This window comes from Felis catus, chromosome A3 (genome assembly GCF_018350175.1).
Source record: "Felis catus isolate Fca126 chromosome A3, F.catus_Fca126_mat1.0, whole genome shotgun sequence".
NCBI classification, from domain to species: Eukaryota; Metazoa; Chordata; class Mammalia; order Carnivora; family Felidae; genus Felis; species Felis catus.
Window position 1 is genome coordinate 28071474 of NC_058370.1, and position 59075 is coordinate 28130548.

The following is a 59075-nucleotide window of genomic DNA, read 5'->3' on the forward strand; positions in this document are numbered from 1 at the left end:
GGGGGGGGGGGTGGCGCGATGTGCAGCCCTGTCACGCCATTGTAACCGACTTGAGTACAGACTGGAAAGCTCCAGGGACAAGGTCTTGGGTCTTTATCACCAGCACCCAGCACAGTCCCAGGCACACAGCAGCGCCTTGGTGCATATTTACCGAACCGATGGCGAGGTGAGACTGGTAAATTTTGAGCGACTTTAACTCGAGCCTCAGTTTCCTCTTCTGTAAGTTAGCTTGCAGCGCTGCTGTGAAGCGACAGGAGATGACGCGGAAAGGCACGCACACAGGAGGAAGTCGGAAAGGTGATCTACATCGAAGAGAGAAAAGCAAAGGAAAGAAGATACTGCCCCCAAAGCCCTGGGTCGTGTTAATTACGTTTAAGACATTCCGATCATTAATCGTCAGTATCACTACTGCTGCTTTTGTTCTCAGAAGCATGCACGTTTCCTGAGTCTGATGGGCCGCACAGGATGGTCTGAAATCCTCCCATACATGAACATGGGAGAAATAGAACTCCCCGAGTCACTGGGGGCTGGAGGCCGGGAGGTCAGGAACTGCTACAGTCTCCATTACCGCTGTCGGATGAATCCCTGTCCCCTCTGTGCCGAGGGAGGGTCTAAGCCCTGGGCCTTCACTGCTGTGAATGGTTTCACCATTGCAACTGTTGTCTGTTGTCGTCCAGCCTGAGGCGGGAGGCGGCCTCCCCCTGTCATCCACCCCCCCACCCCCCCCCCCACCCCCCCCCCCCGCCCACTGGCCCCATAGAAGAGAAAAGCCTTGCGTCCCCCTGTTTCTAAAAAGTGCCTGGCTGCAAGTGCGCCTGCAGCGCTGTTCCTGGTTGGGCGGCGCCCTCTAGGGACAGGAGGTGGGAATGACAGGCAGGGCCGTGGTGCGGGTCCGGGGGAACGGGGACACCGTGAGCTCCCGAGTGGGGAGTCCGCCTGCGGAGCAAGCTCTGGGGGTGGCCGGTGCAGCGTGGCGGAGCTGGGCGGGAGGGCTGAACAGCAACTCCTCCGCTCGGGCCAAGCCTTGTTTTCTCTGTGGAATAGCCTCTGGCATCCTAGAATTCAAATCTCACCAGAAAACTGTATAGAGGAGAGATACACACGTGAGACTCGGAAGAACCACGTTGCTGAGCCCCGCTTTCAGAATCAAAATGGCAGCTGGGATTCTAAGTCACCCGAGAGCCACCCTTTCGGCTGAGCTTGTCCTGGAATGGGTGGTTGGCTCCCACTGTCTGCCGCCGAACTTGTTGGAGACTGGTAGGCCTGGGGTAGGGCCCTGGAATCTGAATTTTTACAAAAAGGGCTCCAGAAGATGCTGTTGGGCCACTCCTATTCGGGCAACGGCTTCTATCTGGTCAGGCCCCCTCTGCATCCATCAGATTGGGTGGGGGGGGGGGGGGTTGAGGCCCAGAAAGAAAAAATGACTTGGCCTAAAGCCCACAGACGGCTGGTGGCAGGCTGGGACTTGAACCTGGGCCCCCAGTGCTAAAGCCACTCTCACCAGCAGCCCAGGGGATTGAGATGGCTCCTTAGGATGGTCATGCCTCCTGGGCCTCCCCGGCCCCTCCTGTGATTCATGGGGCCGAGAGGTGCTGGAGGTGGGGGCCAACAGTGCTACTATCTTCTGTCTATGGCTAAGCCTCCTTCTTGAGAGGAGCCTGGGGGACTGTGGGCCCCTTCTCTTCTTTCAGCCCCCCCTTCGTCCCCCACACACCCAGGCCCTCTGCGCATTCCAGGGAAGACCGCCCCACATGGTTTAGATTCGGCTACTCCAAACTCATCAGCATCATGGTTTTGTAACACCCGCCTGATGCCCAAGAAGCACTTGCAAATTTCTTTTTTCTTTTCTCTTTATTAAAAAAAAAAAAAAAAAAAAAAGTCGGGATCTTGAAACGACGACAATAGAGCATTTCAGAGGCGCAAACTTTGCAGAAGAGAAGGTGGTAGTCTGGCCAGGCAAGGAAGGGCTGTGGCTGTCCTCAGGGAGGAGGAGGGGAGCTAGGAGTGAGGGCGGGCCTTGGGGGGGGGGGGGTTCAGAGGGTGTGCCAGGCAGAGGGAAGCCTGCGGGTGGACACTCTTGTGGGGTGGGGGGGGGTGCTACTTTGTCCCTTTCAGCCTCTCTCTCTTCCAGCCTGCACACACCCCGTCCCCCGGCCACCCCAGACCCTCAAAGCTCCCAGCTGCTGGACCTTCTCAGTTCAGGCCAGCAGGTAATGCCAGGGCAAGCTGGGAGCCCCCCTTCTGGAGAATCCGGGAGGCCAAGGAGGAGGAGGTTGGTACCATGATGGTGGAATGACAGGCAGTGAGAACAAACCCACTTCTCAGCTAGGTCTAACTGGAGACGCGCCCCCCCCCCCCCCCCCCCGCCAATGTTCTTCCTGCCGGGTGTGTGAGGTTGTCACAGTGAAATACGAGTGCGCAGGGTTCAGTGGTGGCGTGGGGGAGTGGGAGAATCTTCCCTCGCTCCTGCCCCTTCCCTTGCTCCTTCCTTCATCTCCTCTCCAAAGGCCCCCAGAGTTGTGCCCTGCAGGGTAGCCAATAAGTAAAAAGTCTAGCACCTGGGTTCCCTTGGGCAAGTCCCTTCTTGGGCCTCAGTTTCCCCATGAGTACAACAGGGGGCTCCAGGGTGGGAAACAGAGCAGCCTGGATAATCTTAAAATTCCTTTCAGCTTTGATGGCCTCTTCTGGGGCTTCCTATGCGAGCTGGTGACCAAGGGCCGTGGAAATGGCCTCCAGGGGTTGGCCTGAGCAGGGGGCACTCACAGCCCTGGGTTCTGGGGTCTCCTCTGGAGCAGAAGCGGGGCTGTCCGGACGCAAGCAGCCTGCCTGTACTGCGACCTGGGCCCTGCCCTTGGAAACCCCTTCTCTGCGAAGCTGGGGTCAGGACAAGGTCAGGGTAAGGCCTAGAAAAAGTGGTTTGCTTTCTTTAAGAAGTAGATAGAGCATCTGGGGAGCAAGGCACAGACGGTCGGTCTCTCAAAGTGTGTGTGCGTGTGCGTGTGTGTGTGAGAGAGAGAGAGAGGGAGAGAGAGAAGAGACACAGAGGGCACGGTGAAGAACAGGAAGGGACGCAGCGGAAAAGGAAAAGAAAGGCACGTAGATAAAAGGGAAATGAGTAAGAAGGGAGAGGATTAGAGGGAGGGAGGAGAGGAAGAGAGATGAAGGAGTATCAGAAAGAGAAACAGGAAAGGTGGAAGGACACAGGGACAGAGGGTGGGGAGGGGCAAGGACAAAGCAGCAGCAGCAACCGCGGTGGAAAGGGCTGGAACGGGAGGTGCGGGGCGCTGGGGGCTGCAGCTCTGGGGCGCCTCAGGCGGCCGGCTGGCGGGGCCTCACGTCCAGCGTGCGGTCCAGCCTCCTGTCCTTGCGCGGGCGCCCGTCTCTCCGGCCCTTCTTCTGGCTGGGGCTCTTCTCTGCACCGAGAGCACAGGGTGTTGTTTCTGAGGCCATTCGGGGCCCCGGGAGGCCCCTCCATCCTGCCAGATGAGGGTGGGCCCCCCACTCCCCCTGAGCGGGGCTCAGAACCACCTCTGGGTGCTGACCTTACAATCACTCCACTTTGGAGCGTGGACTGCGGGGGAACCTACCCGACATGGACCACTGCTCCCACTTCCCTAGCGGGTGAGGAGGGGCACTGACTGGCTGAGGGCACCCCCGCCCCCACCATGCTGGGCATCTGGCCTGGCCAGGCCCAGAGGTTTGCATGGGGTGAGGGGGCCAGTCAGGACTTAGGGCGGCCTCGCCGGGGGGCGGGGTGCCTGTGACCCTCCTGGGAGCACTCACTTCGCAGTTTACAAGGCTCCAAGCTGGAGACCCCATACCTTTTGCCCGGGTCCCGGCACCAGCTCCCCCATTCACCTTCGGGGCCCCAGCTCTGGCCTCAGACGACGAGGACAGTAGCATTCAGCCAGCACCCTTGCATGCAGCCACGTCCCGCAGGTGTGGGAGCAGGCGCGCCCCCACCCCCCCCATATGACAGTCTGTGCTGTGGGGAGGGGTGGCCTGGCCTGCAAACCCCAGACCTACCTGGGAACCTTGACCCCACTGTACCCCCAGTCCCCCAACCCTGCGGCGGGGATGAGTTTCTAGCACAAACATCTGATTCGTCCCATTTCTCAGATAAAGTGACTGAGGCCCAAGAGGGACCTTGCTTGGCTGGTGCCATAGTCTGGGTTGGACTTCCTGGTGTCACTTTCAAGTGGCTCCCGGCTCACATGGAGGAAAAAACCACACCTTCTCCCCCCAGCCTTCCTGCCTCCACTCACCCCTCAGGGCAGATCCTGGGTCATCCTCTTAGATGAGGCTGTCCACCTCTGGGCCTCCCTTCACCCACTCCTGAACCCTTAGGGGTTGCTTAGGCCAGGCTCCCACTCTAAACTCCGGGGCTGGCTGTGTCAGCTGAAATGACATAAGCATCTGGGGGATGAAGGGTGGCCACTGCCTGCGTGGCTGTGCCAGCTTTGAAGGTAGGAGGGTGGGGTGAGTGGTGTGGGGTCCCCAGCCCTTCCCTCTGCCTGCCCGATATGGGCCCACCTTCCTCCCATCCACCCACCCATCCACTCCTCAACAAATGTTAACTGAGCACCTACTGTGTGCCAGGCCCTGTTCTAGGCCCCGGAGAGGCAGCCGTGAACAAGGCGGACAAAGACTCGGCTTTCACCGGGGATCGCATTCTAGTAAGGAAGACAGACCCTAAACAAGGCAGCACAAGAGTGTGCGCCATCATTTTGGGAGGAAGTAAGCGCTGTGGCACGGCGGGATGGCGGTCCCAGACACGGGTGGTGTCTCTCGGCAGGGGCAGTCGTGGAGGGCCTCTCTGCGGAGGGGACTTTGAGCTGAGCCCCGGAGGATGCAAATAGCTCACAGTAGGGTTGTCGTGAGGACGAAAGGCATTGGTTTACAGAGCACTGACCACAGGGCCCAGCACATGAATGTTTGCTGCTGTCATTCATTCTTCATTCATCATCATCATCATCATCACCTATGGGAAGACACTTCCTCTCTCTCTGTCCCTCCATTGCCAATCACCACCAGCAATCATGTGCCGTGACAGGTGCTGTAGAGAACCTTCCGTCTGTCCGTCTGTCCGCATGGGTGTTTTTGCGGGCCTGGGGTCTTAGTTTCCCCAGTCCCCTCTCAACCTCACCCTCCGTCCCCGGCCGCCCAGCTCTGCTGTCTGCACTCCCAACCCAGACTACAAGTGCTCCTGAAACCAGGCGTGTCCCTGGGCTCGAGTCCTGGCCCCACCACATGCCAGCTGTGTGGCTCCCCCGTGACCTGGCTCCGGGTTCCTTACACTGAAGCGTGACTCTAGATTCCTCTTTGCACACAGACCTACGTTTGGATCCCAGGTCCACACTTTCCTAGCTGCATGACCCTGAGGCAAGTGACAACCTCTCTGGGCCCCGATCTCCTCATCTGTTGAAGGGGGATGGTAACGATTCCACACCATCGAGTCATGGTGCAGATTAAATGACCCGAAGGTGGAGAATTAGCACACTGCCCACGGCAATAGCAGATGCACAGTTAATGCTGGCCCCCTGCGCATTATTGCTACTCACTGTTCACGTTGTACCTACCACCCTCCGCGGCCTCTCTTCTCTTTAAGTCAGTGGCTTTAATAGCTGGGACTGACCCCAGCCAGGAAGGACACCGGGGCGGGCGATGCTTAGCCCATGGGAAGGAATGGCTACTCTTGGACTTTCGGGCAGCCTTACAGGCACTATTTGGGCAGGCGATGTCCCCAGCTGCTCAAAGTCCCCCGTGGGCCCTGCCCACTGCAGCCCCGAATGCCGGCCTGGTGCTCACCTGCTGGGCAGGGCCTCTGGATGGGACATTTCCGTGACTCGGACAGCACCTGGCAGGTGTCTGCCTCGTCCCTCCCGGCCCGGCGGGCCTCCCGCACCCGGGTCTCCAGGCCCCAGGCCGAGCCACAGGTCTTCCCGTTGTGCATGCAGGGGCTCCAGCTGCCCCAGGGGCCCAGCTCACATTCTTCTGTTGGGTGGAGACAGACAGACAGACAGATAGACAGTACTGGTCAGCTGGCAGTGAGTGTCCTTCAGATCCAAGGGCAGGGTCTGAGGGGTCCCGTTCCCCGAACGCCGTCTCCACATGCAAGGGGTTTGCAAGCTCTCACAAGGAGCAGAGGGGAGACACTTAAATATCTATTTATGAGCGCCCGGGATGGGCGCTAGACTAAAGCATGCCCAGGCCAGATGCGGCGGGGGGAAGGGGGTGGGGGGTGACCACTGGCTTTAGAGGGGAAGACTTCCCCAGGAGATGACAGAGGGGCTAAAGGGAGAGGAGGTGATCCAGTGGAACCAGAAGGAAGCACCATGAGGGTAGGCGTGCACAGCCCTGGGGGCCTGGCAGACCATGTCTGAGGGATGGCAGCTAGAGCAGGGGCAGGGTGAAGGCTGGGAGGAGGAGGGCCAGGCGAAGAGGCCAGAAGGTCTGCTGGGAGGCCCTCAGGGCAGAGACACTGCTTCGACCTTGATCATGTGCCTTTGATGGGCTGTGGAAGGTGGAAGCCGTGCAGTGCTGTTGTGAGGAAAAATGAGGTCATGGGACATGAACGTTCTCAGTAGGAAACAACTTTAAAAAAACCCATATATATATATATATGTACATATATATCAAATCATATCATATCATATATATATGAATCAAATGTGAACATATATATTTTTTATATTTATATATTTATAATATATATTTCTATAATAAATATAAATATATAAATATAAAAACATGTAATAGAAATATATTATAAATATATAAATAATATTTATATAAATATAAATAAATATATTTATATTTATTGTATATAAATATATTTATTAATATAAATATATATTTATAAGTATATATTTATATATTTATATTTACTTATAAATATAAATATATACATTATAAATGTGTATAAATATATATACATCATAAATATATATAAATATATATATTATATATTTGTTCACATTTGATTCTTTTAAGAGCCCCTGAGAAGTAGGCAAAGAACAGGGCAGCTATGGGATACCCCCATTTTGCAGATGAGGCCACTGAGGCCTTGAGGAGGTAAGGGGCCCGCTAAGGGAACGGAGAAGGGGGTTCAACATCAGAACACTGTAAGCGTTTCAGACCCGATCGGGCCCAGAAGCCAGGTCTCCAGCCCTGAGAACAACGGTCCTTTGGCTAGATGTGTTGATTTGACCAGCAGGGACTGAGCACCTACTGTGTGCCTCATGCTGTGCTAGGGGCTGAGTGGCAGCGGTGACCAGACCGACTGGCTCTGCCTCCCAGAGTTCACCGCCTAGAAAAGTCAGGCGGGAAGGGCAGGGTGCTCCTGCGGTAACGGGAGGAAGCACAGGCAGGTGCCGGAGCCCAGAGGAGGCATGGGCCCCAGGGGCCTGGGGGGAGCTGGAAGACTTCCTGGAGGAGGTGACTCCTGACCTGAGGCTTGAAGTAGGGGTGGGGAGGTTAGCCAGGCTCAGGGAGGGGCGAAGGGGAGAAGTGAAAAGGATGTGAACCCGGGTCTGTCTTATTCCTCGGCAGTACTCTTCTCGTGACCTCTGCTGCCTCCCCCTGGCAAGGACAGCGAAGCCGCTGTCGGTAATAATGGCAAATCACAGTGAGGGTACTGGAGGCTCCCTCTGTGTGCCTGACGTCACCTGTTGGGCCTCCAATCACCAGGCGACATTCTCTTAAGGTTCTTCCGGCTCTCCTGACGCCCCGCACCGGGCCCTGCAGGGAAGCAGACCGGGCGAGGAGGCCCCCACTCACCCTGGCACTCCCGCGTGCTGGGCTGGGCCGCGGTGCCCAGCGGGCAGGTGGGCAGACACTTCCCCTTGTACAGGTAAAACCGCCGTTTGCACCGGATGCAGAAGTCCTGGCTGAAGCAGCTCTCACACGTGGCCCCACATTCTGCAACAGAGCCAAGGTCACCCGCGGTGAGGGCGGCTGGCCTCGGAGAGGGCAAGCGGCTCGTCTGATGTCGTCACATAGCAAATCTAGGCTGGGAGTGCGGACTTTCCGCCCCATTCCCATCAAAGCTCGAAGATGGCCATGGTGTGTCCCGGGTCGCCATGCAAAGCAGAGTCAGGACTTAGGACTCCTTTTCTCGCTTGAGCTAGGTCCAGAGGGCGCGAGTTAACACGCCCAAGGCCACACAGCGCATAGGGTGGAGGCGAAGGTTCCCTGCCCCCTTAGCGCTGAGACCAGACAGGACACCGACTTGCTTGCGGCTTCGGAGTCAGCCCGAAACCCCGCCTGAAATCCCAGAGTCTGGGCTCAGGCACAAACCACTTGCCCTGTGGCCGTGTCGGGGTGGGGGTGGGAGCGTTAGGGTGGGGGGGGGGGTGGGGCCGTGTCGGGATGGGGGGGGGCGGATATGGGCCGGAGGCCTCAGGGGCCCAGCACGAGCACAGGACAAGGGAGGAACCACGTACTTTTGCACCTGTTGAACTCCTGGCCGCGGACGCCGAAGTAGCCAGAGGGACAGTCATGCACACACTTGCCGTACTGGCGGATACCTTCCCGGCGGATGAACAGGAACAACCTCTGCTGGCACGTGGAACAGCCGTTCTCCTCGGAGCAGATGACGCAGCCCGTGCAGTTGCCCCCCGGACCAGTGCCCGCTGCCAGCCAGGCCGGGGTGGGAGGGGAGGGGGAGGGAGAGAGAGAGAGAGAGAGAGAGTCAAACCACGTAGGTGAGCAGCTCAGACTGCCTCGCGGAGCGTATTAACTGAACACACGGCCACCCAGACGAACGACATTGCCCCCACGGCCAGGTATGATCACGTGACCCCAATCTGGCCACTGGGGTATAAGGGAGAGCAACGTGCGCAACCTCTCAAAAGCTGCCTTAACAAGCACGGGCGGGCCCCGTGTCACCCCCTCGTCCTTCCTGTTGTTGGAACGTGAACATGATGGCCGGAACTCAAGCAGCTATTCTGGACCATGAAGTAGGAACCACGTGTTGGGGATGGCAGAGCAAGAAAAGCAAAAGAGCCTGGGTCCCCGAGGAAGGTAGAACTTCTGTGCCAGCCCTGGACTGCCTGTGCCAACTTACAAGAGAGAGAAATCAATGTCTCTTTCGTTTAAACCATTGTTATCTGGAGTTGTCTATAACTCACAGACAAACTTAACCTTCAGGGAAATGGTGTGTATTTTTGAGCGTGTGGGGGGTGGGGTGCACGTGCATGTGGGGGTGGGGGAGACCCTCGGCCCCCTGCGGCGGGTCCGAACAATACTCCGTTCCTGCCTGTCACCACCATCAAGGGCTCCCAACATCATCAAGCGTAGCAAGTTGAGGAAAGAAAATTTTTGTTGCCCCAGAATCAGCAACCAGACCCAAAGCTGGGAAGAAGGAGATGGAGAATACTCTAGAAAGAGATCCTCTCCCAGGCTCTCTGGGGGAGGGGGGCGGAGGGGAGGGTCCTTGCTATCCTGGCCATCACCTGATTAAGCTGACCACTTAGAGAGAGGGGCTCATGGGAGACTGGAATTGTCAGCCCCCAAAACCAAATGAGGAGAGATGCAGGGTGCTCCTCACAGAGACGGGGGTGTCTGCAAAAAGAGGTGACCAGCTTCTCATGCCCCGGGGGGACACTCGCTTGTGTTGGAGCCCCGCAGATCTGCCCCTTTCCAGGCTTCTCTGAGCAGAGAAAAGAGGCCAAGGGAGAGAAGGGCAGGGCTGAGTGGGTGGGCAGCAGTGAAAGAGCCTGCACATCCCTCATGGCAAGCACGAGGGGCTTCTCGGCGGCAAGGGCCCCTTAGAAGTACCCAGGCTTCGGTGCTCTTGCCGTTATATATATATTTTAATGTTTATTCATTTTGGAGAGAGAGACAGAGCGCGAGCTGGGGGAGGGGCAGCGAGAGAGGGAGACACAGAATCGGAAGCAGGCTCCAGGCTCCGAGCTGACCGCACAGAGCCCGACGCGGGGCTCGAACTCACAAACTGCGAGATCGTGACCTGAGCCGAAAGTGGATGCTTTTCTGCCTGAGCCACCCAGGTGCCCTGGGAACACATTAAACTGTTCCATGTTTATACCCCGTTTAAGGTCTTAATAAACCAGTTATACACCTCGGCTCACTGAGCCCATGGCCACTCAGCACAGGATGTTCTTGACTTTCCAGCTCTGCCCCCCCTTTCTGTTGGGGCCCGACCTGCCTTTTAGAGGAATTCCCCATTGTGTGAGAGAACCTGGAGAGGGGCCAATCCCGGTGTCCCCCTGGAACAAAAACCAAGGAGGCCAAGCCCTTCTTCAAGTTGGCAGTGACTGGGCATTGACCAATCAGATACTCATTCCCATGACCCCGAGTCCTGGGAGTCGAACAAAGAGAGTAAGGAGGATATGTGGGGATAAGGGTCCAGGGAGAAGCGAGCTGACTGCCCAGACCAGCCTGGGGCCTTTCTGCCTCCCCTCCTTCCCGCTGTGGTGTGGATCCTGCATTTCTCCCAGCCTGATCTCCAGCTGCCTGGATTCTGGGAGCCCCCCACATCCTGCTGCTAAGTCCCCTTGCTGTTGCTTACAACTGAGAACCCTCACTAATGTCCCTGGGAAGAGCAGAGTCAAGGTTTGCGTGCTTCCAAAGCTGTAGACCCGCAGGAACCTGGGGGCGGAGAGAAGGTGTGATGTCGTAAGAGGGAACCCCCGGGGCCAGAGAGAGAACTTCAGCTGAATAAACGAACAGAGCCCACACCTCCCGCCCAACGGGAGACAAGTTAAATTCTGATAATACAAAGGGCTGGCAAGGTTGAAAGGAAACTTTCCGTTCTGATAGGAGTGTAAACGCTGGAGAAAAATCCAGCAGCATCTAGAACATTTGAGGATGTGCCTTTGCCGAACACAGCCGCTTGACTTGTGGTCTAAACCCTAGAGCAGAGCTTCTCAAATTCTTGTACCAGCCTCTTGGAGGGGGCTTGTTACAACACACGGCGCTGGGTTCCACCCTGAGTGTCTGATTCAGTAGATCTGGGGGGGGGGGGGCGAGGGGATGCTGAGAATTTGTATTTCTAACTGGTTCCAGGTGATGCTACTCTGTTGCTGCTGGTCTCTGACTATGCTCTCAGAACCACTGACACAGAGAGACTCTGGTGTCTGTGCCCAGAGAGACATGAACAGAGATGTTCACTGCAGCATCACTGAATAGCAAACAGTTGCAAAAACCCGTGCATCAAAAGAAGAGAGAAACACAGGTGGCACGCAGCCATATACGCTCGCCACGTTCCACATCCAGGACCCATGATAAATGCCTGAGGCTGAGTTGTAGCTGTCATTATGGATACATTTCAAAGACGATGCTGAGAGCAAAGAAAGCAAACGGCATAATGAACATAATGAATCGCGCGGGAAGAGACCATTCGTAACAAGTTCCAAACTCTGCCAAGCAATACTCCGGGTCATTTACGATACTTAAATTTGTATTAAGAGTAAAAGACACAGGGGACCGATGAAACACTGAATTCAGAATGTGGCTCCTCCTCCGAGGTGAGGTGAGAAGTGGGAAAGGGGGTTCAGGAAGGAGGCTGGAGACTTCTCTTGAATCTGTAGTATTTAATTTCTGAAAATCTGCAACAAATACGAAAATGGCAATATTTGCTACAAGTGGCTGGCAGGCGTACAAATGTCCATTATGGTTTTTTTATTCTGGCCGGTAGGGTTGAGCTACTTTACAATAAAAATATACTTTAAAAAATGTTTAGCCTCTGTTGTGTGTGTGGGTTGGGGGAGGGAAAAGAGGGGAGAGGACATCGAATCCTACCCCTCCCAGCTTCCTTGCCCAAGCCCTGGCCCATCCTCAAGCTGAGGCCTTGGGCAGGGGACGGTGACAGAAGTTCTGAGAGCCATGGAGACTTGCAGCCATGAGAGCCATGCGAGTTGGCCTCCCTCCCTCCATGTTCATTCTCCCTCCTCCTCAGTAACGGAACCCTCCTGTTTAGCGAATTAATGTCTTCCAAGAATAAAGACTACATTTCCCAGGCTCCTTTGCAGTGGTATGGGCTGATACATCTAAGTTCTGACCAATGGGCTTCCAGTGGGAGTGTCCTGTGCCACCCGCCAAAGGACCTGCAAAGAAGAGCTGCTCTATTTTCCTCCCCTTCTTTGTGGGCCTGCGGGGACTGCAGACTTGGAGGCAGGAGCCAGGGCAGGTGCAGGCGGCAGAGGGACCTGGCAGAGAGACCACGGCGAGGCCTTACTAGCCCAGGGCAGTCTACCTCACATTCTCATTTGGGAGAGGGAGGAAAGTGTCAATCCTCTTGGTTAAGCCATGAGGACCGCATGATAACGACTGATGATGTGGGCTTTTCATCAACCATGCAGGTGGTCACAGAGTGACGTCAGTGGAGACCAGGGTACCTCTCCCCAGTGCTTTGATGCTATGAAATGCCGCTGGACCTGAGATGCAGCCCCACCAACAAAGGGCAAAGGGACCCTCAATCGGCTTGAGGCGATCTCTGCCGCTTGGCAGAACAGGAGTTCAAATTAGAAGTTATGTTCAGTTACAGAAAAACAAAATCGTATTTCCTGCACACTGAGCGTGTGGACATACTCACACCCCAACTTGGGGGTCCTTGTCCACAATGCAGGGGAGGAAACAGGCTCAAAGAGGCGAAAGACACTCTCAGGGTCCTGCAGAATCAGTGGAGGCAGGAACCCACGGCAGTCAGCCCCCGCTGCCCTCTTGGAGCATTTTGTTCAGGGATCCACTCTGTCAGGCAGAGCCCGGGGCCACGGGGATGAGCCACACATGCCCCCTGCCGTTATGGGACCTCACAGCCTGGTGGGAGGGCTGAAGCCCACAGAAGTGGCAGACGGGCAAAGTAAAACTTCTTCCAGTCTCTGGGAAGAGCTTCGGGATCATTCGCCTGACGCCTGCAGTTTCACTGGGGATCCTGAGGCCAGAAGGGGTGGAGCCTTCCCCAAGGTCAGGCAGCCAAGCAGCAAATAAACCCCAACTAGAGCTACAGCACTATTTGTAGAGTGATATCTTGACATGCCGAAGACAAAAGAACCTGATAAGGAACCTCAGAGGGTATGTGTGTGTGTGTGTGTGTGTGTGTGCACGCGTGCACATGGGTGCACACATAGGGGACATAAGTCACTAGCATCTTTCAACCCCAGGCGGTTCTGCCTCCTCCTGCATCCTTGGTCCTGGTGGTTGGCTAGGATGCCCTCTAGTGCCTCTATGTTGTAATGACTTTAAATGCTCATGGTCTGTGGCTTTTCATCACATCTCTAGAACGTGTTGGAAAGAGCAATGCTATTTCTCCCCTCCCCAAGGTCATGGCTGTAGAGACAAGATAATGCTATGAATCATAAGTGATGACAACTAGAATTTGTACCATGCTGCTTTAGAAAGACCCAAACTTGATAGTTCTTAAACTTGACTGTGTGTAAGAATCCCCAGGGAGGCTTGGTCTGAGCCCAGGAATGTGCATTACAGTAAGTCCAAAATAAATGTGATAGGCGTTCTGGATGTGTCTTTCCTGCTCACAGTTGCCTTTCCCTGAGAAGCAGACCTGGCAACCAAGCTTGGATTGCATGACCCTGTCCCCTGGCCAGTGGTGGACGGACTGAACTAGGGACTGACAGCTCTTCCTAGCTGGGCCCATTAGACCACCTCTCTTTTTTTTTTTTTTCAACGTTTATTTATTTTTGGGACAGAGAGAGACAGAGCATGAATGGGGGAGGGGCAGAGAGAGAGGGAGACACAGAATCGGAAACAGGCTCCAGGCTCCGAGCCATCAGCCCAGAGCCCGACGCGGGGCTCGAACTCACGGACCGCGAGATCGTGACCTGGCTGAAGTCGGACGCTTAACCGACTGCGCCACCCAGGCGCCCCTAGACCACCTCTCTTGAGAATTTTGACGTTGGGCCACCAGAAAATGGTCTGGGCTGGCCTCTTGACCTGAGGACATTTGCAGGAGGGCAAGGCAGTGCCCAAGTGTGAGAAGCTTTGGCGGGCACTAGCATCTGTGGCCCCTCTCTTTGCTAATAGAGACCCCATCCCTCCACACTCTCTGACTTTGAGGTTCACATAGAGTCTCTCCACCCAGACGCACTTAATCCAGACTTGGGCAATCACCACACTGGGTGCCCTTGACTACAGTGGTTGGTTCGGACATAGGCACGTGTCTCAACAAGAGCTAGGCTTGAGATTTTTTTTGGGGGGGGGTGGTGGTGGTGGTTAACAGGTGTGTGTATGTGTGCATGTGCATGGGTTTTCTTTTCTGCTCTGTTGGGATTTGGGAAGATGGTGACCCCTCAAGGCTCCCTCAAGGCTGGGCTCAGCCCATAGCTCCAAGCTCCAACCTCCATAGCTTTTCACCTGAGCTAGCTCTCCTCCTGTCAACTCACAATCAGAACGATGCAGCTCACCAGGTATGTGGGGCTCAACAGACCACGGCGAAGCTGCTCTGCTTCAGCAAGGCCAAGGGGCCTGGACCGCCGGCCACCCAGCCTGACTGCCATGGCTCCCCACAGGCCCTTGGGTTCTAGGGAGCACACTTTGAAAGCCCCTGGATTCTTCCACACCTCAGCTGGATCCTGGACTTCATCACTGGCTTCTCCCAGCTCAGACGCACATTTCTAAATGAAAGCATTTGAGCTCAACTTGCAACACCCCCTGGGTTTTCTTGGGGGGGCCTCAGAGAGGATGACACCCCAGTGAGTTCCTGTATCAACTGTCTCCCATGATCACAGCCATCCTCCCCCAGTCAAAACATCAGGCCCAAAATGCATGGCCCTGTTTTCCTCCAGCAGTTGGAGGGGTTTCGAATGACATGTCTTTCCCCGAGAAAATGACAACAGAATGGATGACATCGGGCTTGGCAGTTTACCGAGAGACGCAGGCTAGTAACAACTCTGAGCGCATGCGTGAGCCCAGGCTTGGGTGATCCATTCATTCATTCGTCCGTGCATCCAACCAATGAGACTCTGTCAGGTCCAGTGCTGGGGGCTCAATGGTTTTGAGCTTTGGGGGACAGCTGTGTGACTGGGGGCAAAGCGCTTTAACTCTGAGCTCAGTTATTCTCATGTAAATGGGGGTGATGATGCTTATCTTGCAGGGTTCTTGTGATTGAGGGAGGTGGTCCATGAAAACCACTTGGCTTTGAGCTCAGCACATAGCAGCCCCCGCCCCCATAAACGGTAGCCATTGTTGTTATATTGAAGCCGTGACCAGTTTTGTGCCCTCAAAAAGCTAAGGACGTGTGTTACAGTGCAGGTGCCCAGGTTCCAATCCTGGCTTCACCACTCATGGAGTGACCTTGGGCACAGACGCCCCATCATCTGTGGGCCTCAGTTTCTCCATCTGAAAATCTGTGGTGGCAATTCCTACCCTCATGGGCCTTGCTAGGAGGTGTGTGCGAACAAACCAGCAAGCGCCTGGCACGGAGTAGGTGCTTCTTTATAAGTGTAAGTTCCTTTCCTGTTCCCTCACTGTCACGGGCCCAGGGTGGGATGTCAGTCCACATTTGGACCCGCCTCCCTCTCACAGGTGGGCAGACGGAGACCAGAGGGGTTGGTGAACAGCAGGGTCCAGGGAGATGGTCTGGAAGGTGAGGAGCTCAGGGCAGACGTGAGGAGGCAGCTTTGGTCTTGGGCGAAGGGCAATTTTATCCTTTCTGTGGGTATCAGGCAGTGACCTGTGTCTTCCAACAAGGGTTCCCAATCTCGGGGTGACCGCATCCTGAGAACACCCCCAGGCGCCCTGTTGCAAGAGGAGTCAATGGCTCAACATTTGCAAGTGATCTCCATATTTTTTTTCCATTTGGGAATTTCAAGTGGAGTCAAGGTCACCTCTGCGATATCATGCCTCCCACCCACCTTCAGCCTGCAGAGCTTTCCTGGAAGGGGCCAAAAGGCACAGGGTGACATGTACGACCCTGAAAGTTACATGCCCTCCCAGGCAGGCTTATGTCCTCAGCAGCCCACAGCGAGTCTGAAACACCCTCAATACCCAAGTCAAGAACTCCAGCCCCACACTTAAAAAACAAAACAAAACCCCCAAAAAACCCCACCCTAATTTGAATAGATTGCTAACATTTAAAAAATCAGATTTCGGGGCGCCTGGGTGGCGCAGTCGGTTAAGTGTCCGACTTCAACTCAGGTCACGATCTCCCGGTCCGTGAGTTCGAGCCCCGCGTCAGGCTCTGGGCTGATGGCTCAGAGCCTGGAGCCTGTTTCCGATTCTGTGTCTCCCTCTCTCTCTGCCCCTCCCCCGTTCGTGCTCTGTCTCTCTCTGTCCCCAAAATAAATAAACGTTGAAAAAAAAATTAAAAAGAAAAAAATAAAAAATCAGATTTCACATAAAAAGCGGGCATTTGGACTTGTCTGGAAAAAGCCAGCCTATCTGCCAACACTGTGCCTGCATTCCCTCAAGGCAATACTCGGTTGAAGTTACCTAGATGGGACACAGGCTCGCCACTCTGCCCCACCATTTCCTTTACTTACCCCTGCCGCTGAGGGCAAAGGTCAGCTGCTCTGGGTTATCATCCTTGAGCTTCTGTTTATGTTACACCCACTTCACTCACTGATTCTAGAAGGCAGTGTAGAGCAGGGGTTCCCAAACCTGGGCATGCATCAGATTCACCCTGGACTTATGAAAGGACAAGTGGCTGGGGTGCCTGGGTGGCTCAGTCAGTTAAGCGTCTAACTTCAGCTCGGGTCATGATCTCGCGGTTCGTGGGTTCGAGCCCTGCGTTGGGCTCTGTGCTGACAGCTCAGAGCCTGGAGCCTGCTTCGGATTCTGTCTCTCTCTCTCTCTCTCTCTCTCTCTCTCTCAAAAATAAATAAAACATTTTAAAAGATTTTAAAAATTAAAGCACAGATGGCTGAGCCTCCCCCAGAGTTGTGGATGCAGCAGGTCTGGGCAGGGCTTGAGAAGGTGCATCGCTAACAGGTTCCCAGGGGATGCGGGCGCTGCTTGAAGACTGGAGTAGGGTGAAGAGCCAGACTCTGTGGGTTCAAATCCCAGTTCTGCCCCTTATCCTTGCCCAGGTGTCCTTGAGCCTCTCTGTGCTTCAGTTTCCCCACCTGCAAAACAGGCATCAGACTGGCTGAGCTTACAGTGAATGTCGTGAGGACCTGAGAAACCCTGACACCGATGAGCGACTCAGGAATATTACTATCACCGCCTACCATGCGTTCGTGGCTGTTTGTGACTCGGGACTTGCTTGGGCAATCAGTGCAGAACGTTTTATTTTGATGTCAACATTTTTGGGGGTAGAGTTTCTTCCTAACTGGGATGTGCCCGGGGAACTGTGTCTTGCGTGAGAACATCATGTGTCATGGTCGACAGAGGATTTAACACAGCTGTCCTGAAGCTCTCCCTGGGGGTGAGAAGGATGGGGGTGGAAAGAGAATGCCACCCCCTGCCCCGAGGCAGTGCAACCTGAGGAGGGCCAGTCCCCACCCTGGGTCAGTCCTGCTCTGTCCCAGGGGAGGATCCAGGCCATTGTAGGGGGGCCCCATGCAGACAGCGCTGGGCAGTGCGTCCTCTGATCCCTGCCTGGCAAGTGGGGGACACATGTCACCGATGACCAAAGGAAATAAACAACATGTGGGCTCCCGCCTGTCCACTCCGGCCACCACATATGGGAGGCAGTCGCCGCTGCTGGAAGCTGGCTCAGAGGAGCCCCGCGGCACATCCCTGCCTGGAGGGCAGATTGCACCATCCCGGCAAGGGATGGACCCTGGAGATGACTCCCAGCTTGTAGTCTCCCACGGGGTGCAGGGCTAAAGGTCTCCAGCCCACTGGCCTCTTCTCAGTACCCAGGGGGGACCTAGAGGGCCACACACTCAGCAGAATGTTGAGGTGCGCTTGGCTTTGGAGCCTGACAACCACCGCTTCCTGGCTGGGTGATCTTGGGCAAGTGGCTTCACTACTCGGAACCTCAGTCTCCTGCAAAATGGGGACAACGGCGGCAACCAGCTCCCAGGCACTTGTCGGCGTGACGTGAGCTCATCCACGCAAAGTGCTCAGCACAACTCAGGGCAGACGGATGAGCGCTATTTTGTTACTTGATTTATGCGAGATGCCTGGGAGGCACCCAAGGTGCTCCCTTGAGGGCTGGCGCCTAGTTTGGAGTGTTCTTCAAGTCGCCCTTGCCTTGCACCTGTTCTCAGGGAGCCTGCAGTCTGGGTGGGAAGACCCACCCAGCTTCGTAAAGGAAGCTGATGGTGTCTCTTTTCCTCCACTGAAGGGTGAGCCCCAGGAGGGCGGGGATAAACCCCAGCGCCGCCCACAGACGAGTCAGCACCTTGCTTCTGCTCATCCGAGCTATCCTGGCCAATGTTGCACCTCTCTGCCTTATTCTTTTTCGTCGCTGCTCACCGTTCCATGTGGGGATGCTGCAAAAGGCATTTAAGTGCGATCATCATACCCACTTCAGAGACGAGAAAACTGAGGTTCAGGGCACCGCTGCTGCTTGTCCGAGGTCACTTAGTAAGAGGTGGAGCGGACAGCCAGACCCAAGCAGGGCGACTGCAGAACCCGAAGGCTTCATCTGAAAGCCACACCTCCTCCCGGGTGCCAGGCTATCCCACCCCCCCTTTAATCCTCCACAATGAATAACACGTCCCCCTACTACGGTCTTTGCTAAGTTTCCAGTGCTGTGCTAAGGCCACTGCCGCCTTCCACGTCCATTTGACCTTGACTGAGGCAGGAAGTTGGCCCTGGCCACACAAGTGCAGGATATCCAGGGACTGAGCCCACCCCTTCTGCACGTCTCATTCATTCCCCCCCTTTGCCATGCTCACCCCCGTGACACAGAACAGCACACACACCGCACGTGTGCGGTCAACCAGGGAGCAAATGCCTGTCTCCCCGTCCCTTCCAAATTCTCTCTGGAGGTTTCTCTTGCTGTCCCCACCAGGGCTTTGGGAGGTAGGGAAGTGCTCTGCTCCCCTCCCCCCAGGTCAGAATCCAGAAGGAATCTTTTACCCGTGATGTTGGCTTACATGGGCGGGGGAAGACAGGACGGAGGATGGTAAGGGAGCCAGGATTCACACCCACATCTGTTCTTTCCCAGCCCCTGGTGATCCTCAGATTTAAATCCACATAGATTCATCCGGGCTGCTTATCAAAAGCAGAGGGCATCACCACCTCTCAATATAAGGGGGTTGGTTTAAAGACTGTGATGGTCTTCAAAATCCACACTGCGAGGTCAGCCAGGGCTTCCCAAACACTGATGCTGCACACAAAAGTGCCCAGGGATCTTGGGTTCAAGTGTAGATTTTGAAGCCAAAGGTCTGGGTGGGGTCTGAGATTCTGCTTTCCTGCAAAGCTCCCCAGGGGCGTGGACAGTGCTGGTCCTTGACCTCATCTTAAGAACCAAAGGGGTTGGTGCTGTTCTCACCCCTCGTTATACAGGTGAGGACACTGAGGCTCTTAGGCCAACCAGTGTAAGCAGCAGAGCTCAACAGAGTCCCCAGACAGTGCTACCTTGCCCCAGCGGCCTTGATGGTGGCTGAGGGGTGGGGGTAATATTTGGAAGGGGCAACCCAGCTCCTCTTAGCACTCATTGGAGGGCTTTCCCAAGTGGCGTGAGATGGGGACAGTCCCTACCAAGCTCAGCCAGGCAGGAAGGGGAGGGACTGGGGTTGTATGTGCGGAGCGCCTGTGTGTGTGTGTGTGTGTGTGTGTGTGTGTGCGCGCGCGCGCGCGCGCTGCTGGGACAATGAGGGGTGTGTGCCGGCAGGTGAAACGCACATCAAAAGGATTCCAGTGCTCAGGGGTGAAGCATGGAATCCTCACCCTGTGCCAGCCCTGCCTGGCCCTCCTGCCAGGTAGGGGGGAGGGGGATGGACGCAGTCCAGAGCGGTCTGCTCGTGCCCGGCCTCCCAACTCTCATCGAACCAAATCTCCGCTTCCCTGTCCCTCAACGACCCTCCCTGGACCCAGCAGATGTATTCTGCCCTCCATTACCCACTCGCTAAGGGCGGCCACACTCGTGTTCCTGGGGGAGCCCTGTGGGAGCCGAACAGCCCAAAGCAGCGCTAGTGACCTTCAGAAAAATAGTCATTTTACAATCACTTGCAAAAAAAAAAAAAAAAAGAAAGAAAAAAGGATTGTTACTGGATCCTGCATCACTGAGCAAGCAGCACTGGGGGTGGGAGCAGCCGGCTGAGACCGGGACCAGGCAGAGACAGTCCTATGTTCCAGGTGGCTCCTCTGGGACCCACATCTCCCCAGAGGTCAGCACCCCACCATCCATGCATAGAATCATCATGGAGTTGCTCTGACTGTAAAACTGTCAGCAAATCAATCTGCCTACGGAACTGTCACAAAACCGTCTTGGGTGTGAAGGTGTCGTAATGTTGTCAAGTAGGTGAAGCTGTGTAAGAACTTGTCTCGCGATTGTCCTACGTGTGAGACTGTCACAAAATTGTCAGGTAGATGCGGTTGCCATTCTTTTTTTTTTTTTTTTCAACGTTTATTTTTGGGACAGAGAGAGACAGAGCATGAACAGGGGAGGGGCAGAGAGAGAGGGAGACACAGAATCGGAAACAGGCTCCAGGCTCTGAGCCATCAGCCCAGAGCCCGACGCGGGGCTCGAACTCACGGACCGTGAGATCGTGACCTGGCTGAAGTCGGACGCTTAACCGACTGTGCCACCCATTCTTTTGGGGAAAAGTGTCGAGAAAACGGTTCCTTTTCTTTTCCAGCTACAGGGACTGGCGGTTTGTTGTGGTGGGTGGCCTGGAACAAGCTGCTGGAATACTCCGCGCCTCGGTTTCTTCTTCTGTAGTTAGCTCATTGGGATATTTTGAGGGTCAAATGCATCCTGCTCAAAAGGGCGCAGAGTAGGTCCTCAAGAAATCTCATGACCCTTCCCATGAACGGAGTCTCCCTGAAGTGGGTGCGTTTCTGGCTTGCTCACGGCCATAGCCCTAGTACCTGGCAGAGTAGATGCCTGGTACACAGTAGGTGCTCAGTACTTGTAGGGTGGGGAGTGGACTCAGACAGCTCCTGGCTCCCTCCAGTTCTGGTTCTGTATGGTTTGCTGTGTGACCTTGGGCAGGTCTCTTGCCTCTCTGATCCTCTCTAAACCTACTTGGCTGCTCTGAAGTACCCTGAGACCTGCGTATAAAGTAGCTGGCAGAACTGGGGTTCAATCAACACTAGCTGTTAATTCCCTTTCCCTCCCCTGGGGAGCTTATGATTCCCTGTTGCTCTTTATTTGCGGAGGCCCCTCCTGGCTCTTTGAGAGGCTATAAAACTTCAGCTCTGGCTGAGCAGGAGGACGTCTGCAACAGTTAGGACTCTGGTGGCACATGTCCAGCCAATATTGGCACCCCGATGCCATATGCCGTGGGTAGGGGGCAATGCCCACTGGGCTAAACCAGGAGCCTCCTGCAAGCCCCGGGGAGGATGTGAGTGCCAGGATTCCAGGGAAGGTAGGGGAAACTTTCTAAGAGGAACTAGAAAGCCTGGATTCCTAAGATTCACTGGAGAAAGGTACCAGGTTTGACATAAGCAACCTCCTTTACTTTGTCCTGTTGAAGTCCTGGGAGGCACAGAGCACAGGGCTAGGAACCAGGACCGTGGTACCCGTCTCGGCGTGGACTCAGACTCCGTGTATGATCTTGGCAGAGTTCCTCCTCGCCCCACGCCTCAGTTTCCCCAGCAGGAAACGAAAGGATTGGTCTTGATAAGGGGCTTTCAAAATATTTTCCGCTACGAAAGCCTTCTTTTCCCCAGAAGGAGATGAGATATGGGCATTCAGTGAACAGGGCAGGAAAGAATAGAGCTGCTTGGGTTGAAATCTGGATGGGTGTGAGAGTGAGGATCTTGAACCCGGTCCTTTTGGGTCCCTTCACCCCCTCCTGGAGGCAGCCCCTGAGGGCTTGGACCATCTCTAAGGACCTTCGAGCCCCAAAGTCCCACAGTTCCAGTGGCGGCAGGAGAGGTGGCACAGCAGCCAGCAGACAGCCTGGGTTCAAACCTCAAACCAACCTCTCTGGGCCTCAGTTTCCCCATCTGTAAACCCGTGTCGGGCAGACGGTAGACGTGTGGCAGCGGGACGTCTGTGAGCAGCGTGGAGCCCCTATATGGCCAGACTCTGTCGCCATAACCCGGTGAGGTGTTAGTATCTTCCCTTACAGACAAAGAAGGTAAGGCACAGAGAAGGTAAGTGAGGTGCCCAGAATCACACAGCTGATGAGCGGCAAGCTGTGATTTAAGGCCAGGCAGTCTTAGTAACTGGTGGCTGTTATTGAGTATTAGGAAGAATCTAGCCCTCAGAACAGGCCCAACATAGACACCCTCCTCACCTCATAAAATTAAGCCCAAGGAAGCCTTGGGTAGATGATCGGTGCCCAGCACAGAGAAATCCTGGGGCCCCACTGCCAGTAAGCACCAGGGAAGGGGACCAGCCCTAAAAGTCAGGGCTGTCAGGGTTCCAGTGACAGCCCCAGCCGCTCTCAACGAGCACCCTCGGGATCAGGAGGTTCCGAGGGGTGACAGAGTCGAGAATCCAGTCTGGGCCTCCAGGCAAGCGCTAAGCATCTTCGCGGACCCAATTCTGGGTCTGGTCTCTTCCCACAGGCTCCCTTCCCCTCTCGAATCCTAGCAGGAGGGAGAGAGCCCCAGATGTAGCCTCCTGCCTCAGATCTTTGGGTCCTAGGGCAAGTCCCTCCCTGTTTCTGAGCCTCGGTTTCTCCATCTGTCAAAACCCATTGTGTGGAAGGGTCCAGTATGCATTTACACATCCATCCATCTGACAGGCATTTCTTAAATACCGATGAGGTACCACACCCTCTCCTAGACTCCAGGAACATAAGGGTAAAACAGGAAACAAAAAACCCCATCTCATTTGCTTTTGTTCGACTTATTAAAGTTAGAAGACAAATCACAGAAGGGCGCCTGGGTGGCTCAGTCCGTTAAGCCTCTGACTTCGGCTCAGCCCATGATCTCACGGTTCTTGAGTTCGAGCCCCGTGTCAGCTCGGTGCTGACTGCTCAGAGCCTGGAGCCTGCTTCGGATTCTGTGGCTCCCTCTCTCTCTGCTCCTCCCCCGCTCATGCTCTGTCTCTCTCTCTCTCTCTCTCTCTCTCTCTCTCCTTCAAAAATAAATAAAAACATTGCATTAAAAAAAAAAAAAAAAGGAGAGGCACCTGGGTGGCTCAGTCAGTTAAGCGTCTGACTTCGGCTCAGTTCAAGATCTCACAGTTTGTGGGCTCAAGCCCCACGTCGGGCTCTGTGCTGACAGCTTAGAGCCTGGAGCCTGTTTCAGATTCTGTGTCTCCCTCTCTCTCTGCCCCTCCCCTGTTCATGCTCTGTCTCTGTCTCAAAAATAAATAAACATTAAAAAAAAAAAAAAAAGGAGACAAATCACAGACCTGTGGAAACATTTTAGAACGATGCACAGAACGATTCTAGATTGGAAGGTAGATTTCCCAGGCTCTCTGTCTCACTCATCCCCACTCCCAGTGTTACGCACAGTGCTGGGTACGCCGGGTGCTCTGTAAACGTTTGTTGAATGAATGAAGGAACGGGACTTGCTGCTCCCAAGCTTGTGACAAAGGGTGGAAACCGTCTGAGTCCTCCCCTCCCCTGCCGCTGTGTTCTAAAGAGAGCTGCCTCGTGGGGATGCAACTGGGACCTGACACCCCCTCCAGGGCTTGGTGAGAGGGGGGACAGGTATCTTGGCATCCCCTCCCCGCCCCCCACCCTCTCTGCCGCCACCGCCTCCCCAGCCTGTATAAACGGATTTCTGAAGAGAATCCAGGAAGGGTTGTCCCGCACTTCCCCACCTCCCTCGACCCAGCTGGGGTGGCAGGGGAACCACTCACAGTTTGGAGGGCGCCTGAGGATCGTGGAAATGGCGTTTCATCCCCTGATGGAACACACACTTACGGACCAGCCTCATTTCTACCGGGAAGGAGGGGAGTGCCGAAGGGGCCAGCGCAGGCCCGGGGAAGACCGCACTGCCACCGTTGGGCCAGTTGTCTGCCTAAGCGACTGATGGAGGCAGGTGAGCTTGATCCAAGCTCTGGATTCCCGACCCAAAGAGCCACGGGGGCGCCACGGGGTGGCGCCACGGGGTGGTGAGGGAGGTAGGAAGATCAGGAGAAGAAGAGCCCATGCTCCTCCCCCCTGATAAATCACACCCCGCCACAGTTATGACATCTGTCCCATGGCGGGGGCATGAAGCGGGGCATAGGAACATTCAGACCTGCCCCCCTGCCCCTCTGCTCGCTGGTGATGAGGCCCCAAGTTCACTCAGTGCTGAGTGTCATGAGGCTACATCAGCACCAGAGACCGAAGAGACCGTAGAGACCACTGTCCCTGTCCCTACTCCCTGTATTCTGCCCCCCAACGTGCAGAGGGGGGAGGGAGGGAGAGGGCGCGGCACATCTCCCCACAGGGCAGGTCAATGGACTCAGGAGCCAAGTCAGGGAGGGGGAAGAAGAAAATTAGACCTATGTTTTTATTTTTGGGACAGAGAGAGACAGAGCATGAACGGGGGAGGGGCAGAGAGAGAGGGAGACACAGAATCGGAAACAGGCTCCAGGCTCCGAGCCATCAGCCCAGAGCCTGACGCGGGGCTCGAACTCACGGACCGCGAGATCGTGACCTGGCTGAAGTCGGACGCTTAACCGACTGCACTACCCAGGCGCCCCTAGACCTATGTTTTTAAAATGTAGCACCGGGCTGGGTTTTTTAAGACCAGAAAGCTTTGAGATCTGCCCAGATAATTCAGGACTTGGTTTTAGAGATACAACAGAGAACTAGAGAGAGAGAAAGCACATGCCATGTTTGCAACCCTCTGTCACATGTTCAGTCTGATCATTAAGCCACTTACACACAGAGGAGGCCAAGGATCATCATTCTTAATATACAGAGAACTTCTAGAAATCGATAAGAAAAACAGGAACAACTAAAGTGGGAAAACGGGCAAAGATTTTGCCAGTAACTCAAAAGAGAAAGACAAATGAGCCAGAAACCACATGGAGAGCTACCTTACCTCACTAATACTTTAAAAAAAATTTTTTTTTAATTTTTTTTTCCCAACATTTATTTATTTTTGGGACAGAGAGAGACAGAGCATGAACGGGGGAGGGGCAGAGAGAGAGGGAGACACAGAATCGGAAGCAGGCTCCAGGCTCCGAGCCATCAGCCCAGAGCCCGACGCGGGGCTCGAACTCCCGGACCGCGAGATCGTGACCTGGCTGAAGTCGGATGCTTAACCGACTGCGCCACCCAGGCGCCCGTAAAAAAATTTTTTTTAATGTTTTAATTTATTTTTGAAGGAGAGGGAGAAACAGAGCATGAGTGGGGGAGGAGCAGAGAGAGAGAGGGAGACGCAGAATCCGAAGCAGGCTCCAGGCTCTGAGCTGTCGGCACAGAGCCCGACGCGGGGCTCGAACCCACAAACCGTGAGATCGTGACCTGAGCCGAAGCCGGACGCTCAACCGACGGAGCCACCCGGCGGCCCCAACTACTTTTCAAAATGAAGATTAAAACAAGAAGGAAATATTATTTGTGACCTACAGGATACGGAAACTGTATAAGATTGAAGTCACCCACACCTCTCTTTCGAGGAGGGAGTTTGGGCAGGGTCTATTAAAGTTTCAAGGGTATAGCATGAGGGCAGTAACCTCATTGTACAGATGGCACTCTGAGGCCCGGAGAGAGGCAGGCACCTTCAGAGTCACCCGCTCGGTCACCAGAAGGCAGGGCTGGAATCCTGATTACGGGACAGGTGCCTTTGGCTAGTCGGCCACAGAGCCTCTGGCCACCTGGTCCACTCCGTCTGGCCTTGTGTATGGTCTGGTCCTCGGCACCTGACCTGGGAGGCTAGGCCCAGGCTACTCACCGCTGCCCCGGGGGCTGAGGATGGCTGGGGCCTTGCTGGTGTAGGTGACACTCCTTCCCCAGGGTATACGAGGCTCCCGGCTGAATCCTAGCTTTGCCACCTTGGCCGGGGAAGGGGTCCTTTGACCCTCGGGGCCTCAGTGTCTCATCTGCAATACAGAATGATGCTCTCCAAGGGTTGCCTGGAGGGTAAAGGCAGGTGATAGCCTGCAGAGCACCTGGCTGTGTGCCCGCCTACATGCCAAGCACTCATTAAATGGGAGCCAAACATATCCTTATGCTCTGTCCTGGGTTTAGCTGACAATCCGGGGCACAGTGAAAAAGAGGTCTTTGGAGCCCCAGCCTGGGTTCCAATCCAGGCTCTATGAGGGCTGTGCGAATCTGGGTAACTGACTTCCCCCATCTGGGTCTTATTTTCCTCTTCTGTAAGATGGGTACCCATCTCCTAAGGATGTGAGTGGTGCACACAAAGCACCCGGCACGCAGTAGGTGCTCAATAAACTGTACGATGCCAGTGGGGAGGAACTGAACGGAAGAGGGCAAACCGGCCCAGCGCGTGGTGGGGGGGTGGCAGAATGTCCCCAGAAATGGGGCCATCGACGGCCTCGGCTCTGACTCTCTCGTGGCCCCGAGGCACTGTCGCCACTAAACTGCAACCCAGGCGGTCTGAGGAACCTGGGCTTGCACAGGCCTGAATATCTGACATCCCCAGTCAGTGGGCCTCAGTCTGCTCATCTGCAAAATGGGAACCATACTCCTTGCCCAGTTAAAACCAGAACAAGGTCTGGAACCAGGAAGGGCAGCGGAGCCAGGGGACGCCGGTCACCGTGAGCTCTGGCAGGCCCTCGAAGGGACCGGGACTACCAAGCGGGCAGAGGCCGGCTCACGGTGGCTGAGTCTCTGCAGCAGGCAGGGACCTGTGCCACCCTGGTCCTTGTGGTAGATCACTTCAAGGCCACTATGGCTCTACAAGCTGGGGCTACACGTTCCCCATTTTCTTGGAGGAGAACACTGAGGCTCAGAGAGATGAAGTGTTGCCCCACGAACTCACGGCAAGGATGCAACCCAGAGTCTCAGCCCCTAACTGCTGGGGGCATGTTTCCCTGGTGACTCCTGCCCCGTGGCTCCCCAAAAGCAGAGGACAGCCCTTGAAAGCCATACGTCTGTCAGGGCCCAAGGTCAGCCCAAGAGGGGCCCTGAGCTGTTTGTGAGGACAGACAGGAGGAGATTCATTCCAGGCAGAAGAGAGGACCGGCCTTAAAGTCAGCTTTGCATACAAATGTCCTGAGTGCTTGTATTCTTTTTCCTCCTGTTGGTGGTGGTAGTTTTGGGTGTTGATGCTGGACAATAAGATGATCCATAAACCGTAGCCCTTTAGCCAAAACATGCCTGCCTTGGGCTGGGGCTGCTCAGCCCCGTGGGGAGGATTCTGACACCCCTCGGGATGCCCTTCAAGCCAACTTCACTGTCACCTCTCCTACTCGCACACTAAGACCCGCTCTGGTGGGCCTGACACCTCCATCAGTCTGGGGCCCCCAAGGACAGGGTCCGGCTACCAGCAAGCGCCAGCTGGAATGCAGTGACCGAGGGGACATTCAGGGACGAGGGTGAACCGAGAAGCATCCCCTGCATTTGAGAATTCCAATAGTGTGCTGGGGAGGGGCCGAGGCCCGCATGTTGTCACGGAAGGCATGGGTCACGGAAGGGTGGCCCGCTTGAGAGATGGAGAGCCGAGGGCTCACACCCTTCTAATGAGACTTTCTTATAAGGACATTTTCTTTTTTTCTTTTCTTTTCTTTTCTTTTCTTTTCTCTCTCTCTCTCTCTCTCTCTTTCTCTTTTTTAGATTTTCTTTTTAAATAACCTATGCCCAACGTGGGGCTCGAACTCACAACCCCGAGATCAAGAATCGCACATTGAGCCAGCCACGTGCTCCTTATAAGGACATTTTCTAAGATTAAAAAGTCCAGACCAGAAGGCAGAAGACAACCCCCTTCCCCAAAAAGCTCGTGGGCTTTGACCACATGAACAGTATCATGGGTAATGATTTCTAAACTCCAAAGGACATACAAAGTTAGCAGATGGGTGTCGGACCGATGAGAGATATTTTCAATGTCAAAACCAACATGGGGTCAATATACAGGTAACACCGTGAGTCCTACAAACTGATGAAAAATATTCAGGAAATGCAATAAAAAAGTGGACCAAATAAAAATAAAATAAAAATTGGGGCGCCTGGGTGGCTCAGTCGGTTAAGCGTCCGACTTCAACCAGGTCACGATCTCGCGGTCTGTGAGTTCGAGCCCCGCGTCGGGCTCTGGGCTGATGGCTCAGAGCCTGGAGCCTGCTTCCCATTCTGTGTCTCCCTCTCTCTCTGCCTCTCTCCTGGTCATGCTCTGTCTCTCTCTGTCTCAAAAATAAATAAAAATGTTAAAATAAATAAATAAATAAATAAATAAAAATAAAAATAAAATAAAAATTGAAAAACAAAACAAAACAAAATAAAAAGCCAACGAGGAATGAAATAAGAGGAAATAAGAGGAATGAAAATCAAATACAAATACCTAAAATTGACAGAAATATAAAATAAGTCGCATTTTTAAACTAAAACAATAAGATGAAAATAACTAAGAAAAACAAAATGTAAAAGCAAAATTTAAAATGCACTTTTAACGTAAGCGTAAATACATCAAAATTCTGTTAATTAAAAGGAAACACTGCAGGGGCGCCTGGGTGGCGCAGGCGGTTAAGCATCCGACTTCAGCCAGGTCACGATCTCACGGTCCGTGAGTTCGAGCCCCGCGTCGGGCTCTGGGCTGATGGCTCAGAGCCTGGAGCCTGTTTCCGATTCTGTGTCTCCCTCTCTCTCTGCCCCTCCCCCGTTCATGCTCTGTCTCTCTCTGTCCCAAAAATAAAATAAAACGTTGAAAAAAAAATTAAAAAAAAAAAAGGAAACACTGCAATTCATAATGGTGAAAACTTTATTTTTTCTCTTCCCTGGAGTAATTAGTGAAAAATTTAAAAATAAAATTAAACCGTCTACGTGGGATAAAAGAGAACAAAGCTTAAAGAAGTGAAACAAATGTAAGAGTGAAATAAAAAACCAGCAATTTGTAACAATTTAAAAAAGAAAGCAAGAAAAATAAAATGGAAAACAAGGGCAGGATTTTGCACGGCTGGTGCGGATAATGTGCTATGAATTAGGGAGCTGCCAGAAGGGAGGGACGGGGGCAGGAGGAAGGAAAAGCATGTCCAAAAGACAGCATCTGACTGGGTTTTTCCAGCCTGCGTTGGGTACAGGGTAGGACGTCGGGCCCCGCGACGGCCTCATCCACAAATAGCCATCACATCATTTATACATTCATAACGTGCCAGCACCACGCACACACACGCACACATCCTCCCAGCCTCCCTGCCGTCCTCTGGAGTCGGATTTCACAGAGGAGTAAACAGAGGCTCAGAGACGGTAGTCACTGTGCGACAGTCACACAGCACTTAGGACCACCATCTCCTTTGAATCTGGGCTCCTCCAAGTGACCTTCTTTTGACAAGTCAGGTCTCCTGAAGACTTTCAAACGCAGGCCGGGGCGTGTCTGACACCAGTCTGGACAGCTCTGGACTCTGGAAAGTCCAGAGTTACTTGATCTGGAAAGAGCCAACCCCTCACGGTGCAGGACGGGTGTCACCATTTATTGAGCACCTACTATCTCCCAGGTGGGTTGCATGCATAATGTTAATCCTTAAGACAACCATATGATGTAGATGCTATCAGTGTCCCTGTTGTACTGATACACGACACTGAGACCCGGGAGTGGAATATTTTCACCCAAGCAAGGCAGTAGCAGAGGTGGGAGCTGAGCCCATGAACGTCCAGCCCCAATCCCATCCTCCCTGCCTGGTGCTGGAACTCTTAAGAGCACCCCCTCTTTGCTAGGAATGCCCTACTTTGCAAGTTAGCCAACAGACGCGCAGAAGGGAGAGGTGAACTGCCCAAGGTCACTTAGCCAGTGAGTGGCAGAGCCCATGGCCTTCGTGACAGCCTGTTGGCCACCCGCTGCTCATCTGGGACTTGCTAGGGACAGCTGTGCCTGCCTGCCAACACCAGAGCACGCTCCTGAAGGGCAGTCGTGACCTCCCTTCTCTGCGTGTCTCAGCCCCGGCGGATGTGGGCACCGCTGTTGGGCTTCAGGGAAAGTGGAGGCTTCTGGCGAAAGGGAGTGGTTTTCCCCATGCGGTCTGGGTCCCCCCGGCTTGGGAATGCCTTTCTTTTGAGCTGGTGAGACAGAACCCCCACCACGGTGGCGCACTGGAGCCTCCACCATGGATGGCAGAGCGGGGGCTCTATGAATCACACGGCATGACTCCAAGAAATCATCCCGGGGCAGGAGGGGGTGGCCCGGCCCGAAGCCGCTGTGCCCAAGACGAGTTTGTCAGCGGTGGGAACCGGACTGTTCCCTGTGGGACCCGAGGTGGGGGGGATCCCCAAGGTTGGGGCCGAGGGCGTGTGTCTGAATAGCACCGCCTGCTGCACGGGGCCAAAATAGGAGGTTCCGGCCCCTGGGGACCTGGAGACACATCCCAGCTTCTCCCCGTCCTGGCTCTGCGCCCTTGGCAAGTCAACTGCCCTCTCTGAGCTTGGAAGGCCTCCTCTATAGAATAATAGGATCAAACCGCCTCACGGGCTATTGTGTGGCTGAACTGGGAGAAGGCCTGGCGGGCTGGTTATGCACCCAAGCTTTGGAATTAATTGTCTGGGTTTCAATCCTGGTTTTGCCAAACTTACTTTGCCAAGTTACTGGACTGAAGCATATGAAATTGCTAACGTGGGGCCGGTTTTGACCTATAAAAATGGAAATTGCATACACTCTATGTAATGCCCCTCTCTTCAGTTTCCTCCTCTGCCAAATATGGACAAGAGTCCTCACAGCAAACCTGGGAGGCCGAGAAATGACTGAGCTCGGGCTCTGGGACCGGGCAGGATTTGAGCCTCGGCTGTGCGGCCTTGGGTAAGTTACTTGACCTCTCTGTGCCTCAGTTTTCTCATCTGTAGAACAGGGATCATAACGGGGCCCACCTCATGTAGGTTTATTAAGAAAACTTAATGAGTTCATATACATAAAGTACTTAGAACAGTGCCTGGTCTTGTTAAATCAAATAAAATAATACAGGTAACGGCACCTGGCATTGAGTTAACGCTTGACCGTAAAACCAGATCAAAAACAGACTTTTTGAAACCTTTGATGTCAGCAGAAGTTAAGTATTTTTCTTTTTAGTTTATTTATTTATTTATTTATTCTTAAATTTTATATTTATTTATTTATTTTAATTTTTTTTTTTAACGTTTATTCGGTTTTGAGAGACAGAGAGAAACAGAGCATGAGCAGGCAAGGGGCAGAAGGAGGGGGACACAGAATCCGAAGCAGGTTCCAGGCTCTGAGCTGTCAGCACAGAGCCGGACGCGGGGCTTGAACTCACGAACTGCGAGATCGTGACCTGAGCCGAAGTCAGACGCTCAACCGACTGAGCCACCCAGGCGCCCCTTATTTATTTATTTTGAGAGGTTGGGGGTGGGGCAGAGACAGAGAAAGAGAGAGAGAGAGAGAGAGAGAGAGAGAGAGAGAGAGAATCCCAAGCAGGCTCCGTGCGGTCCATCAACACAGAGCCCGACGCGGGGCTCGAACTCATGCACCTGAGCAGAAACCAACTGTCAGACACTACACCGACTTAGCTACCCAGGCGCCCTGAGAGTTAAGTATTTTTAAAGAAAAAAATACATATATATGTTTTTAGGAACCTGTATGTGTGTGGAAATATAGGTGAGAAGCGTGATCCTGGGTGTTTACGGAGCCTGGGGCCGCTCTGTGTACTGACGGCGTCCGTGGCCTGAGGTTCTAAGGGAAGGTCCGGCCTTGAAGCAGGGATGGCTCTCAGTTCTGCCCAGGTCTCAGCCGGCTCCCTCGGGAGGAACGACACAGCCAAGCCACGGACCTATGTGGCACACAGGTAACTCCAGGGGCCCATATGAGGCTCCCGGTCCTGGGCTGGCCCCTCGTTATTAAGACGCCTCCGCCAACAGCCTTGGCGCGCTTGACTCCACTCCTCATCTGACGTTTACCCGAGACCTGGGAGAAAGGCACAGAAGACCCAGCCCAGCCAAGCCACCCAGGGAAACTGACGCTCTCAGAGGCCCTACGCCAGGACCGTCAGGCTCCGGAACAGGCTGCCTTCCTCTGCCTCTCCACAGCCGCCCTCCCCTCCTCCCCAGTCTCGACTGTACCCTCACTTCCACCCCCAGCTGGGTGACCGTGGGTGACGTGCTGCCCTGATTGAGCCTCCGTATTTGCCCAGGTGTCGGTCTCAGAGGTCTCAGTCGGCCTTTTCGGCCCCAGCATGCCATCATTCTATCACCCTTCTCCAGAACTCCAGAGAGAGAAGGCAAGCGGGATTCTCTGCAAACTGTAACGGGCCGTGTGAACAAGAGGATGGTTACTGGCATTGGATGGGTTTTGCAGAGAAGTCTGTCGTAGCCCGGATTTGCTCCGGTGGGTCTGGAGTCTGGAAGACCCAGGCCACACATCCATATCCTCTGTGACCTTGGACAAAGCAGGCTCCCTCCCTGAAGCAGCCTTCCTCTTCTGTAAGGGCAGAGGATGCAACCACATCCACCCGGCAGGGTCAGCGAGAAAGGCCCACGCAGTAACTGGCACCCACTGGCTGCTCAGGGGTGTCTGACGCAAGAGGAAATTCAGGGCCCTGACCGATCATTCCACCTTCTGAGACTAAAAGCCACAGGCCTTGGGAAGGACGCAGCCACCGAATTCAGGGCCACATGACCTGCAAAATGTGTCAGGGGCGGTTGCTGCTCATTGAGGCGATTTGGTGTCGCGTTTGTAGCTCCGCGGCCAGACTCCCTGGGTGCACCTGCTATGTGACCCCCCCCCCGGGCCTTAGTGTCCCCATCTGTGCCGTAGGGATCCTCCTAGAACTCATCTCGGAGAGACTGATGGGGACCACACTGGGCTCAGCTGACCCAGCAGCCTCCACACTTCCTCGACAATGGTAAACATGACAGCTGTATATCCGTTCATGCACAGCACGCAGAATACACACGCTAGTACAAACACACACACTCTCGCATGTAACCCACATCTATGGGCACATGAGCAAGTGCACTCACCTACTCAGACACACGTTCGCATGTGCATGTAGCCTGAAACGCACTTCCCAAAATAATATTTAATTTTAACCCTCACAACACATTCTGGTATTTTCTAAGGTTAGCGAACTATAGCCTGTGGGCCAAAGCTGGCCCTCAGCCTGTATTTGCACGGCCTGTGAGCTAAGAATGGTTTACTACAACAACAACAACAAAGGACAGTAGGTGACAGGTCAAATGTGTCCAGCAAAGCCTAAAATATTTACTCTCCGGCCCTCTACATTCTATACCGTTCTGTTCTGGTCCCTCGCTGTACCGTTCAAAAATGCTGGCTGTACTTAATAAATGGATCTCCCTGATCCGCTGCTGGCTTGTAAATCTCAGTTTGAAAACTTTGAATTAAAGCAAGCGTCCGTTTTCCCACTAGATGGAAAAGTGGATGGATAAACGGTTAAGTCCCACCCGTGACAAGGCTCCTCTCGGAGACCTCCACCTTGCAGGCCATCAACAGATCCCATTTGTACTTCTGGGCACAAGCTTTGGAGCCCCCAAACCCTGGGTCCGCATCCCACATGTTGGGAGTCCCTGGGCAGGTCACTGCCCCTTTGTGAGCCTCAGTTCCTTTGTCTGGGAAATGGGTAGAACACCAGGCAGTGCCACGGTGAGGGTTCCCCGTGTGTGGAGCTCCTGGCGCATGGCCAGCCCTCGCTAAGTGGCCTCAGGGCTCTCCTTTGGTGACTGGGTGGTAGCTAGGCGGTTTCCATCCCTGGAGAGGGAGGTGGATCCCCCCCCAAGAGTGGGGGAGCCCGCGAGGTGACAGCAGCATCTCCTATGAGCCCAGTGTGGGCTCCAGAACTAGCTGCGGAAGGAGACGGCATGTGAGCGGAGCCAAACTTATTGAGTACTTACTATGTGCCAAGCATCCTGATTTCCTGGCCTCAACCAACCAGCCATATTTTTATGAAGACACCCAGACCCAAAGGGGCCAAAATGACTTGTCTTAAGCAGGACTCTGCCAATACGCAGCGCCTTCCCGGCCCCTCCAGGTGCGGTTAGCAGCCCTCTCCCCGTCCTTCAGCAACTCGTTCCCCTTCCAGTGTCGCCCCTGACATGCATCTTTACCTGGCATCACCCGGATGCCAGCATTTAGGGGGGGGGGATGCACCTTGTTCTGGGTACAGCCCTGGCCCAGCCCTGGAGACAAGAAACCTGGGTCCTTCCCCGTCTCTGCCACTGCCCCGGGCACCTGCTTGCCGGGTCTCAGCATCTCTGCTATGCACAGGGGATAGTGCTGTCTGCCTGGCTGTCCACGCAGGGCTCTGCAATTTACAGAGAACGAGTACGATCACCGCCCCCCCCCCCATGTCAGCGCTGTCACAGTCTTTTGACAGATGAAGAAAAAGGCTCACAGCAGGGACAAGGGCAGACGTGAGGTTCAACCCACGTGAGATGCCCTTACCCCAAGTCCAGAGAGCATCCCACCCTGCTGTAGAATGGGAGGGGGGAAGGAGGAGAATCTTTATGAGGCGCCTACTGTATGCTTCCGGACACCTTCCCTCTGGGACTGCGGTGAATCTTTCCAACTGCCAAAGAGGTAGGTATAACTGTTCCCATTTCACAGATGTGGAATCATAGATTGGAGAAGGCATGGTAGGGTAGGAGAGGGCTCAGGATTTGAACCCAGGGCTATCTGAATTCCAGAGCTGAATTCCCTCTGCCCCTGGCTGCCTCGGGTCTAGAAGGATCTTAAAATCACCCTGCAAACGTGGGGGAAACTCTCACCTCCACCAGGCCCCCTCCCCAGCATCAAGCCTTGGACATCAGGGAAGTCAGTCACAGCCTGTCTTCTCATTGCCTAAATGAAGCTCCGTATCGCGGTTGGGGGGTGCAGACCAGAGCCCCCTCGCACTCCCTGACTGTCCCATTGCCAGGACACCCCAGCATGTTTCCAGAGAAATGTTTCCATCTGGTTCTGATTCATTTACACTTAATTAATCAACATGTTGTTTTGTAAGAGACACTCGAGATCCAAGAACCTTTCTCAAGCCTTGCCTTTCATTCTTGCTTGTCTTAGAAACAGAAAAATTGGGTTTCATCAAAAAAAAAAAAACAGTGACGCCAGAGCTGGAGGAAGCAGGGGTGTGCGGGTGTCAGGCCCCGAGGGGGGGCTGCTGCTGGGCCTTGCAGAGCAGGCCGGAGGCAGAGGCTAAGGACTCTGGCACGGAGGGGAGGCTGGGGAAGTCAGGGGAGGGACATCCCTCCACCCCGGCAGCTGCTCAAGGGCAGCCCAGGGTCTCTACATCTTGGCACCTCCAAGTTTCTCAACACAGAGCTTGTGGAACTTGTTGAATGAACAAGTGAAGGAACCGATGAATGAAGCACAACCAACACCCAGGTGCCTTCGGGATGCACTCTCCTGCTGAAGTTAGAGGAAAATGTCAAAGCGGGTAAGACTCTCAGGGGTGTCCCGTGGAATCTTCCAAGCAGCTACCTGACGAAAAATAGCCTCTGCTGCATAATTAGTTTGGGATCCTGAGGCCTCGTCCCACTGCTTCACCATGAATGCTCTGGTAAGTCCTGCAGTCAAGAAATCTGCAAAACTAAGCGTTTCCCAAACCTATTTGGCCAGGATTCCTATGACCCCCTTGCGTAATATGCTACGGGCGGGAAAGGTTTTCCTACCCCCCAACCCCCACCCCAGTGCCAGTGGGGAAACTGAGGCTGTAGGCAGGAGTGGGGGAGTCCACGCGCCCAAGGTCACACAGTACAAAGGGGTCCAGAGTGGGACTGAAATCCGGGGCACCCGACTGACAAGTGGAGCCACAAGCCTCTCTCTGGAGATGCTGGATGGGGCATGTTTGTCGCCCCTATGCAAGACATCAACCGCTTCCGGGAGGGGCGCCGAGAGCCCCCTTGACAAACTGGGGCAGCGTCAGGGGCTGCCATGCCCAAAGCCCTCACCAAGCGACTGGTGACGGGGAAAGGGATTGGAAGTTTTCTTTTTCTTTATTCTGTGTGTGTGTGTGTGTGTGTGTGTGTGTGTGTGTCTGTCTGTCTGTCTCTGTCTTTTTCGGACTGTGAAACATCTCAAAGATCTAAACCAGCTCTTCTTCAGATGGGGAAACTGAGGCTCTGAGAGGGAAGACCAACACAGCTCAGGCGACACCCTGTCAGATGGATGGGGATTCGAGCCTGCTTTGCTGCTTACCTGCTGTGCAACCTTGGACGAGTCAGTTTCCCTCTCTGAATCCCCATCCAGATAAAAAGCACCTCCCATAGCCAGGGACATCATGGGCAGGAAATGAAGATGTGTTGCAAATGCCCACTAGGAGCCTGTGTACTTGGCTACTCCCTTCACATACTCCCCAATTCACTCAGTCTTACCCATAGCTGCCTGGTGAGTTAGATACTTTAGATTACTATGCCTATTTTCTTTTTTTTTTTTTAATTTTTTTTTCAACATTTATTTATTTTTGGGACAGAGAGAGACAGAGCATGAACGGGGGAGGGGCAGAGAGAGAGGGAGACACAGAATCGGAAACAGGCTCCAGGCTCTGAGCCATCAGCCCAGAGCCCGACGCGGGGCTCGAACTCATGGACCGCGAGATCGTGACCTGGCTGAAGTCGGATGCTTAACCGACTGCGCCACCCTGGTGCCCCATTATGCCTATTTTCAAGAGGAGTCAATGAGGAGAAAGTTTTTCTTTTTCATGTCTTTGGTCTGCTTTAGCACTGAGAAAAATCTTAGAGATTTTCTAAAAGAACCTCAGGTGGGTAAACCCAGGCTCAGAGAGGCAAAGTGACTTCCCCGAGGTCACTCAGCTGGTCACTGGGGAAGCTGGGATTTGGACCCGGGCAGGCTGACTCCAGAACCCATGGGATCAACCACTATACAAGGGCCATCCACACGGGACCACGAGGTCCCAAACTTCCCCCGGCTCACCCTGAAGCCCACCCACTTCTCCTCCCCCTGGGTCCCTCCATTCAGTCACACCCGAGATTGGAGCCCTTTGGGCCAGTCTCCCTGCTCCCCCCAATCCCAGCTCCCAGTTCTCCCGTAGCCCGTCTGCTTCCTGCTCCGCTCCAGCAGTCACTGGGTCCAGGCAGGGCTTTTCCCCCAAGTGGATGAGAAGCCCCTAGAGGGCAGACTCTCTTTCTTACTCCCATGTAGCCTTCCTGAGACCTAACACCACAGCTGGGAAGAAAGACACTGGATCTTCCACTCACCTGCTGGACAACTTAGCAAGGTTACCTAACCTGTCTGAGCCTTGGCCTCGGCTTTATAAAATGGCATGGGTGTTCTCATGAGGAGGCAGTGGGGATTCCCTTAATGAAGGACAGCCTTGGCGCCATGGCGGGCATTCCAAGGTTGGTTCGGACCGGCACCAGCTCAGGAGGAGGCTCGCCTGCTTGCCTTCCTCAGCCCCACCGGCTCTGCCGACCCCCACTCGGCAGGGACGGCCTCAAACCCACCTCCTGAGGACGTTCTGACTCTCGCAGTGAGGATGCAAGGGTCCCCTCTGTGCCCCAGGTACACTTAGAGTCTGAACCTTGGGTTATCTTCCTAGTGTTCCTAGGAGGTCAAGATGGAAAAACCTGGGGGGGGGGTGAGGGGGGGGAGGCTCTGGGACTTCTTCCAGATCATCCCAGAACCAATGGACTTGAACTCAGGTCTCAGATCTCGAATTCACAAAGCTCATGTCCTTACCAGAGGGGGAGCCCACTGAGAATCACTGCCTTCCCGGAGGTGATGCGAGAGTCAGGGTCAACGCTGGGGCTGAGTCCGGGGCATCTGGACTCCTGGCCCAGGGCTGTATGTCTTCTCCTGGCTCAGCACGGATACCAGGCATGGCTTCTAAGCCCGAAATTCTGTCCCGTAGTCCCGGTATCCTGGGCTTCCTATCTCTGCACAGAGCCACCCTCCTTCTTTTCAGCAGTGTTGCAACTATGGGGAGCGGGTCAGTGAGAGAGCCCTACCAGCCCCTTCCTTCCTTGGAGAGCCTCCTTGGGCCAGCTGGCTCAACAGGTACCCTGGAGCCTCAGTCTCCCCATCTGTAAAGCGGACCTGACGGCTACGCGGAGGAGTTAGTGGCCCAGGGCGCCGGGGAACCATGCAGCTGTCCCAAGGGCCGTCTCCCTGTCGGCCCCGCTGTGGGCGACCTGCCACCCTGCCCGCTGCCCCTGGTACCTTGCTTCTTCCTTCGGTTCGGGGGGATCATGTTCGCGGCGTGGGCGACGAGCAGCAACAGGCAGAGTGGCGCCCGCATCTGGGCAGCCTGGTCGGGGCGGGCGCGCGGGGGGCTCCCCGGGAGGCCCGACGGCTGCTCCGGGCGCGCGGGCGCATCCACGGGGCGCGGGTTCGGTGCCGCCGCCAGGGACGCGCCGTCCGCCCAGGGGCCGGCCGCCAGGTCGAGTGAGGGCGTCGGCGGAGCGCGGACACTGCCCCGGCGGGGAGGAGCCGGCGCGCGGGGCGGCGCGTTAACCCGCTCGGGAGGCGCGCGCGGCGGGGGGCGGGGGTCGCCCGGCGGGGGTCCGGAGGTCGGCGGGTCCCGCAGCCCGCGGTCTGGCGTCGTTCCGCCCCCTGCACTGCCCCTCTCCCCAGCCCCGCCGCCGCCGCCGGCCGGGCAGACACAGGTACAGACGCGCGGCCGCCAAGTGACCCCCATCCTTGTGCTCTCGGCACGTCGCGATCCCCCCACTCCCCGCCTGCCGCCGATTTTCTCTCTTCTCCTTCTCGGTGGCTCGTGTCTCCTGCGCCTGGCCCTTCAGGGCCACTCCTGCACTTCCTCTCTTCTTCTGTCTTTGCCTCACGTTCCCCCCCCCCCCCGCCCCCCAAACTCTGTGGCCTCGTCCCTCGGCCATCTGGTCTGCGCCCTTTCTGCTCTTTCAAGAGAGTCCTGCGTCCCTTCTGGCCACTGACCCTGAATGTTTCCTGCGCGGCCTGCGGGGAGCCCCTAATCTTTGCCTGGAAGTGACCAGCACCTCATAAATTCACTTGTGAAGGGTCTGGGGGACCTGGACTGTGTTTCCTCCAACCTTATCTGCGGGACTGGGAGCAGCGGGTTCTGTTTTAACCCTTGCAGAGCCAGACCCCTCCGCCTACCCAACAGACAGCGCACTCACTCCTGCCTCCCGTGGCCCCGCCCACTGAAAACAACCCCCGTGCTATTAATGGTAGCTATCAGTTTCGGGGCCTGTGTGCTTGGGGTTGTGCTTAGCCCTTGACACGTAATATAATCTTCAGAGCAACTCAGTGAGGTTCTGTTCTGATTAGCCCCACTTTACAGGGGAGGAAAGAAGTCAGAGAGGCTGACCGATTTGCCTAAGGCCACACGAGGCAGGTCAGGGCCCTGTCTGGGTCCCTCTGCCTGCCCTCTTAGCCACTGCTCAGGACACAGAGGAACTCACCCTTGGACAGCCTCTCGCTGAACAGCTGTCCTTCCTTTTTCCCATGTGTGTGGCTTGTCGCTTCCAGCCCCTTCTCTCCATCCTAGTGAGTCCCCAGTGCAATGAGGACATTTGAAGACATGTCAAGGGGAAGGAAATCTACAGAGGGAGGCAGCACTGGCCATGGTTCTGTGGGACTCCACAGACACGGGCAGACGGCATCCTGGGATCTTGGCCGAATGTTGGAGTGGTTCCACCAAAATGGCTCTATTTCGCAGATGGGGTCACTGAGGCCTCGGGATTGGGGGTGCTCAGCTCCAGTAGCCCGGCAAGTCTAGGACAGAGGTGGGATGGGCGTCCAGGCGTTCCAGCATGGATCCCCTCGGCCTCACCCTACAAATCCCTCTTGTTCTGATCTCTCTGATCTCAGTGTCCCCCATCCCCCCACCCCTCGCGTCTTTGATCCCAGAGATCTCAACTCCTTGCAGTATTTGACCGACACCTCTAGGCCTCCCACACCTCTGAGCCTTTCATAGGTGGCCTCTCCATGGAATGTTGGCCAGCTTCCCATCCCCCTTCCTCACTGACTCATTCAGGACCCTGCCCTGGATATGCCTCTCATCCCTGCCTCTCAGGCCAGGTTCAGTGCCTCCTCCAGGCTCCCACCGTCTCTTTATCACAGCCTGGATCACACCAGGTGGTGACTATTGATGTCTCTGTCTCTCTCTCTAAATCATCAAGTCTTTGAGGCCAGAGATGAGGTCATACCCAGAGCCCTGGAATGCTAGCACACAGTAGACACAGAGCAGGAGTCAGCATTTTCGTGAAGAACGAACGAATGAATGAATGAACGAGTTCTCCCAATGCAGGAGTCTCCCGGTTTATACGTGGAATTAGGTATTTGGAGAAATGAGGTGACCCTAGAAGATCAAACGTCAGGAAGTTGGAAAGTCAGCCCCTACCCAACCACCCCTGGTCCTGAAGTCTCCAAAGTCCAGAGCAGGACAGCCCCTACGTGAGCTGCGCTGGGGAAGAGCAGTGCGCATTGGTCATGCGGAGGCCCCAGCTACAAGACAGCCGCACGGCTCTGCAGGCTGTAGCCTCCCCCCCTTCTCCTCCCATCCCCTCTGCTCCAGCTACTCAGCCTCCCCCTGTTTCTCAGACTCTGCCATGTGTCCTCAGCAGAACTTTTTGCTGTTCCTTCAGTCTGGAAAATCCTTCCTGAGATATCTCCCAGGCCTGTCTCCGCTCAAGGCTACCTCCTCAGAGAGGCCCTCTCCGACCACTCCAGATAAAGCAGAACACCCATTTCCTTTATCCCCTTATCTCGCCTTATCTTCCACGGTACCGAGTACATAGTCCTGTTCATGTTTGCCGTTGGCTTGTTTGTAAGTTCCATGAGGGCAGGAATCTTCTATTTTACCTGTGTGCCTAACGCATAAAGTGCTTACTAAGTATTTGTGCAGTGGATAAAAGAATGGACGAACGAGTGCTCACTCGTGCCCTGATTCATTCATTCCTGCTCTCATGGGCTCAGTTTCCCCATGTGTTCAGTGGTATGGACAGGATTTTGTGTTCCCTGAGAGTTTTACAATCCTTTGACGATCCCATATTTCTCGGATTCTGTGAGCCAGAATTCAGGTCTCTACCCTGCTCTGAGATGCTCAGAGGGTCTTGGGGTCTCTGTAGCTGTAGGGGGCTGTCTGGGAATCCTGGCCTGCCATCTGGTCGCTCTCCCCCAACACAAGCACCCAGGGAGGACATCGAGGCCGGTGGTGCTGATGACATTCCAGGAGGTGTATATCAGTTAAGGAACAGCAGGGGTATCGGTTAAGGAACGACAGGACACCGTCACAAATAAATGAAGACGAGTATAATGGCTGCAACACATTACAGGCATAATCGGGTGTTCCAGATGAGCAAATCCTTCTCCTCCTTGGACAGCCAGGGCTCAGGTTAATTCCAGCTTCTGCTCTACGCTTTTGGTGTGCAGCTTAAAGTTCCCTGTAGAAGGGGCAAGGCATGGAAGGTCGCCTAGAAGAAGTACAGAGTATGTCCCCCCACCTCCCACTGGCCAGAATTCGGTCATGTAGCCACACCTGCTTGCAAGGGTGGCTGGGAAATGCAGTCTAGCTGTGTGCTCAGGAGGAAAGCCATGAGAGTTTGGTGAGCGTCTGGCTCTTCTGCCGCACTGGACCACTTCCTCCCCTCCACCTTAACCCCTAACCACCACCAATCTGTTCCTCATTCCTATAATTACATTGTAACACGGATATTACATAATGGAGTCATGTAGTACGTGTCCTTTTGAGATTGGCTTTCTTTATTCAGCATAATTTCTTGAGATCTGCCCAACTTGTTGCATGATCAACAGTTGCTTTTTACTGCCGAGTAATACTCCATGGGATGAATGTACTATAGTTTCTTTAGCCGTTCACTCTTTGAAAAACATTTGGATGACTTCCAGATTTTGGTTATTTTTTTTAAAATTTTTTTTTAATGTTTATTTATTTTTGAGACAGAGAGAGACAGAGCATGAACGGGGGAGGGGCAGAGAGAGAGGGAGACACAGAATCGGAAACAGGCTCCAGGCTCCGAGCCATCAGCCCAGAGCCTGACGTGGGGCTCGAACTCACGGACCGCGAGATCGTGACCTGGCTGAAGTCGGACGCTTAACCGACTGCGCCACCCAGGGGCCCCCAGATTTTGGTTATTAAGTCCAAAGCTGTTATGGATGTTTGTGTACAAGTTTCTGTATATCCTCTTTGGCAAAATGTCTGTGCATGTCTTTTGCACATTTTTGATTGGGATTTTTTGTTTGTTTGTTTTACTGTTGCATTTTAAGGGTTTTTTAATTCCATGCGGAAGTCCTTTGGTGGATATGTGGTTTGCTAGTATTTTCTCCCAGCTTATGATTTGTCCCTTCATCTTCTTTCCAGAGTCTTTCCAAGTCTAAGGACATTTGCCTAGTCTTGTGCCCTCTTGTTCTGCCTAGTCCCAAGTCTCAAAGATATTTTCCTATTTTTTTCTAGAAGTTATATCATTTTACATTTAAGTTCATGATCCATTTTAAATTAATTTTTGCATAAAGAATAAGATTTATGTCAAGGTTCATTTTTTTGCCTATGGATGTTCAAATGCTCCAGTGTGATTTGTTGAAAAGGCTGTCCTACCTGTATTGAATTGCTTTTGCTTGTTTGTCAAAAATTAATTGGGCATATTTGTGTGAATCTATTTCTGACTTATCTGTTCTGCAGACTATGTGTTTTTCTGTCTGCCAATACCTTACTGTTCTGATTACTGAAATTTTGAGGTTGGGAAGACGGATCTCATCCATCTTATTCTTTCTCAAAATTATTTTAGCTATTCTAGTTCCTTTGCCTTTCAATATGAATTTTATAATAATTTTGTCTATATCTACCAAAAAATCTTGCTGGGAATTTGATCAGAATTGTATTAAACATGTATATCAACTTGGGGAGAACTAGCATCTTGACCTTGTTGAGTTTTCCAATCCATGAACATGGTATACGTCTCCATTTATTCAGATATTCTTTGATTCTTTATGGAATTAGTGTTTTGCCATTTTCAAGTCCTACATATGTTCTATTTGATTTACACCTAAGAATTTTTCTTTCCTTTTTGAAAAGAATTGTACATTGTATTGTGTTTGCAATTTTGTTACCCCATGTGTTCATTCCTAGTACATAAAAATACAACTGATTTTTATGTATTGATCTTGTATCCTCCTAGCTTGATCATTAGTTTTAGGAGTATTTTTGTAGATTTCTAGGGTTTTCCAACAAAGATAACATGTCTCTGGTAAGTACGGACAGTATTCTTTCTTTCTTTCTGATTTACGTTCCTTTTATTTCTTTTTCCTGCTTTATTGCATTGGCTAGAACTTCTAGCACTATGCTGAATAAGAATGATGGGAGCAGACATGCTTGCCTTGTTCCCAGTCTTAATGTGCAAGCATTCATTCGGTGTTCCATCATTAGGTGTGATATTGGCTGTAGGTTTTTGGTAGATACTCTTTATCAAGTTGAGGAAGTTCCTCTCTATTGCTATTTTCCTGAGAGTTTTCAATCAGGAATGGGTGTTGGATTTTGTCAAATGCTTTTTTCTTTTCTTTTTTTTTTTGGGGGGGGGGGCATCTATTGATACAATCATGTGATTTTTCTTCTTTAGCTTGTTGATGTAGTACCTTGATTTTTGAATATTGAACTAACCTTCTGTCCCTGGAATAAACCCCATTTGACCATGGCGCATAATTCTTCTTGTATGTTGCTGAATTCTACTTGATAATATTTTCTTAAGGATTTTTGCATCCATCAATGAAAGACATTGACCTATATATAATTCTTGCGCTGTCTTTTGTCTGATTTTGGTATCAGGCTAATACTAGCCCCAATAGCACCAGAAGAACAAAGCAGACCAGAATAGAAATGCAAGAGCTCTGGAAACAAAATGGTCATTGCCACTACAGCCTCCAAAAGTAGGTGAGAATCTACGTGCTACACCTAAAAAGTGAAACTGCCTGCTGAAATAAAAGACTTAAACAGGACCCAAAGTTTCCTAATATAATAGCCCAAAGGTCCAGGATATATACAAAATTGCCTGTCATACTGAGAACCAGAAAACCACAGTTTGAATGAGAAAAGACAATCAACTAATACCAAAACCGGGATGATTCAGATATTGGGCTCATCAGTCAAGGACTTTAAAGCCACCATCCAAGAAGCGCCTTGCCAAGAAATTATAAATTCTTTGGAAATGAAGGAAAACATAGAAAATCTCAACAAAGAAATAGAAGTTATTTTAAAAAGAGCCAAAGAGAAAGTATAAAACTGAACAGTACAATGACTGGAAAAAAAAAAAAAAGTCTTGCTGGTAGACTCATTAGTAGAGTGGAGATATCTGATGATGGACAGTTACTCCAAAGCCCTCTTTTAACAGGTGGGATAGCCCGAGGCGTGTTCTATGCTGTTTCCCAGAACTGCCCAGCGGGGGTGAGCTCCAGTGGTCCCCATCGGTACCTGTCTTGATGACCCGCCCTTCCTGGGCCGTCCTCCCATCCTGTTTCACAGCTTATTCTCCGCCCCACACTTCCTAGGATCAATTCCCAAATAAACTTCTTGAGCTCCCATCTTTGTCTCAGTGTCTGCATCACAGCAATCCCAAACCAAGGCAGTATCTTAACTGTCATGACCACCCATGAGGCAGTGGCGGCGAAAGCAATGTCTCCTCCAGAATAAGTTCTTACTAACAATTTTCATTATCTGGGCCTCAAGCTCATCATCTATAAAAGACAGGCATTGAACACCACCCCCCCCCCACCTTCCTCCGCTGAACTTCACCTTGTTCTCCTGTTAAACCACACCCTCTGCATCACGCCCTGTCTTCATTCTTCCCGTCGTCTGGTTTTTCCCAAGGGAAGGCAGGCAGCCTTGTCCCTGGGTTGTTCAGGCAAACAAAGGAGCTGCTTTAAGCCAGCCGCCCCTCCCTCGCCAACCCCAGGGGAATCACAGCCTCCGTGGTGGGTTGGGTTGTTGTTTTTAATACCAGTGTGAAATAAATTGAAAAATTACCCATAAAATACAGGTTTTCAGCAGCTGGCCTGAAATTTCTTTCCATAAACAAACAAGTTTAAAGAAATGCCTTTAATGCCACCCGCCAACTCCTCCCCCCCACCCCAGCCTGTTATGTCCTCTTGTGGGAGTGGGGTCTGCTGAGAGACAACCTCCTGGGGAAAGGCCATGGGTCATCCCTCAGCCTGGTGCTGACTTGCATCTCTCACCCCTGTCTGCTCCATGAGGAATCTTCCAGACCCGTCCCCCGTTCCCCCCCCCCGCCCACCCCCAGTGCCTACACTCAGCATAGACTTGGGAGCCAAAGGGCTAGGTTCGAATCAGAGACTTTCTACATATTAAGGGTGACAAAGCAAAGTACTTAACTTATCTCTGCCTCAGTTTCCCCCTCTGAAAATAGGGATAATACAGTACCTACCTCATAGGGTTGTTTGAAGATTAAATTAAATATATGTGAAGTTCTTACAACAGTGCCTAGCACAAGGCCCTGCTGTGTAACTGTTAGCTATTATTAGTTTTACAGGCAGAAGAGAAACTTGGGTAGAAGGTGGAGTGGGAGGCTTAGTGACATTTGGGCTTTTCCACAATCAGCCTTCTTTGGGGTTTCCCCCGCGGTGTTTATATAAACATCTGCCCAACACCCTACCGCTTGCAAAGCTTGCTAACATCCTCTATTTCATTTGGCCTGACATTTAACTATGGAAGTTTTCAGGATGGGGGTTATGATTATCCCCAGCTCGCAGAAGAGGAAACCGAGGCCTAGAAGGTGCAGTGGCTCACCCATGGTCTCAGGAGGCGGTAGACTTTCTTTTTTTGGTGGTTTCGAGACCCGAGATGAATCCTGGTCCCAGTCGCACATTGAACCCTGACTCTCATTGTAGACTGAGTCCTGGTCCTTCGTCACACACTGAAACTTGACCCTGATCCTAGACCAGATATAATCCTGGACCTGAGTAGGGTTCTGATCCCCGCCTTGTTCGTGGGCTGAGCCCCACACTAACCACACCTGGGTTTCAGTCAAGCCATGAGTGTTGTTTCATACTAGGCCTAGACTCTAGCTTCGGACTAAGCCCAGATCCCGATCTTAGATCGAACCCTGGACCTTGTGATAGACTGAGCTCTGATCCTTGTTGTAGACTGAGTCATACTCCTGGCTCCATACTGACTCATGATCCTGGCGCCATACTGAGCGCTAGCTCTGGCCCCACGTGGAGCCCACAGTGGGGCTTCGAACCTGGAATTCGACTTGTAGCCCATCCTGGATCTGCTGTGTGAACCCAACTGCCCGTCGTACCCAGACTTCAGTCCGTTGCCCAGGAAATGACAGAGAAGAGAACTCTCTCGACACCCTTAGAGCAGGGTTTATATCCTATCACAGGAGGAAGATACCCATTTTCTATGTTTGCAAAGCCCCCGACCCCACCCTGGGGCAGCCTCAAAGACCCATGTCCTCCTGAGGCCAGCATTCTGAGGAGTTCTATTATTTGGGAGGTTTTCAGTTCTGATTCTTTAATACAGTCGATTCTGGTTTTTACATTTGCATCCCTGGTCCTCTGGGGTAGGGTTTTTTCTTCCCCCTGCACGGTTGGAGTTGGAGCCCTCTTTCAAAGGAAAAAAAACTTTTAAAACAGTGAAAATATTTCCAAAATACATCCACAACCAAGTTGATCGCACCGTAATTGGCTAGGGGAGAGAAGGGGAGGACAAAGAGAAGTTTTTCTTAAGGAAGGGTCGCTGGTGGGCCCCGGGGCAGGGGCGTGGGGCGTGGGGCCAGCCTTGGCTCTGGGTCAACACAAAGGGAGCAATGGGGCGGGGCGAAAGGGAACTGAGTGCAGAAAGGTGGGGGAGAAGAGCCAAGGTTCAGGCCTCCACACGTTCCCACTTTGGAAGTCGCCAAGACCCAGAGCCTCTTCCTTGCTGTGCCTCCTTAACCCCGAGCCTCTCTTTTCTCACCTATGAAATGGAGGCAATACCACTTGCCCAAGGAGGACGGCGGAGATCAAAAGACCAGGCGATCGCAGAGCCTCCGGCACAAATCTGACACTGAGCAGGTGCGCGGAATAGATGTTGTTATTATTTATATGCAATTGTTTGTCCCCTGAAAGGTGGTAAAGTTTGGTGGCCCACTGCCCCGGGTCCCCCATCTTGGTTCTGACCATTAGCAGTTGATAATTGATGAACTGAGTTGAGCGTTGAAGGCACAAGGCCCTCATGGCCTGGTGGGGAGACAGAGAAAAAGCAGAAACCATAACAAAGTCGGAGAAATTCTCAAATCCAGGCAAGTAGGAGGGGTTGTGCAGCTCAGGCGAGGGGCCGGAAAGATGCCTGTAAGAGCTGACGTCTGAGCTGAGTCCTGTTTAACTGCTCGTGGCGGTTAAATATTCACTCGTTCAACACATATTTACTGAGCGCTGGTCCCCATGTCCTGGACTCAACCAACGGTACGCCAGGTCCAGATCCGACCCCCCTGGAGCTTACGGTCCAGGGGAGAGACAAGGAGTGAGTGGAATGTGATGTCGGTGACGGTGAGTGCAGTGAAGAAAGCTGGGGTTGGACCAGGGTGGGCGGGGACGGGCTGCTCTGAGAGGAGACACTGAACAAAGACCTGAAGGAGGTGAGGGAGTGGGTTGTATGGAGATCTGGATAAAGCATTCCAGGCGGCTGCGGGAACAGCAGATGCAAAGGCCCAGAGGCAGGAATGAACGTGGGGCCAAGGCAGTGAAGGGAGGCAGAGTGGGTGGAGCAGAGGGGGTGAGGGATGTGTCTTCCCGTGGGGATGGGAGGCGGTGGGTAGGAAAGGGCAGATGCCAGAGAGCTGGGCCGGGACACATGGGGAGGAGTCCTGTGCGTTCAGGGAAAGGTGGGGGAGTTTCCACCCTCTCTGAAAGCCATCAGCAGCCACTGAGGGGCATTGGACAGGGCAGAGACAAGATGGGACCCTGGCATTAGAAAGTCTAGAGTTCTGGGTCCTTCCACACTCTCTCCCTTAATCCTACCAACAGCCCCATTTCACAGATGGGGTAAAGGAGGTCCCAGGAAGGCACTCTGAGGGGACACAGATCTGACTGCCTCCAGTTCGCCTGTCTTCTCTGGCCTCTGCCTCCCAGCCCAAGGACCCTCAGGACCCATGACCTCCCCCCGCCCACCAAGTCCTCACCCACCTTATTCCCAGCTGCTCAGCCAAAACTGGACCAAGGAGGAAGTGAGAAGCACTAACTCTCTGGTGTCCCTCAGTCCCTTAATCCTAGGACCAGGCCCCCATTGGCCACTCCAATCCCTCTCGATTTGTCAGGTCAGCTCCCGAGAGGTCTTGGCCAAGGTATTCGCTTCCAAGTCTCCTCCTTCCCACTTCTCTAGCTCCTTCAGTGGGTGCCCTGCCCACACCGGCTTGGCATTCACCCTTCAGGCACTTTCTGGCCCAGACCCAGGGGCCAGCTGCCCTCAGGATAGTTAATGCTCCCCGGAACAACTCTCAACCAGGGATGTTGGGAGTTGGTGGATAAGCCCCCAGCTCGGGCCCCTCGGGTGGGACCCTCGAGGTTCCCAGTGGCATGGAAACCCTGTTGTCCAACCTGATTCTCACCACCCCTTATAGTTGCTTCTTTTTCTTCCCTGTCTTCCTTCATTTCCCTGCTGCTGCTTTCTGGGATCAGCTCCCAAGTAACCAATTTGCCCTTGACTTCGTATTTCTAGGTCTGCTGAGGCGATCACCACACCCAGTCCGTTTCACCCGCAAAATAGCTCTCAAAGCCAGCCCCTCGTCTCTAACACCCCCGTGACTGCCTGTTCATCCAAGCCCCCGGATCTCTGCCTGCGTGCATATAAAGGCCTCCTCCCAAATTGTCCTCGGGTTTTGTCCTGCAGTCTGCCTGCAACCCCAAGAAGCCAAAGGGATCTTGACACAAACAGCATCAGGCCGTCTCCTTCCCCAGCTTGAAACCTGCCATGACTGCCCACCCCCCGCCCCCGTTTTCCCCTTACCACAGCCTTCAAGGCCCATAGGATTTGGCCCCGCCCCTTATCTCTATCTCTTCTCCGCACTCCACACCGGTCACCTTCCTGTTCTTCAGACACAACTCCCCACTCATTACTACCTCAGGGCCTTTGCATTTGCTGTTCCCTCGGCCTGGAGCGCTCCCCAGATCTCCCGCGGTGAGCTCATCCTTGTCTTCTCCAAGGTCACCTCCTCAGAGAGGCCTCCCCTGACCCCTCCGTCAACACCCCTCCCCGGCCCCCGCCTTCATCCATCCCCTTCCCTCGCTTCATTCCCTTTAGGCCGTTTCCCAGGATCTGGACTGGCCTCAGTGATTTGTGGTCTTGCTGACTGTGCCCCTGAAAGCAGGGACCTGGTATGCACCGGCTGGGCCTCCTGCCCCGGGGCCCTGTGCTGGCCTCAGCGTTTAGCTGTGAGTTTGGTGATGAGGGCCAGTTAGGGGACATGCTAGCGGCGGGTGGGGGGCGGGGTGCAAAGAACTGGAAGAGAGTGACCCCCACCCCCAGCAAGGGGTGGGAAGCCATGCTCACTTGGGTGGCTGGATTCTGTAGAACTTCTCTGCCACATCGTCCCAGGCATTTACATAAATCCATATAAAGGCATCTGAGAGCCAATAAGTCCACCCCCAAGAGCTTGAGGGTCCGGTGCTACGCCCTCGACAGGCATCAGTTCCGAATGCTGCCCTCCCAAATCCGTTTGCGCTCTCCCCCCCCCCCGCCCCTCCCCCGCCCCCTTCCTTTGCAAACTCCTCTCGCCCTTCCCACTCCTTGTCGCACCCCTTGCTGCATTTCTGCGTCCCCTTGGGCTCTGTTCTCCTCCCTCCATCTCCGCTGTCTGGCAAGTCCTTTACCAGCTCTGACGGCCCCACTGGAGGTCCTGTGGGTCTCTCAAGCCCAGGGTGTCTGCAACCCCCACTCAGCCCCTTCCTCTCCTGGCTTCCCGCTCTGGGAGGGGCCCATCCACCCCCTCCCTGGGTCTGTGGAGCCAGGCTGGCCCTCGGTCCCCCTTCTCCAGCCCGGCCTCAACACTAGGGCCTCAGGGTCTGCTGTAGCCACTTCCTCGGGTCTCAGGTCAGAGTCTGTGCCCGCCCCGCCCTGGGCGCTCAATTACTCTTTCTAACCCGTTACTTTGTAGGTGACACCCCACCTATGTCACTCGCCGTCATTGTTCCCTCAGTACTCACCTTTCCATGCCCAAGGAGCCTCCTGCAGACACCTGAGCTCTCCACCGAGGCTAGAGGTGCCTGGGAATCAAAGGGGCCAAGCACCCCTCAGCCAGTGACCCGTGGGAGTTGGTGGATAAGTGCCAGCTTCCTGCTCTCAGGTGCTTTTCACTGTCTCCCAGAGGTGGCCAGTTGAGATCCCGTTGGGACTGGATCCCATAGCCCCCATCAGCAGCCTGCTTGATTATGCATCATTTTGGCCTCCACTCCTTCCAGGCCTCACTTCCCCATCTTTCCCTGTGTTGTACTGTGTTTCCCTGAATTACCTCCCAAATCAAGCACTTGCTTGATTCCTCATCTCAGTGTCTACTTTTGGGGGAACGCAAACCAAGATGTCCCCTTCTGTTTAAAATAAAACATAAATCTTCAGCTTACTCCAGTGTCTTCATTGTCTCTGGGTCACAGAATTTTATGAAAGTCACAGCTTCTCTCCCCAGAGCCGATCGTTAAAGCCCATCTGGCTCCGTTGGAGAGGCCCTGGTTTCCCAGATGACAGCCGAGCCCCTCACTCGGCATTCAAGGCCCGCACCGACCCCTTCACCGTGTGCCTGCCCTTCCATTCTTTGCTCACACTGTTCCCTCTGCTCTGAAATGATTGTCCTTTTGCTTAATGTTCATCTGAGGTATACCTCCCTTTCAAGGTTCAGCTCAAGTCCACCTCCTTCAGGAAGCCTTCCAGATTACATTAATCCTCGGAATGTTTCCGCAGCCTCAAGAGTCTGGTTGTGGCATAAATACTGTCCTGAGTTTTACTTGGTTTGTTCCTCCAGAAAACAGGTTTGCATTTTCTTTGTGCATGGCTCTAAGAGCTGGGAGAGGTGGAGATGTGGAAGTCAGTCAATATACACCTTGCCCCGAGGTCTGAACAATCCAATGGAGAAGACGTACGGGAAACAGGGTCGGCATTCCAGGCAAGACCATCAACCCCACAAAGGGAGCAACTATTTTTATGCACCATGAGAAATACATGACTCATTTATTTTAGTGGCTTAAAACAGGGATTGGCAAACTATGGACCAAATGAGGGCCGTCATTTGTTCTTATAAATAAAGTTTTATTGGAACACGGTCACATTTATTTACGTACTGCCTGCACTATCTGAACTTTTACAGAAAAAGTTCACTGACCCTTGGTTTACGGCACCAATAATCCTTAGTGGCTCAGGATCTCTCAGGACGTTGCAGTGCAAATGTTGGCTGGGACCGCACACACCCTAGGGTCTGTCTGGAACCGGAGGACCTGCCTCCAAGGTGGCTCACCGACCTGGCCAAGAGTTGGAGCTGGCTGTTGGCTGGGATCTCGGTTCCTCTCCACAGGGTTGCCTGAGTCCCCTCACAACATGGCAGCTGGTTCCCCGTGCTATCTATCTTCTTTACACGGAGCCCCAGTGGATTCTCACAACATCCTCGAGGGACAGAAATGACTACTATCTACATTTCTCAGCTGAGGAAATCAAAGTTCAGGGAGAGGACGCAACTTGCCCGAGTCAGAGACGGAGCCAGGACTGGACCACTGGAACCCCTCTGGTTCCAAAGCCCGGTTCCCAACTATTGGGGTGCCTCTCCGAATAGTCACACAGTTCCAGGGAATGATCTGTGGCTGGAGATCCAGGATCATTTTGGCTTGATTTAGACCTTCCCTTGCTGGGGATGTGGCCCCATCCTCCCTCCAGTTACCAGATCCACGTGTAGATTCCACCGTCTCCGAGATTCTCCGTCAAGTGAGTCACTGGTCCGATCCAGCCTCCCTTCCCAATGTTTTCGCCATCCACCTCTCCTCTTTTCTAGGTCCACTGTTTCAGTCTTATCTTGACTATCTGGTCTCCCTCTTGAAGACAAAGTCAGAGGAAGCAATGCTTTCTGCTGATGTTCCTTGATTTTACCCGGTCGGTGCACCCTCAGCGATCCTCTTGGAAGATCAAGGTGTAAAAGATGACCCCAGAGCTGTAGGAAGGCCCCCAAGTGTATTCCAAAGTACCGCAGTGATACTTCCTGGTCAAGTCCTAGCCCTAACAATCAATAAGATTAACAACAACAATAATAATAATCTCCTTTGTTCAGCCCTCCATATTCACAAATACCTGGATCTTGGTATCAGGTGAACTGCTTGAGTTCCTGCTTGGATGTTGCTGGCACGTGTCCACGGTCAGGTCATGTCTTTTCCTTTGGCCTCAGCCTCCTCGTTGCAGGATTGCTGAGAGGGTTAAAGGACATTGTGTTGTAAGGCATTCGGCATGGCACTTGGTACATAGTCATTGCTAGACGCTTGATGCAGAGAAATAGTTTGTGTATTTTGCAGATGCAGGAATAGAGGATCAGAGAGCATGAGTAAGTCAATTGAGGTCGCATGGGGAGTGGGGAGAGGATCGGAACAAAAACCCAGGTCTGTCTGATTCCAAATCCAGTGCTCTCTTCACTCTATCCATTGACCCTGCCACCCATTGACCCATCAAATCATGGACCTATTCTTCCATCCATCCACTGACTCATCAACCCATCCTTCCATCCTCCCATCTTCCCATCTTCCCATCCTCCAGCCCATCATTTTCCCATCTATCCTTCCTCTCACCTACCATCTACCCATCGACCCATCAACCCATCAACCCATCAACCCATTGGCCCATTGACCCTTTGACCCATAGACCGATTCTCCCATCCATCCGTTAACCCATCGGTTTATTATCCCATCCACCCATTTTCCCATCTACCCACCCACCATCTTCCCATCCATATATCCTCCCATCCACCATCCACCTGCCACCTACCCATTTATTCAATTGTTACTAAGACCCTGCCATCCATCAATCACTATTCCAGGGACTGAGATACAACTTTGAGCCAGATCAAGCCCTACCCTCATGGAGCTCACGTTCTGGCTGTGGGAGGCAGATAACAAACAAATAAATACATACTGTACACCAGATGTAAGTGCTACAAAGAAAAATCAGGCAAAGAAGCAATGTTGGGAGTAACCCAGGCAAGATGGTCATCAAGGAAGTCCTCTTTGACAAGGTGGCATTGAAGCAGAACCCTGAAGGGAAGGGAAGGAGGAGGCCCTGGGACAACTTGGGAGAAGAGCATTCCAGGCAGAGGGAACAGCGGTGCAAAAGCCCTGAGGAGCAGCAAGGAGGCTGGTGGAGCTGAATTAGGGTGAGGGAAGTTGGAGAGGCCAGTTAAAGCGAGATGGCATAAGGCCCTGTGGTCACCTTACCCTTTAACTGGTTTTATTTCAAGCGAGTGGACCAACAGAATCTCCCCGATAATAGGGTGATTTCTCCTCTTCCGGGGGAAGGGGCCACAGGGTGGCCAGGGATGGATGGGGGTGCCAGGGATGGGGGCCACAGAGGCTCTAGGAAGGCTCATCCTTTAGAGCCCACAGCTTAAAGGAGACAAAGCTGGAATATTCAGACTCGGCTTAGTTGATCACAGCTCTACATGGCAGGAAAGGGAAAGAGCCCATATTTTTCTCCACACTTTTTAGTGGCCTGACTTGGAGCCTGACAACAGATGTGTTCTCAGACTGTTGGCTGTAAAACAAAGCGACCTACCCCACTGGTTGTCATTGCGTTTTGTGGGATGGAGTCCAGGACTTTGCCGTGTCCACTCTGGGTCAATAACTGCCCCCAAACAAGCATATCTGGTAAAAAAAAAAAAAGGGGGGGGATTTATTAAATTCGTCAACAGGCTTCTTAATTGATTGATCAATCATTTCTACGTCCCTATTATACAAAGGATTTGAGGCATCTGCGGAAGGAAGGGAAGGGTAGAAACTGGTCATCTTCTGTCATCTTACATTTTCCACCCATGGAGAGCATCAAGAAATGAAAGAAGAAAAAAAAAATCCAACTGCTACATAGCTGGAGAACAAATTTTTGGTATGGAAGTAATTCTGCTAAGGCTAGCCTCCTCAGAGTAGATTCCAAATGCTTTTCCTATTTTCAGATTTAATTAGGAGACGTTTCTGTAGCGTGAGTCGTCACTTAATAATGGGGGGTGCCTATTCAGGAACGGGCAGAAAGAAGACAGGACAGTGGGACAATTCAACTCTGGGTTCCGCAGATCTCTCACTGGCTGTGTGATCTTGGGAAGCCACCTTACCTCTCTGAGCACCAGTTTCCTTGTCTGTAAATTAATATGCACCTGGCAGAGATCTGGGGAGACCTGAACACACAAAAAGAGCTTCACATATTCACAGCTTTCCCTTCCTATGTCTCTTCTCACTTCATCTCCCAAACGACCTTGGGGGGCACAGGAGGAGTGCTGTTTGCTTTCTCCAGCATGAACTATAGCCTTCGAGAAAAACCATCCAGCCGCCTGTCTGAAATGGCATTTGGGGGCAAATCTGGTGCACCTTCGTCCCCGGGTGGATCTTTGTCTCTCCCCGTGGAGCTAAGCCCACAATCATTACTGTAAAAATGTCTTAAGTTGGTGTGGAAAGTTCGGAAGAGGGAGGCACCTCCTGGGCTTGGGGGCGCCAAGGAAGAGGTGCTAGGATTTGGTTGGGAGCTAAGAAGCGGGCATTCAGGAGGTGGAAATGGCAAAAGCCAGGGGATGCAGTCAGGACTGGCACGAAAGAGGCTGTGGTTGGCAATGATGACGGTAGGTTAGCCCCCAAAGCCACTGAGCGCTCAAGAGCGGGAGGGAAAAAAAAGATGAGTTTCTGTTAAAGGAAGACCAGTCACCCGTGGGCTAATTTGTTCTCGGGGTGAGCATCGCTTCCCTCCCCCATCGGGAGATCGGTTTCCCCGGGACAATAGGCATTGGTCGGTGCAGACTCTGTTTGCCCACCACATTTTCTTTCCCCCTTTCCTCTGTCTCTGGGGCACTCCTCTCCACTTCCCGGAGCCTCGTAGAGCTGTCAGTCAAGATGCCTGTCACCCTGGCTACCAGAGAAGGGCTTTCCAGGCGGGGCCAGTTGGAATCTTTTCCCTCTCTTGAGGCTCCAGGGAGGGTCTCCCTCTTTGGGCTCTGAATGTGATCTTGGAGCTGCTGGTGTTGCATTTATGCCACATGGAGTGGAGCAGGAAACGATGATGCTACGGAGTAGAGAGACAGAGACAAGTGAAGCTGAGTGTAGGGGGAGGTTTGCCAATACTGTCTACGTGCCTGAATCCAGCCGTACCTGCAGCCCACTGGATTCGTCCTCCACGTGAATCAACGCATCCCCTTTGCTCGTTTCACAGGATTTCTGTCACAGGCAACTGAGAGACTTCTGATTAATACGGGCGGCAAATCAGACAAGGCTCTTCTTTAGAAACAAACAGCAGGGAAGGAGCGCAGACATGGAGAAGCTGAGTGGCCTTCTCTGCCGTCTCAATGCAGCTTTGGCTCAAGTTGCTGCCCTCCTCTGGGCCTCAGTTTTGTCATCTGTGAAATGGGCTGCTATGAGCAGGCAATGAAGTCATTTATTTACGCCCCACCCGGAAGCAAAAAATGGTTTTAGGCAGCTTACAGGTGTTACAAACTAGAAGATAGAAAAAGAAATAGATAACAAACCTGTGCGAAGGGAAAGAACAGGAACCCAGGGTGGAGATCAGGTTACAGGATCCTGCTGTGAGGTTCTGGGCAGTTGCTAGAAGCCAATAGAAACGTTTGTTCTGAGCTTCCTTGTAGTCAAAGCAAGAAAAAAAAGATACAAAGATACACAGATTCATGGGGTGGGGTGGGGGGGAGGACCCAAACCACTTTTCCTAGAACAGAACCCTGAAATAAAATTTCTGTGTCTCTCCATCATTAATTAGGACTTTTTGAAACATCAGGAACAAAGATAAAAGACTAGCGACCAGCTGGAGAAAATAGTTGCACGTATATAGGTCAGGAGATTAAAATACATAATATTGAGGGGCGCCTGGGTGGAGCAGTCGGTTAAGCGTCCGACTTCAGCCAGTCACGATCTCGCGGTCCGGGAGTTTGAGCCCCGCGTCAGGCTCTGGGCTGATGGCTCAGAGCCTGGAGCCTGTTTCCGATTCCGTGTCTCCCTCTCTCTCTGCCCCTCCCCCGTTCATGCTCTGTCTCTCTCTGTCCCAAAAAAATAAATAAACGTTGAAAAAAAAAATTTAAAAAAAATACATAATATTGAGAGCTCCTATAAACCAACAAGAAAAAGGCAAAGCACTCCATCATAAAATGGGCAAAGGGGAATCTCATCACCTGACGTATTATATATTTATGTGTTTATTTGTTTGGGGCTGTTGCCTGACCAGACTGCTGGTTCCATGAGGGTAAGAACTATCTCCTGTTCCCTGCTGAAGCCCCAGAACCTAGAACCGCATGCCCAGCACAGAGAAGGTGTCTCATAAATATTTATCAGGCATAAGAGTGAGTGAAACAAATGAATGGACAGCATGTAAATTGGTGTAGCATTTTTTGGTAGGTGATTTGGCAACATTCATTAGAATTTTAAGTGCGCATTCGCTGACTCAGAAATTCCTCCTTTAGCGTCCGTCCGCGCAATAGAAATATACAAATTCCCAAAGGACCGGGTAGAAGAGTGTTCCTTACAGCATTGTTTAAACCGCAAATGTTGAAAAAAAAAAACCTAAATGCCCAACAGCGCTGATTAAGTAAGCTGTGGTCTGTCCTCGCTATGGAATACTCTGTACTTCTTAAAAAGAACAAGATCAGATCTCTGATAATGATATGGTCCAATCTCTAAGACATAGGACAGAAAGGAAACAGCTAGTCACAGAAAAACAGTGTATAGTGTCCATGGGAAAAACATAAACTCTAACTTGCTATCATCTATGTATCTATCCTTCCTTCCATCCATCCATCCATCCATCCATCCATCCACCCACCTACCCTCCCATCCATTTATCATCTATCAATCTATCAATATAAACAAACAGAAAAATATTTCAGAAGGAAGCACCAAACTTAACAGTGGTGGATCTGAAGGAGAGAATAAAATGGCATGGCGTGCAAAGAGCTATTCTTACTTAGAGATTTTATTTGTGCGTGGGGTGTCTATGTGCCTGGATCTGGTATAAGATACATTTAAAATGCACATGGATAAGCGTGGCAGTCGATAAAAGTTTCCACAAACTGTACCCATCCCTGTCATCAACACTCAGATGAAGGACGAGAATATGGCCACGTCCCAGGAGCCCTGATGGCTATCCCCTCAAAGGTAGTTATCACTGTTCTATCCCCTTTATCATCTTAAGTGAGTTTTGCCTGGTTTCGAGCTTTATGTAAACGGGATCATAAGGTGGATACAATTTTGTGTTTGGCTGGTTTCACGCAACGTTCTGTTCAGGTGTTTCATTGATAGATTTCCGTACATTTCAACTATTTGCAAAGAGAATGTATCACTTACATTCTACATAGGTGAGTTGGATAATTACAATTTATTAATTAAAATGAGTAAACACAGAGGGTGTGTGCTCACCAAGTACAAGAGGCAGTTTCGCAGGTAAGACTGGAGCACAGGATTGATGACCACGTCGCAGGCTGCTCTTCCAGACCCTTTACCCCAGAGCAGGCGGCTGGAGGCCTGGGACCTGTTTTGTGGGGTTTCTTTGGGCTTTGGCCGAGGCTTTCACGGGAGCTGGAGGTTTGGCAGATGGTGCTCATTTTCCACGATACCAGCAGCTTCCATGTGGTGAGCCCCACCTTGCCAAGTGTTTGCAGGCACCGGTTTAGGAGTCGTGACTTGGGCAGTGGGGGCTGAACTCAGGTCTGTGTTAGTTTCAGATTCTGAGCCAGTATGTTATGATTTGGCGGTGAAAGGGGCAGCCAAAAAAAAGATGAAAGCGTGCAAACCAAGACGCATGTGGCTGCCCAGAAATCCACACCAAGGAGGCGTGAGTGGGGAGAGAATGGGGTAGTGGGAGGTCAGGGAGGCTGGGGCAAAATACAAAAGGTCTGCGTGAAGGAGGCGGGGCACCTGGGGGTTAGGAGGCCTGGGGGTTCGTCCTAGACCTCCTGGGCCCCTGAGTCTTCCTCTGGGGTGAGGGGGTCAAAGTCTCCACCTGGGGTCAGTGGGAGACAGATTATACAGCTCCCTTTCAGGTTGTTTCCTGCCGTTTGCTATTATCAGAAGGCTGCGATGCCTGTCCTTATGCCGATGTCATTTGCAAAGACGTGTACGTGCAGAATAAATTCCTAAGAGAGGAACTGGGCAGAGGGGATGTGTGTTTGTAACTGGGTAGATATTGCCAAATGGCCTGGCATTCCAGCCGGTGTAGCGAAATGCCTGCTCCCCACTGGCCGGCCAGCTCATACTTTTCATCTGAGCCGCAGTCTATATTCCAATTTTGTCAACTGTCCCAATAATATCCTTTATAGATTTTTTTTTTTCCCCACTGCAGGATGGAGCCCAGGATCACATATTGCATTAGTTGTTGTGTCTCTTTATTCTCCTTTAATCCCGAACAGTTCCGGACCTTTCTTTATCGTTCGTGACATTGACATTTTTGAAGAACACAGATACATTGTTTTACAGAATGTCACATCCCTTGATTTGGGTTTGTGAAATGTTTCTTCCTAATTAGACTCTGGTTATGCCTTTTTGTTGGGAATACCCCAGAAGTGGTGCCGTGTCCTTCTTAGTGCATGGCAGCAGAGGCACAGGATGGCAACTTGTCCCTTTGTGTTCACTTTGACCACTTGGTTAAGGTGGTGTCCAGTGTGAAGTTATTACTTTTCCTTTTGTAATTAATTTTTGACTTTTAGGGATATACTTTGCCATCCTCATTAAACACCTGTCCTTGTCAAACCCGTCTCGTACATTTAAAATCTGAGTTTCTGAATTGGGAGTGACGGGAAGCATTTGCTCCTGCGTTTGAGAGCCGCTGGCTTTTCTTCTTACTGAATTTTAACGATTTTCTTTTCTTACACTTGGGAATTAATTTTTTTTAACTGAATGATTGAAGCTTAGCCCTATAGCTCTTGATCCAC

The 59075-nt window shown here is 52.9% G+C and overlaps 1 protein-coding gene across 1 annotated transcript; it reads right to left on the minus strand.

The window, feature by feature from the left end:
* Window positions 1–1884: 1884 nt before the first annotated feature.
* RSPO4 (R-spondin 4) lies at window positions 1885–38402 on the minus strand. The gene is made up of 5 exons (XM_011280951.4): window positions 38170–38402; window positions 8445–8633; window positions 7780–7920; window positions 5809–5994; window positions 1885–3413 (listed from the first exon to the last, which is right to left on the minus strand). The coding sequence occupies exons 1-5, from the start codon at window positions 38246–38248 to the stop codon at window positions 3310–3312; spliced, it is 699 nt and encodes a 232-aa protein (XP_011279253.1). The 5' UTR covers window positions 38249–38402; the 3' UTR covers window positions 1885–3309.
* Window positions 38403–59075: the final 20673 nt, after the last annotated feature.

What these genes read in the sequence shown, in the direction of transcription:
- RSPO4 (XM_011280951.4), bottom strand. Translation starts at nt 38,248, where the DNA reads ATGCGGGCGCCACTCTGCCTGTTGCTGCTCGTCGCCCACGCCGCGAAC. An exon ending in GGAGTTCAACAGGTGCAAAA is followed by an intron (nt 7,921 to 8,444) that starts GTACGTGGTTCC and finishes GCTCTGTTGCAG; the next exon opens with AATGTGGGGCCACGTGTGAG. An exon ending in CCAGAGGCCCTGCCCAGCAG is followed by an intron (nt 3,414 to 5,808) that starts GTGAGCACCAGG and finishes CTCTCGGTGCAG; the next exon opens with AGAAGAGCCCCAGCCAGAAG.